Source organism: Osmerus mordax, chromosome 17, assembly GCF_038355195.1.
Source record: "Osmerus mordax isolate fOsmMor3 chromosome 17, fOsmMor3.pri, whole genome shotgun sequence".
NCBI classification, from domain to species: Eukaryota; Metazoa; Chordata; class Actinopteri; order Osmeriformes; family Osmeridae; genus Osmerus; species Osmerus mordax.
Window position 1 is genome coordinate 775,977 of NC_090066.1, and position 69,458 is coordinate 845,434.

Consider the following 69,458-nt stretch of genomic DNA (forward strand, 5'->3'; position numbering starts at 1 on the left):
CTGACCTGTACTTGTTTACAGAGCGGAGGTCTGTAGCTCTGTCAGTGTTTACAGAGCAGAGGTCTGTAGCTCTGTCAGTGCTTACAGAGCAGAGGTCTGTAGCTCTGTCAGTGTTTACAGAGCAGAGGTCTGTAGCTCTGTCAGTGTTTACAGAGCGGAGGTCTGTAGCTCTGTCAGTGTTTACAGAGCGGAGGTCTGTAGCTCTGTCAGTGTTTACAGAGCGGAGGTCTGTAGCTCTGTCAGTTGTTTACAGAGCGGAGGTCTGTAGCTCTGTCAGTGTTTACAGAGCGGAGGTCTGTAGCTCTGTCAGTGTTTACAGAGCGGAGGTCTGTAGCTCTGTCAGTGTTTACAGAGCAGAGGTCTGTAGCTCTGCCAGTGTTTACAGAGCGGAGGTCTGTAGCTCTGTCAGTGTTTACAGAGATCCAGCTGCTCGCTGGAGAAGGAATAGGGCATTGATCTTGTTACGCTCCACAGAGAAAAGTAAAATTAAGTGTCTGTTTCTGAATAATTGTGTTTGATTGTGAGCTCTGAAACCTAGAGATAATAGAATGGACTAGTCCATCTCTGAGTGTAGCGGGTATAGACTGGACTAGTCCTTCTCTGAGTGTAGCCCATAAAAGCTTGACTGGAATCATGTTGGAGACAGTAATGATGACATCATAAACAAACAGCAACCCCCCCCCCCCCCCAACTAGTGTTGTAGACAGACTCTGTCACATATTCACATTTAACGAGCCCACACACACACGCGTACACGTACACACACAGATCCTTAATCCTCTGCCAAGCGTGCTCCAGTCCATCTGTGAGGAGCACGTCCCCGCCGGGACCAGGGACTCACACACACACACACACACACACACACTTCCCTTGTTCCCCAGCCTGCTGACTCGTTCAGGAGGGAACTCAACAGCATGTAGTACACGTGGCCACCAGAGGGGGGCGCCAGCAGCCACCCCAGCCTCAGCCCTGAGAGACCTCCCTTACTGATTCACTCACCAGCCCAGAAACTCTACAACCACATGAACATCAGCATCAGGGAGCAACAGCAGCATGTCACACAGGCCCTGTCCCTCCTGCCTCTAACCTCTCCCTCTCCAGCCTCTCCCTCTCCAGCCTCTATCCTCTCTCTCTCCAGCCTCCCCCCTCTCTCCCTCTCCAGCCTCCCCCCTCTCTCCCTCTCCAGCCTCCCCTCTCTCCCTCTCCAGCCTCCCCTCTCTCCCTCTCCAGCCTCCCCCCTCTCCAGCTTCTATCCTCTCTCCAGCCTCCCCCCTCTCCAGCCTCTATCCTCTCTCCAGCCTCCCCCCCCCCTCTCTCTCTCTCTCTCTCTCTCTCTGTCCCTGCTATGCTAGCTCTTGTCTCTCTCTGTGGGTCCTGACTAGATGGCAGATTTAGAAGTCAGATGTTGATTCCCAGAGACAGTTACCATATGAGTCATGACCATAATCACAGACATCCTCCCTCCTTCCCTCTACCTCCTCCCGTTCTCTCTCCTTACCTCATCTCTCTCTCCTGCTCCTCCTCAGGTGTGACTTTTTGCATCTCGAATTGTACTTTTATTATTATTCAACCAATCAGTCAGCCAGTCAATCAGTGCTCCAGTCAGCCAGGCACAAGCCAGCCAGTTAGGAACCAGACAGGAACAAGATATATTTCAGAAAAACAACTGGGTCAGACCAGTGCTGCAGGAAAATGGTAGAACAGGAGAGAGAGAGAGAGAGAGAGAGAGAGAGAGAAGTGGGGGGAAAAAGTGAGGGAGAGATACAGACATGAGGGGCACAGAAAAATAAAAGTGAAATTGAATAGGCAAGAGCTCCTAAAATGCCCAACCCGAGAGGAGAGGGAACACTGAAAGGACAGGGTTCAGGGTTCTAGGTTTTGGGTTCTAGGTTCTGGAAACAGGGTGAGAGGCAGGGGGAACCAGACAGAATCACTACTCAGCAAAACAGTCAGAGGATGAAATATCACGCTGATGACATCACACTGTCCTCCCTCTGCTGAGCAATCACTACACACAGCTCAAAGTGGACACTAGCATGACATCAATCAGCCAATCAGTAGCCAGCAGTGGAAAAGGATATGGGGAGAGCACCCAATTCAGACACACACAAACGCACACCAGACACACACACTCTGAGGGGAAGGTCAGATGCTGATTAAACACCAGCCTTTGTCTTCAGTCCACTTCCCAGACAAAGATGAGAGATGAAAAAAGAAAGACAAAAAAAAAAGATTTAATCAGATTAAACTTGGCTTTCATTTTCCTGTAACCTATCTCAGAGTTCGAGGACACCCAGGGAGACAGAGAGGAAGAAACATTTTAGAAGGGGTGAAATGTGCCCCAAAGACAAGAAAACGATTGCATTAGTCATTAACTTAGCGGCTAATGGAGTAGCTTAACTTCTAATGGGCTAATCCTGTCTAATGCCACAGCGCAAAGCTTCCATTTTCACACACAACCCGGGATAGGGCCAGCTGGAAGTAGGCCTACCTTCCTACCTTCCTAGGGGGAGTCAAAGAGAGGTAGAGGAAGGAAGGGAGGGAGTTCATCTCGCGGATCGTTATTTCTATTCTGTCACAGCGTGCCTTGTGTGTCATCTCTGACAGATGCGATCTGCCTCCCGCTGCGAGGAGATAGTCAGTGTCTGTTCCTCTTGATACTGTGTATGTGTGTTTGTCAGAGAGAGGGAGATAGGTTGTGAGACATACACAGAGAGAGAGAGAGAGAGAGAGAGAGAGAGAGAGAGAGAGAGAGAGAGAGAGAGAGAGAGAGAGAGAGAGAGAGAGAGAGAGAGAGAGAGAGAGAGAGAGAGAGAGAGAGAGAGAGAGAGAGAGAGAGAGAGAGAGAGAGAGAGAGAGAGAGAGAGAGAGAGAGAGAGAGAGAGAGATTTGAACATCGAAACTGTTATGGGATAGATGACAGCTACACACTTGAAAACAAATCAATACCAGTAAACCAAATACCGATATGCTCTCTGTCGCATAATTGTGATTGTTAAAGCAAGACGCCGGCACGCTCACCCATCACAGCGGAAATGTCAAATCGACTTAAATGTCTGGTTGTTAAGTAAGCCTTAGGACTTACCGCAGCTAAAGACAAGCAAACTGATGATCAAAATCACAACCCAGAAAGTTGACGACATCGCTGGCCACGAGCTGGCAACCTCCCGCTTCGTTACCCCGGGAACCAGAGCAATCGAGCTTCTCTCAACGAAAAGATAATTCGATGTTCACCACCAGTCTCGTGCTCTTACAAACAGCATTTCTCCGAGTGCGATTCCTAAAAAGACGATGAACGTTAACGTCCGCACCTGAAAAGGTGTCAGCCCGCACGTGAAACAGGGAACATCTCAGTCCGGTAGAGAGCCACGCTGTCTCGAGAGATGCTCAGCGGTATGATGCCAGGTGACTAGGTATCTCAGGTTACAGGCGGTGTGATTCCGGGAGACTTTCTCAATAGATTTCGTTCGTTGATTTAGTCCTTTTGGGACTTATGGGTAACGCGATCGCGTATAAAAAGACGTTAAGTGTTCAATCCTCTCTCCCTCTGCACCGCCCAGACCCACCTGTGGTGGAGAGATGGTCGGATGCTTTAGGTCCTCACTCTTCAGAAGACCCCAAACACCAAACCCTAATCTGTCACGTCTTGTCAAGTCTAATAGTACATGCGTAGGACTCGAAGAGACTCAGTGAAGTTGAGAGGACAAAGAACGTACCATCCTTTAAATGAACTATGATGATTCCACTTGTAGTTGCAGAGACGGGCTGAGACAGACGAAAAGAGGGGGGGGGTGGGGGGGGGGGGGGTTGCACTACAAATAAATATTGTATTACTTTGAGGAGCTTATTAAATAACAGTTTGTAAGTTGTAGGCTATATTCGATATTAAACTATGATGTTAAACTAGGCCTACCGAGTTTGTGGGGGATTTGGAGATAAAACCACAATGATCTGAATGAAACCCACACAAACACCAACAGCCAACTGGCAAAATCTCGGTTAAAAAAGACCACGTCTAAAGTCAATACCGTTAAGGTCACGAAACAGTTACAACCGTTTTCCTCCACGGCTGAATGACGTAGTGACGTCCGTAGAGAAGTAAACAGTATGTGAGCGCCTGTTAACCGGATTTCAGGACCATGGACAGCTACACGGCGCTGAAGCGGTGGAGTCAATATCCTGCCGCGTGGCGCTCAAACACCGACAGTAACCGTTCCCCCCGTGGTAAGGCCGGAGAGGACCCAGTCCTGTTTCTGCCCAGGCCAGAGAGGAGCTACACTGTGAGACTAATACACCCAAGCTAGGGATGAATACCATTTTCCACAAGAGTAGTTATTTTTCCTCTCTCTCTCTCTCTCTCTCTCTCTCTCTCTCTCTCTCTCTCTCTCTCTCTCTCTCTCTCTCTCTCTCTCTCTCTCTCTCTCTCTCTCTCTCTCTCTCTCTCTCTCTCTCTCTCTCATCAGGACTGGAGGATTCTGAACAGGTTTGTTATGTTTTCAGGGTGAGGTACCTCATGAATAGGCAGCGAGTCAGAAAGCTGGATCAAGCTGGTTGGCTGGACACCTGCTGGGTAGTAAACTACAACACAAAAGCTGGAATTGGGGTTAGAGGCTAGGAGACAGGGGGTAGCCTCTCTCGCAGCCTCCGTCCCACCGGAGTTACACACCCAAAACCGACAGGGGAGGCAGCACCAGAACAAAGAAGAAAATACAAATAAAAAAGATGTTCCTGATGAGGATGAGGTTGTGAACAGGTGAGCTAGCTCTATAGCTGAGTCATCAGCAGCTATTAGCTCGGAGATGTAGAAGGGCATTAGCAGTGGGGTCCGTAGAGGACATTAGGCTTGGCAAAGTGTCTTCGCTAGCTAGCTGAGGTGTGATAGATATTGGGTTCAGATAGCTCTGAGGGGTAATGGATATTAGCTCAGAAAGCTAGCCAGGGTCCATTAGCAGACGAAAGCTTGAATAGCTAGCTGAAGGATAGTCAGAAGTTATATGGCAGGTCAAAACATTACCTGTCTAGATACTGCGACCTGGGTCAAAACAATCAATGCATTATTCAAGGCAGTTCACCCTAGCCTCATCGAACCTCAACATGAATTAAGTTGTTAAGTTTTGCGAACCTAGCAATTTTGGTGGTTGCTGTGTGGTTGCTAGGTGCTAGGGGGTGGTCAGTGATGGAGCTTGTGGACAACACCCGCATTGACCTTTTTGTGACCCCATCATGGTGTTACATCCCAGATCAGAGCAGGCAAGCTTCATCACATGGCGATGATTCTTAATTCCATTATTCTCCATGAGCACTGCCTGCCAGAGGGAAAGCTCACAGAGATAGATTTAGACCAATGACAGCACGTCGAAGTCTGCACACACACACACACACACTTTCATATTTTTTTTTGGTCTGAATCTTTCAGTTTTTTGTACTTTTCTTAGTTACTTTTCTCTTTTCTTCTCTCTTCTCGCCATTTCACCTAAAACCCGCTGAGTGGGATCTCGTTCGAGTGGCACGCCCTGCAGTTTCTTACCGGGATTGTAATTGTCAAGCCTCTCAGAAGTCATGTTGGAAATCATTTTGCCGCGCTTTGTTGTCGGTGCCGCTTTTCAGGGCCGATGAAAGCAGGTTTAATCTAACCGTTATAAAGCCCGTGTCACAGCACGCGCAGCGGAATCCCTCCTCACTACTGCGCATTCAGAGCGGGAAACTTTCAATAGGATCCCGACAATAGCAATTATCTGCAGACAATTCTTTTTCTCGTGAGTTCGGTTCTCCTTTATTGCATTTACACTCTGAAATTAAATATGGCGCGCGCTATAAGTAAACGACTCCAAAAGCAATTTGCATGGTAATTAATATGTTTCTCAGGGAATATTTTAACGGTCCCGTGCGAGTTCTGTATCGAGGCCGGTCCTAGAAGCGGTAATTCTACATCGTCGGGGGGAACACAAAGGTTATAGGAAGCGTTTCTTTTATCATCTCGTTTTTATTCTACAAAAGACACTTCTGGTGACACTTCGAGCTCTGCAAGATAGTTTGCGGTGATGCACAATTATCACTTGTCGTTTCCATGTTGAATGAGAAGCGTGACAATCTGACGCGCCCTAATTGATTATGAACAACAGTTGGTAGCGGAAGTGGAGATGTTGTTGCAGAGGTGTCAAAGTTCATTTTCAGGAACCAGAAGTACCATAATGTGTTAAGTACAAGCAGCTGATACACTCTGTGTCAATTAGCAGATTTGTATGAGGGGTCGTTTAGGAAACAATTCAGACTCTCCTTACATAAACACATATGAAACACACACACATTCATGCTACTGAAAACTCACATCCACATATGTGAAATGCTAGCATAGACGCATGTGAAACACATTCACACACTCATATATGAAACGCTCATGTCTTATAAGGATGAGTAAGAAGCTTTGAGAATGTAAGAGTTTGAGAAAATGTTCGCTATATCCGAAAGGCATTTCAGTATATCCGGATGTGTGTTAACATAGCCAACCTGTTGTCGCGCGGTGTTGGACAGGGTGAACAGATAGTGAGGTAGCCATGGGGACGAAGGTCACAGGCTTACTTCCGACATTGTTTGTTGTCACCCGAGTTTTGTCACCCTCCCTCTGACTCCCAGGCAGAAACCAAGCGAGCAGAGGCATTTACATGAATACAATCTAACGTTAATGAGTACGGCCCCTTTAAGAAAGTTAGGGTTAGCTGTTGACCGTTGGTTAGATTTTCCCGTATGAGTTTTCACTAGCTTGGAGCGATACTGGTGCGATTGAGCGATCTCTCTGTGTGTGTTTGATTTGAACTCTTATATTAAGTTCCACAAAACCAACTGTCAGCACACGGTTACACACTATGGCTCAGGATAGGAAACAAGCCCTCGCTTCTCCTCTGATGCCTCCTAATCTCCTGTCTCCTCCTCTCCTGTCTCCTAATCTCGTGCCTCTAACACCACTCTCTACTGCTAAATGACTAAATGTAAATGTACTCACAACAACAGCACGGCTCGTTAACTGATCCGTTGCGCGATCGTCACTGCAACTGTTGCCATCTCTTGAACCAGAGCCACATCAACCTGTTTTCCTTCTAATTGGTTTCAGGTTGGATGAGGTATGATATGAAGCAGGACATGCTTGGCACAGCCCTGATGTTTAAACAGCTGTTCTGAGGTTATCAGTGTTGGGCTGCAGTCTCTGCACCAATCAGAATCTCCCCCCAGATCTTGTGGCTGGTACTTGAGTCTTGCGGTCAGTGTGTGTGAGTGTGTGGGTGTGTGAGAGAGTGTGTGTGTGTTGTGTTCTCTCTCATTCTTTGTATTTCTCTCTCCATCTCTCTCCATCTCTCTCCATCTCTCTCTGTCTCTCTCTGTATCTGTCAGCCTGTCTTCACCCCTCCCTCCCCTGTGGGACTGCTGGGGGGGGGGGTGTTAGTGCTGGTTAGGTGCCGGGGTGGGGGGGAGGGGGGAGGGGAGTGGTGATGGATCATTCTATTACTGAGACTACCTCCATGCTTAGAGTCTGAACCTGATGACCAATCAGCTGAGAGCTAGGACTGTGTGGCTGCTCTCTGCACACTGAGTGAGTGTGTGTGTCTAAAAAAGACACAGACAGGCAGACAGGCAGACAGGCAGACAGACAGGCAGACAGGCAGACAGGCAGGCAGGCAGGCAGGGCAGGCAGGCAGGCAGGCAGGCAGGCAGGCAGGCAGGCAGGCAGGCAGGCAGACCAGGCACAGGCACAGGCACAGGCACAGGCACAGGCAGGCAGACAGACAGGCAGACAGACAGGCAGGCAGGCAGGCAGGCAGGCACAGACAGGCAGACAGGCAGACAGACAGACAGACAGACAGGCAGGCAGGCAGGCAGGCAGGCAGGCAGACAGGCAGGCAGGAGGGACAGAGAGCTGGGCACCAGATGGAGGTGGTGCTCCCAAAATGTCACTATGAGTCAGTTTGCCCTTTTAGAGTTGTCTGGTCTGGTGTGTTGAACCTGACCAGACCTTCCGCCTGGCTGGGTTGTATGTGTGTGTACACCTGTTTGTGTGTGTTTGTGTATGAGTACGTGTGTGTTTGTGTGTGTTTGTGTGTGCTTGTGTGTGAGTACTTGTGTGTGTGTACACGTTACATGCTTGTGTGTCCTTCAACAGTATAAAATACATCTACAGGTGTTTTGTAGGTGTGAATGTCATTTTCTGTCTCTCTCTTTTCATCTCTCTCGACACTTCTCTGACATGCTTTCTGTTTCCTCCCCCCCCTGTGTACTGTCAGGTGGGGAGTCAGGTGGCTGAGCGGTTAGGGAATCGGGCTAGTAATCTGAAGGTTGCCAGTTCGATTCCGGCCATGTCAAAATGACGTTGTGTCCTTGGGCAAGGCACTTCACCCTACTTGCCTCCGGGGGAATGTCCCTTTCCTTACTGTAAGTCGCTCTGGATAAGAGCGTCTGCTAATGACAAATGTAAAATGTAAATGTACTGTATATCTGTGTGTGTGTGTGTGTGTGTGTGTGTGGACCCAACAGAAGAAGGCGGGGCTTGTGTCTCTGTGGGGATTGGATGTGACGTGATCTCCCCTCTCTCCTCGCTGGCTGTCGCTCGCCCCTCTCTCCTCGCTGGCTGTCGCTCGCCCCTCTCTCCTCGCTGGCCATCGCTCGCACCTCTCTCCTCGCTGGCTTTCGCTCACCCCCTCTCTCCTCGCTGGCTGTCGCTCGCCCCTCTCTCCTCGCTGGCTGTCGCTCTACCCCTGCGTTCTGCTGAGTGGAGCAGAGCAGTGAGAGGATGAGGGGCAGAAGAAGGAGCTGTCAGGGTGACGGAAACCATGGAAATCAGGCACAGACGTTGTTGCTGTGACAGGCCTCGAGGGTGTCACCACCAGCGTGTATTCAGACGACTTCCTGTAGCCGGGACAGAGCGTCTTAACCAGCACGTTTATCTGAAGAAGAGGGGGGAGGGGGGAGGAACCTGCACCTGTGAAGAGGGGAGGGGGGAGGAGGGAGGGGGGAGGGATAGACAAAGAAAGAGAGTCTTCAGTTTTCCTTCTCAGTGTAACACACCGTGTCAGAGTGCTTGATGACATCATGAGTGCCCTTAACCAGAAGGACGCATTCATCCTGTCTCCAGAACACACATTCATGTAGCGTAATAATTCAACTAATAACAATAATTGTTCACTGCTGTTGCTGTGAGATTCTGACCTGACTGGAGAGGGAGACACTCTGACAAACACACACACACTCACTCACTCACACACAGACCCATACACACACACACACACACACACTCTCACACACACACACACACACACACTCTTACACTCACACACACACACTCTTACACACACACACACACACACACACACACACACACAAGTCTTAACAACCCCATCCTGCCTCCATGGTGATTGCCCTTCATCATGTCACTTCATCATCAGCATCACGCACCGCCAAGGACAACAAGGACACACTAATCAGTGAATCAGCTGCTGTTGTTACCTGACACTCTGTCTGTGACTGAAGACTTTCTGCTGTAGACACGGCTTCAGTGCCAAGAACCGACAACAATAATAACAAGGATTTCATTTAGCAGAATAACAAGGATTTCATTTAGCAGATGCTTTTATCCAAAGAGATGTCAGGGGAGGGAGGCTTTTTGATATGCAGTCAACCGCCCTACAACTGAGCTATACCCACCTACACCTACCACTGAGCTATACCCACCTACTGTACACCTACCACTGAGCTATACCCACCTACTGTACACCTACCACTGAGCTATACCCACCTACACCTACCACTGAGCTATACCCACCTACTGTACACCTACCACTGAGCTATACCCACCTACTGTACACCTACCACTGAGCTATACCCACCTACACCTACCACTGAGCTATACCCACCTACACCTACCACTGAGCTATACCCACCTACTGTACACCTGCCACTCAGCTATACCCACCTACTGTACACCTACCACTGAGCTATACCCACCTACACCTACCACTGAGCTATACTCACATACACCTACCACTGAGCTATACCCACCTACTGTACACCTACCACTGAGCTATACCCACCTACACCTACCACTGAGCTATACCCACCTACACCTACCACTGAGCTATACCCACCTACTGTACACCTACCACTGAGCTATACCCACCTACTGTACACCTACCACTGAGCTATACCCACCTACACCTGCCACTGAGCTATACCCACCTACTGTACACCTACCACTGAGCTATACCCACCTACTGTACACCTACCACTGAGCTATACCCACCTACACCTGCCACTGAGCTATACCCACCTACTGTACACCTACCACTGAGCTATACCCACCTACACCTACCACTGAGCTATACCCACCTACACCTACCACTGAGCTATACCCACCTACTGTACACCTGCCACTGAGCTATACCCACCTACTGTACACCTGCCACTCAGCTATACCCACCTACTGTACACCTGCCCACTGAGCTATACCCACCTACACCTACCACTGAGCTATACTCACATACACCTACCACTGAGCTATACCCACCTACTGTACACCTACCACTGAGCTATACCCACCTACACCTACCACTGAGCTATACCCACCTACACCTACCACTGAGCTATACCCACCTACTGTACACCTACCACTGAGCTATACCCACCTACTGTACACCTACCACTGAGCTATACCCACCTACACCTGCCACTGAGCTATACCCACCTACTGTACACCTGCCACTCAGCTATACCCACCTACTGTACACCTGCCACTGAGCTATACCCACCTACACCTGCCACTCAGCTATACTCACCTACTGTACACCTGCCACTGAGCTATACCCACCTACACCTGCCACTCAGCTATACTCACCTACTGTACACCTGCCACTGAGCTATACCCACCTACACCTGCCACTGAGCTATACCCACCTACTGTACACCTGCCACTCAGCTTCATGGTGCGGTTGATGGGCTGAACAGTAGCATGTGTTAAAAACACTTCAAAGAAAACAAAAACAATTTGGTTAGTTTGAGTTCGACAAACTGACATACTGATAAAGCCAACCTCAGTTCCTACATCATATACAGTGTAACGTTTATATAGTTATATATGTAAGTAACTTTGTGCTTCAGACAGCCAGATGGATCCAATCAGATGTTTTACAGTAGCTGTCTACCTGAGACCTGGAACAAACTGTAATGGTGTTCAGGATTGATTATGAGTTGTGCTCTCAGAGTTAGAGTGGAGAGCGATGTGACGTTGCTGTTAAATCTAACAGGCCTTGAAGGACGGGTGGGTTTCCTAGTTTTATTCCTCTGTCTGGAGGGAGGAAGGTTTTAGCCTTGAAAAGGGGTGTGTGTGTGTGTGTGAGAAACCCTTTTTTGACTTTGAATCTTTATTGAGCAGTCAAAACTTCCAGCTATCCACCAGTTACATCACAATAACCATAGGAGATGCGGGAGAGGGAGAGAGGGAGAGAGAGGGAGATAGATACAGAGGAGAAAGGGAGAGAAATAGATAGAGAACAAGGAAGAGCATCAAGCTCTCTCTCTCTCTAGTCTGAAAAACAGACATCGTCCTCATATGACATCATGACACATGTCAAACGTCCCTGGGCGTGTCAGTGATGCGTGTTCCATGATCTTTGTATGCGTCGACCTCCTCGTGATGTGTGTGTGTGCGTGTGTGATGGATCCTGATGTTTAGCATGACCTTCTTGGTGGACTGATACTTTAGGACGATATGGTTCTTAAAAGAAGAATGCGTGTGTGTGTGTGATTCAGACTTTGAGTCATATAGCATGACATGCAGTATCAAATGATAGTCCAATTTTCAATGACATTTCTCTTTCTCCTTTGTCCCATCTCTCTCTCTTTCTCTCTCTTTCCCCCCACTTCCTCAGTCTGTCTCTCTCTCCTCTCTCAGAGCCTAACCTGAACCCTCAAAGCAGACCTGCTGATGGAGACCACTAACCTGGTCTGGTCCTGGTCCTGGTCTACATTTACATTAGCAGACGCTCTTATCCAGAGCGACTTACAGTAAGTACAGGGACATTCCCCCGAGGCAAGTAGGGTGAAGTGCCTTGCCAAGGACACAACGTCATTTTTCACGGCCGGAATCGAACCAAGAACCTTCTGATTAATAACCTGAATCCTACCGCTCAGCCATCTGACCCCAACCCTTTAGTCCTGGTCTGGTCCTGGTCTGGTCTGGTCCTGGTCTGGTCCTGGTGCATCTCATGAAGTGAAGGAGAGAGGGAGAGACATAGAGAGGGAGAGAGAGATTAATGAATAGAAAGACAGACATTTCTGTATCAAATATATTTTCTTCCCCAGAGATGAACTGGGTCATCTTCTGCATTAACCTGCATGAATAATACATTTATATGATAAATAATACAATTTCATTCTTGTAGAGAAAATTACACTTTAATCTAGATTATTCTTTTGTCTTTGTATTTTTTATAAATCATCATAGCTTTGTGACAACTTTTGGATAAAAAAAATAATTCTCTGTTTCTAACTATTTTGATTATTTTTCTGATGACTACATGGAGAGCTCATGGAAAACATACAGCTTTTCATGAGGATAATTGCTGGACTGATTGACAACAGACCATGAGCTTGACTGGAGAGATATAGAAACACCATGAGCCTATGCGTTCGTGAGTGTGTGTGTGTGTGCGGGCTACGGTAACTTTAGATGAACTCGAACTTAGAACTTCTCATTAAAAAAACATATGAAATAAAAAAAACAAAGGAGATCAAATGATTAATTCAACCCCAAAAAGGTTTTTATAATGTTATTTTTTCAATTTGTTATTTCAGCAGTTAGAACATCAAAAACAAACTAAATGAACTAAACGATCTAAAACAAAATCAATTCATACTGTGAAAAACAAATCAAATAAACTCAAAACTAAATTAAATAAAAAGTATCTGTTGCCTAAAGGAGCTGACTCTCTCCCTCTCATGTTCAACATCGTTCCAGTGTGGAAACATTGCCTCCCCCTCTGTGCACCACACCCCGCTCAGCTGCTGTTGCTGTTGTTGTTTGAGCTGACAGTTGGAGCGAGCGTTCTGAAGGCCGTGTTCCCGTCTGCCAGAGCCACGCTGCTGTCACTCTGTTGGGAGAGATACTGATGGATCTGTCAGAGGAGGGTTTAGTGTGCTTGCTGATGGTGGTTCATCTCTGCTGATCCTTTAGCTGTCTGCTTTCTGTTGTGATATGAAACACACACACACATAGAGAGAGAGTGGGAGTGAAGGGGGCGAGAAACAGAGCGAGAACAAGCTGGATTTGGATTGTTTTGGGAGGGGGCAGTGTGTGTCTGACAGACTGAAGAAGGTGTTGATATTAAACACTGATGAACTTGATGAATGGCTTTGAGATTCTGGGAATCAATCTGAACAACATGCTGATTACATCAGACAGCATGGATCACTCTTCTCACGCCTTCATCAGAACGTAAACAAGACCCTTCACGCCTCAGTCTCACACACACACACTCACACACTCACACACTCACACACTCACACACTCACACACTCACACACACTCACACTCACACTCACACTCACACTCACACTCACACTCACACTCACACTCACACTCACACTCACACTCACACACACACACACACACTCACACTCTCACACACACACACACACACACACTCACACACACACTCACACTCTGTCTGTCTGGGTTGTTACCAGACGTGTGTGTGTGTGTCTGTAAATATGTGTGAGAATCTGTGTGTGTGTGTGTCTATCTGTGAACGTGTGAGAATCTGCTAACAAACAATGGACTTCCACAGAGAGAAGAGGAGAGGGGAGTGGAGCTGTGTGTCAACTCCACAGACCTGCTCATCTCTGCCAGCAGCTCACACACACTCACACACACTCACACACACTCACTCACACACACTCACACACACTCACTCACACACACTCAATCACACACACTCACACACACTCAATCACACACACTCACACACACTCACTCACACACACTCAATCACACACACTCACACACACTCACTCACACACACTCACACACACTCACTCACACACACTCACACACACTCAATCACACACACTCACACACACACGCTCACACACGCTCACACACACTCACACACTCACACACTCCTATGCAGCATCTGTGACGTTGTAGTGATGGAAGTCTCCAGCTGTCTCCAGATCAGAACATGATCTGACTTAGCAGTGTGAAGTGTGTGTCACTCATTCCTGAATTTGGAGAAGACTGAGAGGAAAGCAGTTCTGCCACATGGACATAACCAAATAACTACCCTCCTCCCCCGCCCCCCTCCTCCCCTCTTCCCCTCTCTATTGTTCCACTCAGAATATAACTAGTCCACCACTTCAACCCTGCCACACACACACACTCACACACACACACACACACACTCTCTCTCTCTCTCTCTGAGGGCAGCAGAGTTCATTCAGAGACTCAGTACAGGATGTCTTTCTGTTCCCAGAAGCACTGAACTGTAACGCAGGACTCTGATTGCTGCTGCCTCTTCCTGATGACATCACAGATGTGTTCTCTGTCCATACACACCGTCACAGTTGTGTGTGTTTTTGGTGTGTGTGTGAGAGACAACACATTGTTCTTAGAACCTTCTGTCCTTCCTCTCTCCCTCTCTCCCTCCTCCAGTCATCCTCATTAGTGTTTACAGTAGTCCTACCATCAGCAAGGTCACCAGCATCAGCATGCCACCCTGTCGTCACGGCGATGCTACCCTGTCGTCACGGTGATGCCAGTCCAGATGAAGCAGCCCTCGATCACAGGGCAGACTAGCACCCTCCATCTCTCTCTCTCTCTCTCTCTCTCTCTCTCTCTCTCTCTCTCTCTCTCTCTCTCTCTCTCTCTCTCTCTCTCTCTCTCTCTCTCTCTCTCTCTCTCTCTCTCTCTCTCTCTCTCTCTCTCTCTCTCTCTCTCTCTCTCTCTCTCTCTCTCTCTCTCTCTCTCTCTCTCTCTCTCTCTTTCTTGCTTCTTCTAATTGATGATGAGAACAATGTATGTGTATTCCTGTGTGTGTGCGTGTGCTCCTGTGTGTGTGTGTGTGTGTGCTCCTGTGTGTGTGTGGCTCTTGAACTATGAATTATTAAAAAGCTCCATAATTAACCATGAAGATGAAGATGGGGTGAGGAAAGATGGGGAGGAGAGAGAGGAGAGAGAGGAGAGGGGGTGAGGGAGGAGAGAGAGGAGAGGGAGTGAGGGAGGAGAGAGAGGAGAGGGGGTGAGGGAGGAGAGAGAGGAGAGTTAGTGAGGGAGGAGAGAGAGGGAGGAGTGAGAGGAAAGGGAGTGAGGGAGGAGAGAGAGGGGGTGAGGGAGGAGAGAGAGGAGAGGGAGGTCTTCCCCCCAGTCTGAACCAGGCAGTGTTTCTGTATGATCTCTCTAGATTACAGAAGAATTTGTCAACCTATCACGTGCTGTCGCTGGGGTCAGACAGCCTGAACCATGTGCAAGCATCGCCGTGGCGATGATAATGGGGTTCAGCCAACGACCACAACCTGAGATAATGATTGGGAGATAAGGGGGGGAAAGATGGAGGGAGAGAAAGAGGGAGAGAGACAGGGAAGGAGGGAGGGAGAGAGAGAGAGGGAGAGAGACAGTGAGAGAGAGGGAAGGAGGGGGAGAGGGAGTGAGACAGGGAGAGAGGGAGAGAAACAGAGAGAGAGAGAGAGGGAGAGAGACAGGGAGAGAGAGGGAGATGAGAAAGGGGACGTTGTTCCATCACCGCAGTCTAACAACAGGAAGAGCAACAGGAGAACAAGCTGGATAAGGTTCACTGTAGTCTGGATAACAAAGCTGCTGGGAGGGAGGGAGGGTGGGAGGGAGGGACGGAGGGAGGGAGGGAGGGGGAGTCATCCTGATAATGGAAATGGGTCCATTATACCGTTTGATTTGAACATAATGTTCCTGGCACAACATTACCAGTTGAGTGACTTGGATTGTCTTCCCAGTGTTAATGTGTTCATCCCACAGTGTTTAATGTGTTCATCCCACAGAGACGCACACAGGAGATGCACCATCTGTGGAGCATAGCTTAGCACAGCGTAGAATAGCACAGCATGGGGTAGCATAGCATAGCATGGCATACCTTAGCATTGTATACCACAGCGTGGTGTAGCATAGCATAGCATAGCATGGCATGGTGTACCTTAGCATTGCATACCGCAGCGTGGTGTAGCATAGCATGGCATGGCGTACCTTAAACTTGTTTGTTTTACCTTACACAAGCGCTTTTCTAGCACTTTCCAGAAGATGCTCTGAGCCTCCCTCCAGCCTGCAGGTGTACCCTCCAGAGTGCAGGTGTACCCTCCAGCCTGCAGGTGTACCCTCCAGAGTGCAGGTGTACCCTCCGTCCACCCAGTCCTCCAGGCAGAGCTGCAACATCTGCTCTGATACACCCTCGAACCAGAGAGACAGAGAGGAGGGAGAGAGAGATGACCATCCCACCAGAGAGACAGAGAGGGGGAGGGAGGGAGAGACAGGAGGGAAGGAGGGAGGGAAGGAGGGAGGGCGGGAGGGAGAGATGACCATACCACCAGAGAGACAGAGAGGGGGGAGGGAGAGACAGGAGGGAAGGAAGGAGGGAGGGCGGGATGACCAGGCCGAAGGAGTCACCATGGCAACCAGTGCTGGATGTTTTTATCCTCAGTTAACCTTTACCTCCCTCTGACTCGTAGCCTTAGTGTGACGTGTGTGTGTGTGTGCGTGTGAGTGAGTGTGAATGAGTGTGTGTGAGTGAGTTTGGCTCAATAAGTGACGACTAAAGAATAAAGTATAAACACACAGAAACCAGGTCCCAGCATGACCAGAGAAACACTCTCCCCCTCCTCCTCCCCCTCCTCTCCCCCTCCTTCTCAGTACTTCTCTCCTCGTGTGATCCAGTGTTCTCCTGCTGTGAACACACCAAGACAAACAACACTTCCAGCAGGAGTTCTTCAACACTACATATCTCTGTCTTTATCTCTCTCTTTTCATCTCTCTATCTATATGTGGACTTACACACACAAATGCAAATTGTACTGTTCACACCTAGGTAAACTGTTCTGCACATACACACACACACACACACACACACGTAAACTCTACACACTCATATCTCGTCAGGGTGCAGCAAAGCTTCTCTGAAAACATGAATATTCATCCTTCTGCTAATGAGGCATAATCAAAAACTTTCAGGCCTGTGATTCTCTCACACTCACACACACTCACTCACACGCACACACTCATATGTACAGGCTGATGGGTGGGGGGTATGTGGACAGGTCAGCTAAGGTTAGCCTCTGGGGAATGTGTGTGTGTTCATATGCATAAAGATGCAACAATATCTCCTAGGAGGGTGAAGGGCAATAAAGGATTGTGTGAGATAGAGAGAAAGAGAGAGAGAGAGAGAGAGAGAGAGAGAGTGCTGGGTAGGCAGAGACCATTAGAAATGATGCATCATCCAGGGGCACTCTGATGGTAGACCAGCCAGCGCAGGCCTGAAGCCACACTGACATGGCCTGCCTGACTCAGAGGCCCTCAGCTGGGCTAATGTCTCAGATCAGATCCTCTCCTCCAGGCCTCATGTGGCTGCCAGCAGCTGTGAGCGTGAGGAGGCCAGTGCGTCCTTGTGCTGCCTTCGGGTCATGTGACCCACCTTTTGCACAAGGGTTAAGTTTGCATGCAAACACACACACGGTAAGGCAGGCAGGCAGGCACGCACACACACACCAACACAAATCAGAGATCTTCACTCTATCTGCAGATGCAAGTGCAGCTCTGCACGATATTAGATGAACCGTCATTTGAATGAGCAGTGCTGACGTTTGGCCACAGAGAGAAAGAGAGAAATGGAGAGGGAGAGAGAGATAGAGAGAGATGGAGAGAGGGATAGAGAGAGATGGAGAGGGATAGAGAGAGATGGAGAGAGGGATAGAGAGAGATGGAGAGGGATAGAGAGATGGAGAGGGAGAGAGGGATAGAGAGATGGAGGGAGAGAGGGATAGAGATGGAGAGGGAGAGATGGAGGGATAGAGAGAGGGAGAGAGATGGACAGAGTGATAGAGAGAGGGATAGAGAGATGGACAGAGGGATAGAGATGGAGAGGGGGATAGAGAGATGGAGGGAGGGATAGAGAGAGATGGACAGAGGGATAGAGAGAGATGGAGGGGGATAGAGAGAGGGATAGAGAGAGATGGACAGAGGGATAGAGATGGAGAGGGGGATAGAGATGGAGGGAGAGGGATAGAGATGGAGAGGGATGCAAGAAAGTATGGAGGAGGGCAGCAGAGGAGAAAGTTTCTAAATGGATGCAGAGTCAGAACATGTCTCTCAGTGAGCAGTTCTGTACTCAGTCACCTTGGAAACAGCTGTCACAGCACAGAGAGGATTTATACTGTGTGTGTGAGAGAGAGAGACAGAGAGAGAGAGGGAGAAAGAGAGATGAGGTCACCTGGTTGATGATTATGTTAGTGATGTAATAGTGGAATCCAATCTTCTCAGCATCTTCATCATGTCGGCCTCTTCATCTTCCAACATCCTTCCTCTTCCTCATCACTCTCTGGACAGTTAATTACATTCAACATACACGATTTGTCGCTTTGGATAAAAGCGTCTGCTAAATTGCTAAATTAATCAGATGTTAACAGGTTACAGGAGCTGATCTGAGGGTCTAGATCGGGGACACTCAACAGGCTGACTCCGGTCCAGATCCAGACGCAATACAATTTGGACCGAAGACAAAATCAACATTCTAATTTAGTCAGGATCCAAGTGAGTTTTCATTGGTGCGTGATTTCCCTAGATGTGGTTTCTATCTTCCGTGTCCAATCCAAAGGTCCAGTCAGGAGCTTTAATAACTGTAACCACCATGACAACTCAACGTTGGCCGCAACCTCTGTGGGTCATGCAGGTTGTGTGTCTCATTCGCAACAACGCAGGCTAATTTATTTGCTGGTACCTGTATTTTCCTTAGCGAAAACCATGGCGAGACAAAACCCAACAAAAAGCGAAAAGTTGATTCCGAAAATCGCAATGTGTTTCAACCGTCTCATTTGCAATGAGACGGTTGCCCTTGTGTTGTAATGTGAAACGTCACTACTGTATGACAAAAAGCATGGACACTTTGAACAAAATTACCCCAAAATTCTGAGGTAAGGACCAGAAAAATAAACCATCACTGTTCCGGACCCTGGACTGAATGGACATTTGGTGAGTGGACCTTTGGGGTTTCTAATTGAGTATCCCTGGTCTAGAGGGTTACAGCTGATCTGAGATCAGGTGGTGAGAGATGGTTCTGCTGTGTCGTGGTGGTGGTGAGGGGTGGTTCTGCTGTGTCTTGGTGGTGGTGATGAGGGGTGGTTCTGCTGTGTCGTGGTGGTGGTGAGGGGTGGTTCTGCTGTGTCGTGGTGGTGGTGATGAGGGGTGGTTCTGCTGTGTCGTGGTGGTGGTGATGAGGGGTGGTTCTGCTGTGTCGTGGTGGTGGTGATGAGGGGTGGTTCTGCTGTGTCGTGGTGGTGGTGAGGGGTGGTTCTGCTGTGTCGTGGTGGTGGTGAGGGGTGGTTCTGCTGTGTCGTGGTGGTGGTGATGAGGGGTGGTTCTGCTGTGTCGTGGTGGTGGTGATGAGGGGTGGTTCTGCTGTGTCGTGGTGGTGGTGGTGAGGGGTGGTTCTGCTGTGTCGTGGTGGTGGTGAGGGGTGGTTCTGCTGTGTCGTGGTGGTGGTGATGAGGGGTGGTTCTGCTGTGTCGTGGTGGTGGTGATGAGGGGTGGTTCTGCTGTGTCGTGGTGGTGGTGAGGGGTGGTTCTGCTGTGTCGTGGTGGTGGTGAGGGGTGGTTCTGCTGTGTCGTGGTGGTGGTGGTGAGGGGTGGTTCTGCTGTGTCGTGGTGGTGGTGGTGAGGGGTGGTTCTGCTGTGTCGTGGTGGTGAGGATGGTTCTGCTGGGTCGTGGTGGTGGTGGTGAGGGGTGGTTCTGCTGTGTCGTGGTGGTGGTGAGGGGTGGTTCTGCTGTGTCGTGGTGGTGATGAGGGGTGGTTCTGCTGTGTCGTGGTGGTGGTGAGGGGTGGTTCTGCTGTGTCGTGGTGGTGGTGGTGAGGGGTGGTTCTGCTGTGTCGTGGTGGTGGTGAGGGGTGGTTCTGCTGTGTCGTGGTGGTGGTGAGGGGTGGTTCTGCTGTGTCGTGGTGGTGGTGAGGGGTGGTTCTGCTGTGTCGTGGTGGTGGTGAGGGGTGGTTCTGCTGTGTCGTGGTGGTGATGAGGGGTGGTTCTGCTGGGTCGTGGTGGTGGTGAGGGGTGGTTCTGCTGGGTCGTGGTGGTGGTGAGGGGTGGTTCTGCTGTGTCGTGGTGGTGGTGAGGGGTGGTTCTGCTGTGTCGTGGTGGTGGTGAGGGGTGGTTCTGCTGGGTCGTGGTGGTGGTGAGGGGTGGTTCTGCTGTGTCGGGGTGGTGGTGGTGAGGGGTGGTTCTGCTGGGTCGTGGTGGTGGTGAGGGGTGGTTCTGCTGGGTCGTGGTGGTGGTGGTGAGGGGTGGTTCTGCTGTGTCGTGGTGGTGGTGAGGGGTGGTTCTGCTGTGTCGTGGTGGTGGTGAGGGGTGGTTCTGCTGTGTCGTGGTGGTGGTGAGGGGTGGTTCTGCTGTGTCGTGGTGGTGGTGAGGGGTGGTTCTGCTGTGTCGTGGTGGTGGTGAGGGGTGGTTCTGCTGTGTCGTGGTGGTGGTGGTGAGGGGTGGTTCTGCTGTGTCGTGGTGGTGGTGGTGAGGGGTGGTTCTGCTGGGTCGTGGTGGTGGTGGTGAGGGGTGGTTCTGCTGTGTCGTGGTGGTGGTGGTGAGGGGTGGTTCTGCTGGGTCGTGGTGGTGGTGGTGAGGGGTGGTTCTGCTGTGTCGTGGTGGTGGTGAGGGGTGGTTCTGCTGTGTCGTGGTGGTGGTGAGGGGTGGTTCTGCTGTGTCGTGGTGGTGGTGGTGAGGGGTGGTTCTGCTGTGTCGTGGTGGTGGTGGTGAGGGGTGGTTCTGCTGTGTCGTGGTGGTGGTGAGGGGTGGTTCTGCTGTGTCGTGGTGGTGAGGGGTGGTTCTGCTGGGTCGTGGTGGTGGTGGTGAGGGGTGGTTCTGCTGTGTCGTGGTGGTGGTGATGAGGGGTGGTTCTGCTGTGTCGTGGTGGTGGTGATGAGGGGTGGTTCTGCTGTGTCGTGGTGGTGGTGGTGAGGGGTGGTTCTGCTGGGTCGTGGTGGTGGTGAGGGGTGGTTCTGCTGTGTCGTGGTGGTGGTGAGGGGTGGTTCTGCTGTGTCGTGGTGGTGGTGAGGGGTGGTTCTGCTGTGCCGTGGTGGTGGTGAGGGGTGGTTCTGCTGTGTCGTGGTGGTGGTGAGGGGTGGTTCTGCTGTGTCGTGGTGGTGGTGAGGGGTGGTTCTGCTGTGTCGTGGTGGTGGTGAGGGGTGGTTCTGCTGTGTCGTGGTGGTGGTGAGGGGTGGTTCTGCTGTGTCGTGGTGGTGGTGAGGGGTGGTTCTGCTGTGTCGTGGTGGTGGTGAGGGGTGGTTCTGCTGTGTCGTGGTGGTGGTGAGGGGTGGTTCTGCTGTGTCGTGGTGGTGGTGAGGGGTGGTTCTGCTGTGTCGTGGTGGTGGTGAGGGGTGGTTCTGCTGTGTCGTGGTGGTGGTGAGGGGTGGTTCTGCTGTGTCGTGGTGGTGGTGAGGGGTGGTTCTGCTGTGTCGTGGTGGTGGTGAGGGGTGGTTCTGCTGGGTCCAGGGTCCAGCACTGCAGGATTCTGATGCGTGTGAAGAGTCTGGAGTCGCAGACAGCAGGCCTGTAATTGGTTGCTGTGCAAACAATAATCTGCCCCTGATGAGAAAAGGACTCCCCTCTCCTCTCCCCTCTCTCTCTCTCGCTCTCGCTCTCTCTCTCTCTCTCTCTCTCTCACACACACACACACACACACACACACTCTCTCTCTCTCTCTGTCTCACACACACTCTCTCACACACACACACACACACACACACACACATATATATATATATATAGAACCACTCATTACCAAACCTGTCACAAAGCCTGTGCAGTACAAATCTCTTTACAATACCAGTCATATATAGCATTTATTTACACTGTTTCTATTTACAAGATCTTTGTTTTCAAAATTTGTTTGTTTTTTCTTCTCTGTACACATTTTCTTATTCAAGAAAGAAATTTGGGAGGGGGGCTCAAGGGGGGGGGGGGGTGTAAGGAGTCCGTTTGGTGTTCAGAAACAATTTTACGTCTCTAGAAAATAATCTCAAAACAATAATTAACATAAGAAAAAACACTCCTGAAGAAAAAAAAAGAAAAAACTGCTAATTTGTTTGAACCCAGAAGTTACACTCATAGCCATGTCCATGGTGTGTGTGCCTGTGTGTTAGAGAGTGTGTGTTAGAGTGTGTGTGTTAGAGAAAGTGTCTCCAGCCAAACAACACCTGGGTAATCATCATCACCACCAACTTCATCATCATCATCATCATCATCATCATCATCAACAACACGGTCATCACCATGGTAACTCAGAGCGTGTTAAGGTCAGTCTGGTTTATCTAACCTCCAATAGGAGCTTAGAACAGCAGGAGGGCGGGGCTCTGGGCGTCACCACACAGAGACCACAGAAGAAGAACAACGTCATCTTTCATTAAGCTTCAATCATCAACAAAGTAAATAAATATCGAGGATTATATCTAAGAACTCTGAGTTAGGCACAACGTATGGAGACGGCGTATAAAAATAAAGATGGAAAAGTAACAGAGTAGAGGATTTAAAAAGCTGATTCAAAAGAATATACTTTGTAGAAAAACAAGAGAAGAGAAGCGAGTGCTGCAGCCCAGGAAGCTCTCTGAAGGAGCCGTCTGTCTGGAACATGATCTAACTCTGTCTCAGGAACACACACACACACGCCTCACACACACACACACACACCTCACACACACCTGCCTCATACACACACACCTCACACACACACGCCTCACACACACACGCCTCACACACACACCTCACACACATCTAACAGACCTCCAACACACGCCTTACACACCTCTGAAACACACACCTCACACACACACTTAAGGGCTTCATGCAACAGTAATGGTTCTTGGTAGAATGTCCACAGAGGATGAAAGTTCCTGTCAGTCCAATTTGGAGAGAGAGAGGGAGAGAGAGAGGGAAGAGAGAGGGAGAGAGAGGGAGAGAGAGAGAGAGAGAGAGAGAGAGAGAGAGAGAGAGAGAGAGAGAGAGAGAGAGAGAGAGAGAGAGAGAGAGAGAGAGAGAGAGAGAGAGAGGGAGAGACACAGAGAGAGTAGGAGGAACTTTAACCCTGTGGTCTAATCTCCGTCAATATCAGACTGAGAATACTATCTGTTCATATAGTCTGTAACCCAGCTATCTATAAGGTCCAACAGACAGACAGGTAGACAGACAGGTAGACAGACAGGTAGACAGACAGACAGGTAGACAGACAGACAGGTAGACAGACGGACATAGAAACTGTGAGTGTTCATATTAATGTTAAATCCATAAAATCAAAGTAAGGTTGAGTCTAGATGAGATAGAGCTCTGCACACACCCTCCACTCCTGCTGGGGGGAGGGAGGGAGGCTAAATGGGGGTTCTCATTCAGTAGCTCGATGTGTAGGTCACAGGTCGGGGGGAGGAGCTTGGAGGTCACCACTCATCTCTTGTAGTGGTTGGGGGCGTCGGCAAAGGCAAACTTCAACCTGTAGGCCTCGGCAATAGGACGCTTACTTCCTCGTTGCCCCAATGCATGGTGGGAAGGTTCTGCAGGAGGATCATGAGTCCCTGTAGGGATAAAAACAAGAGGAAAGAAAGAGAGAGAGAGAGAGGAGAGACAGAAAGAGAGAAAGAGGGAGAGGAGAGAGAAAGAGAGGGAGAGAAAGGGAGAGGAGAGAGAGAAAGAGGGGAAAGGAGAGAGAGGGAGAGAAAAAGAGAGGAGAGAGAGAAAGAGGGAAGGAGAGAGAGGGAGAGAAAAAGAGAGGGAGAGCAGAGAGAGGTTAGCGGCTGAGAAAATTCAGATTGTGAAGCTGTCGCCACTGGCAACCTTCAGCCTGGCAGAGCAGCACACACACACACACTAACACACACCTTGTCCTCGACACAGGTATTGATATAATTGTGTTGTGTGTTGAACAAGGTTTCCTATGACGACCTGGGGGTTGACAGACTGAAGATGATTATGTTTCATCACCTGACACATGGTTCACAGAGAGAGGAGAGAAGGATGAGGGAGGAGGAGAGGAGGGAGGAGGGGAGGAGGAGAGGAGGAGGAGGAGGAGGAGAGGAGGAGGAGAGGAGGAGGGGAGGAGGAAAATCTCAGTGTTGTATTCCAGCAGCTACTGCAGAAGTTCCCCTGACCTGGTCTGGAGATAACAACCTCTCTGACACACACACCCTGGGCTCACCTGTGGGCTAGTGTGTGTGTGTGTGTCGTGGCTCGCCTGTGGGCTAGTGTGTGTGTGTGTGTGTGTGTGTGTACCTGGAAGTCCTTCTCCTCCAGGATCTCCTTCCTCCAGCGTTCCAGGAAGGCAGCACATACGTAGAGGTGGAAGTGAGAAAAGCCCTCAGGCTCAGCCTGCACACACACACACACACACACACCACACACACGCACACATTTATATACACACACACATTAGAGGCAGGAAACAGAGAAGTAGGTGTGTGTACCTGGTAAGTGTGTGTGTACCTGCTAGGTGTGTGTATACCTGGTGTGTGTGTGTACCTGGTAGGTGCGTGTGTACCTGGTAGGTGTGTGTGTGTACCTGTTAAGTGTGTGTGTGTGTACCTGGTAGGTGTGTGTGTACCTGTTAACCCTTGTGCTGCCTTCGGGTCACATGACCCAAAGATTCATAACGAACCATCGTTGTGTTTACCCAATTTTACCCAATACAAAAAAATAATTTTCTTTTAACATTTGCAATGTGGGGGGTCTGAGACATCCAACGGTTAAAAGAAAATGCTTCACTTTGTTTTTGTACGACGGTGGGTCACAATGACTGATGGGTCAGAATGACCCGAAGATAACACAAGGGTTAAGTGTGTGTGTACCTGGTGTGTGTGTGTGTGTGTGTACCTGGTAGGTGTATGTGTGTACCTGGTAGGTGTGTGTGTGTGTGTACCTGGTAGGTGTGTGTGTGTGTACCTGGTAGGTGTGTGTGTGTGTGTACCTGGTAGGTGTGTGTGTGTGTACCTGGTAGGTGTGTGTGTGTGTGTACCTGGTGGGTGTGTGTGTGTGTACCTGGTAGGTGTGTGTGTGTGTACCTGGTAGGTGTGTGTGTGTGTGTACTTGGTAGGTGTGTGTGTGTGTGTACCTGGTAGGTGTGTGTGTGTGTGTGTGTACCTGGTAGGTGTCCCAGAGCCTGATGGTGCATCTCAGAGGCAGCCTCTCATCAGCAGGTTGTTCATCCAGCGGAAGGCAAACTGGAGGTATTCCACCTCATACTGCTGCATGTGGCGATGCACGCTCTCTGCACACGCACACACACACACGCACACACACACACACCACACACACACGCACACACACACGCATCAGGCTGGTTCTTTATCAGAGGGGAAGGAGGTAGTGGAGGAGGAGGTAGACAGGCAAAAGCAGTAGAGCTCAGAGAGTTGGGAGATCAGAGAACGGAGAAAGTTAAAAGATCACAGAGTAGGCTTGATCCCACATACACACACACACACACACACACAGTCACTCCACCACCTTGTCAAAGGAGCTATTCGTTCCTAGCTTGCTGAGGGTCATTTCCAGTCTGTCCCTGCAGAAGTTATCTACATACCTCATCTCTCTCTCCCTGCCTCCATCTCTCTCTCCCCTGGTCTCTCTCTCCCTACTTCCATCCTCTCTCTCCCCCTGGTCTCTCTCTCCCTGCCTCCATCCTCTCTCTCTCCCCTGGTCTCTTAACCTCCCCCAGAAAGAAAGAGAGAAAGCTAAACTAAGGAACAAGTATAAAGCAGATCTGATATCCCTCCTGATGTGATCACATGACCTGTCTGTATGATGTCAGTAGTATAGCTCTCCTGATGTGATCACATGACCTGTCTGTATGATGTCAGCAGTATAGCTCTCCTGATGTGATCACATGACCTGTCTGTATGATGTCAGCAGTATAGCTCTCCTGATGTGATCACATGACCTGTCTGTATGATGTCAGCCAGTATAGCTCTCCTGATGTGATCACATGACCTGTCTGTATGATGTCAGCAGTATAGCTCTCCTGATGTGATCACATGACCTGTCTGTATGATGTCAGCAGTATAGCTCTCCTGATCCTTCAGTCTGTCCTCCTCCTACTGATTGACTCCCACCTCCACCTGCTCTGCATCATCTAGTCCCTCTCTCTCTCCCCTCCACCCCTCTCTGTCTCTGTGTCTCTCTCTCCGTCTCTCTCTCTCCTCCCTCCATGCCTCTCTGTCTCTGTGTCTCTCTCTCCGTCTCTCTCTCTCCTCCCTCCACCCCTCTCTGTCTCTGTGTCTCTCTCTCCTCCCTCCACCCCTCTCTGTCTCTGTGTCTCTCTCTCCTCCCTCCACCCCTCTCTGTCTCTGTGTCTCTCTCTCCGTCTCTCTCTCCTCCCTCCACCCCTCTCTGTCTCTGTGTCTCTCTCTCCGTCTCTCTCTCTCCTCCCTCCATGCCTCTCTGTCTCTCCATCATATAAAAAATCACAATATTCGCTGTATCAGATTCTCGTGTCATCAGGAACCCGATCCCCATGCTCTGATTGGTCAGAAGGGCCGTGGCGCTGTGATGGGCGTGGCCAGACGGCTCACCTTGTCGTGTCATCAGACTCTGGAACACCTGATCCTTGAACACTACAGGCTGAAACTAGAGATCACACACACCACACACACTAGAGAAGCTCATCAGCCCTGACCGAGAGAGAGCGACAGAGAGAGAGAGAGCGACAGAGAGAGCGACAGAGAGAGAGAGAGCGACAGAGAGAGAGAGCGACAGAGAGAGAGAGCGACAGAGAGAGAGAGCGACAGAGAGAGCGACAGAGAGAGCGACCGACAGAGAGAGCGACAGACAGAGAGAGCGACAGAGAGAGAGCGACAGAGAGAGCGACAGAGAGAGCGACAGAGAGAGAGAGAGGATGAGGAGTGTCTCACCATCTAACCTGCTGACCAGCTCTTCCAGGGCCTTCACCTTCCTCTGGATCCCTGGCTGGGCGAATGTGTAGTTATCCTGTACACACACACACACACACACACACACACGGGCACACACACACACGTTATAGATACACATCTTTTTTACATGTTGTTTTGCTCTCTATTTGACCTCTCTCCTCCCCTCCCCTCTCTCTCTCTGCCCTCCTCTCTCCTCTCTCCACCCACACCCCTTCTTCTCTCCAGACAGCTAATAGTAGAAAGTATAGGCAAGTCTCTGTAGAGTTCATTAGACAGACAGAGACTAACAACATAACAGCCTTCAGTGTGTGTGTGTGTGTGTGTGTGAGAGAGAGAGAGAAAGAGACAGAGGGAGAAAGAGAGAAAGAGACGGAGGGAGAAAGAGAGAAAGAGAGAGAGGGAGAAAGACAGAGGTACAAAGGGAGAAAGAGTGAGGGAGAAAGAGAGAGAGACAAAGGGAGAAATAGAGGGATAAATAGATTAATCAGCTAATTTCTTTCTGTTCTGTGGAGGAAGTACAGTACATCATGTCCTTCCTGGTTCAGGACAAATAACAACACCAGCCTTCAGAGCTAACATTATCCTCCACACACCAGCCTTCAGAGCTAACATTAACATTATCCTCCACACACCAGCCTTCAGAGCTAACATTATCCTCCACACACAGCCTTCAGAGCTAACATTATCCTCCACACACCAGCCTTCAGAGCTAACATTATCCTCCACACACCAGCCTTCAGAGCTAACATTATCCTCCACACACCAGCCTTCAGAGCTAACATTATCCTCCACACACCAGCCTTCAGAGCTAACATTATCCTCCACACACCAGCCTTCAGAGCTAACATTATCCTCCACACACCAGCCTTCAGAGCTAACATTATCCTCCACACACCAGCCTTCAGAGCTAACATTATCCTCCACACACCAGCCTTCAGAGCTAACATTATCCTCCACACACCAGCCTTCAGAGCTAACATTATCCTCCACACACCAGCCTTCAGAGCTAACATTATCCTCCACACACCAGCCTTCAGAGCTAACATTATCCTCCACACACCAGCCTTCAGAGCTAACATTATCCTCCACACACCAGCCTTCAGAGCTAACATTATCCTCCACACACCAGCCTTCAGAGCTAACATTATCCTCCACACACCAGCCTTCAGAGCTAACATTATCCTCCACACACCTTCCTCCCCCCCTCTCTCCACCCTGTCCATCTCTTCTTCAGAGGTACTTGTATCAGCAATGTGAAAAAACAAGAGAACAGAGAGTGTGAGTGTGAAATAGTGTGTGTGAGTGTGATAGAGTGTGTGTGTGTGTGACAGCTATACACAGTGATAGGTTAGCTACTCAGGCAGCATCAGAGGCACACTGCTTGTCAATGAGAAGAACACTCACAGCCCCCCCTCGCCCCCCCTCCTCCGCCTCCGCCTCCCCCACATCTCCTCCGACCCCCCCCCCCCCTCCCTTCCCACCCACCTGTATCCCGTCCAGCAGCTGCTCATGCACCAGAAGCTGTCTGCCTCGATGTTCCTCAGAGCTGTCTCCTCCAGGCTGGACACGTCAAAGTTCTCCACCTCCTCCTCTGGACCAGGAAAGGGGGGAGACAGGGAGGAGAGAAGGGGGGGGAGACAGGGAGGAGAGAGAGAGAGAAAGGGGGGGGGAGACAGGGAGGGAGAGAGAGGGAGAGAGAGGGGGGAGACAGGGAGGGAGAGAGAGGGGGGGAGACAGGGAGGGGAGAGAGGGGGGAGACAGGGAGGGAGAGAGAGGGGGGGAGACAGGGAGAGAGGGGGGGGAGACAGGGAGGGAGAGAGAGAGAGTGGAGAGAAAGGGGGGGAGAGAAAGGGGGGGAGAGAGGGAGAGAGAGGGGGGGAGACAGGGAGGGAGAGAGAGGGAGAGAGAGGGGGGGAGACAGGGAGGGAGAGAGAGGGGGGGGAGACAGGGAGGGAGAGAGGGGGGAGACAGGGAGGGAGAGAGAGGGGGGAGGCAGGGAGAGAGAGAGAGGGGGGGAGAGGGGGGAGACAGGGAGGGAGAGAGAGAGGAGAGAAAGGGGGGGGAGACAGGGAGGGAGAGAGAGGGGGGGAGACAGGGAGGGAGAGAGAGGGAGAGTTAGGCGCAGCACAGCAGGGACATTCCTTGAGTGTGTACGATGACTTCTCCCTTTACTTCAATGGACTCACACACACTCCTACTCACACACACTCCTACACACACACACTCCTCTGAGGCCAGCTCCATCTGTCTGATCGGAGGTAGAGACGCCACAGGCTGTGGTCACACACCAGAGAGCTGACACAGCCAGTTAACACACACACAGCCAAACACACACAAAGACACTGTAACCAGCCAGCTGTGTGTGAGTGTGAGTGTGAGTGTGAGTGAGAGAGAGCGAGAGGAGAGAGAGCGAGAGAGAGAAGGGATTACATGTGTCTGTCTGTGTGCTCCCCTATCCATCCCCCCAAAAATGACACCTCCCCCAAGGCTGCTTCTCATTGGCTAATATCTACCAGCTTCCTGTCCAGTCCTGTCTGGTCCTAGAGCCTGCCAGGATGAGAGAGAGTGTGTGTGTGTGTGTGTGTGTGTGAGTGTGTGTGTGTAGGGCTGCCAGCTGTGAGGGTTTGGCAGACAGAGCTGGGTTACACCACCAGGGAGGTCGCCTTGCCAACCAGCCTCGCCATGCCAACCAACGTCGCCTGTACTGGCGGCCATGATAACAATAAAAAACAACCTATCCCCAGGAAGTGATGTCATCAGGAAGGGCCAGAGTGGATGCTTGGACCCTCTCTGTCTGTCTCACACACACACTCTCTTCCCCTCTCCCCCCCCTCCCCCAGCAGCAGCAGGTCAAACTGAGAGGCAGGGGTGACTAATGATTACAGATATTTCAAACTCGTCAGAAATTCAATTTATAGCTTTTTATAGAGGAATAATTAAGTTCATCTAAAAATATTCAATAACCCTGCTGATCCTCCGAGCATGAATCAGAGGGAGACAGGATCATTCCTCCCAAACGACCTGAGGTCATCTGCTTGTTAACTGGAGGGGGGGAGGGAGAGGGGGAGGGGGGAGAGGATGGCTGGGTGAAGGAGGGACAAACTGTGGGAGCAGAGAAGGATGAGAGGAAGGAAAGGATGGGGGAGAAAGAGAGACTAAAATGATCTGGTGCCATGATGTGTGTGTGTTGAGAGCGTGAGTGTGTTGAGAGCGTGTGTGTGTCTTGAGAGCGTGTGTGTATGTGTGTTGATAGCTGATCACAGCTGACAGTGTTCAGATCACACACACACAGATTAGGACTGTTTAGAGAGAGCGAGAGTGTGTGTGTTATCACTGAGATGAAACTCAGTGCCTCATGGTTCAGTGTGTGTGACAGGCTGTCTAGTGGAGTGTTTAGTGGTGTGTGTGTGTGTGTGAGGAGTGTGTAGGTGTGTGTGTAGTGGTGTGTGTGTAAGGGTGTCAGGTCTAATCCTGGACTGTAAACACCTATTAATGCAGCTCAAGTGTCTCTCTCTCCTACTCTTACACACACACACACACACACACACACACACACACACACACACACACACACACACACACACACACACACACACACACACACACACACACACACACACACACACACACACACACACACACACACACACACACACACACACACACACACCCCCAGCATGAGGACAGATGCTCACATAGTGTGTAGGTGTGTGTGTGTGTGTTCACCTATGTACTCGAAGACGTAGACGATGAAGAAAGGTGTGACCAGGTCGTTGATGCCCTGGACGTAGCCACTGGCTGGGTGTCTGATCGCCCAGATGAACAGGATCCTCTCAAAGATCTACATACACACACGCTGGGTTTCACACTCAAAACTACAAAACACACTTCACGCAAACACTCTGGAGTACTCAAAACCACTCAATAATTTACATTAAATATTGAATGTTCAAATGATCACACAATGTTATGTATTAAACATTGAGAGGAGGATGGAGGAGGATGGAGTTGAGGGTGTGTGTGTGTGTGTGTGCATGTAAAGCTGTCAGAGGTTAGCTTGTTTTCTTTTGCAATCAAACAACCCCACCCCTCTGCCCTATGAGTAGAGTCGAAACAATCCAAATTATTTACGACTTCTCATCTGTCTCTGGGGATGAACTCTCCCTGATTCTCTCCCTTCCTCCTTCACTCCCTCTCCCCCTATCCTCCTCCTTCTCCCCCTCTCTTCCGTCTCCCTCCTCCTCCTCCTCATCAAGTGAACAGACAGAGCTCAACAGCTTTAGGGTTGTTTGATTCGAATCACATTATCACCCGCAGGAAGAAGAGCAGAGAAACAGAGTGTGTGTCCATGCACTATGCAGTGTGTGTGTGCGTGTGTGTGTGGAAGGTGAGGCACCTCACCTCTTGGACAGAAGCTTGTTGAAAGAGAGGAATAAGGGGGTTAGTTCTTGGTATGTCAATGTGAATCTGGAGAGACAAGAACACATACACAGGCAGGTTAACTCTTCATCTGAGGAGAGGAGAGGGGAGGAGAGGGGAGAGAGACAATGCTGGTGAGTTGATTGTACTCCTGATTGAGGACAGGCAGACAAACAGACAGCGCAGGCGTTGTCCAGGACGATGGCGACCGACAGGGCAGCAGTGTGTGTGTGTGTGTGTGTCCTGTCTTACCTCCGTCACCTGGGGCTGCATTACCAGCCTGTCTGGACTCATCCTGGGGATGTCTATATGGATCTGATGGTGTGATACAATAGCTCAGATACTGACACACACACACACACGCAGGAAACATACACACACAGTCTCTGCACACACAGAGAGAAAACATATACACAAGCAAACACTCCTACATAAACACACACACACAGACACACACACAACCACATGTATGTGTCTGTGTGTGTGTAGCTGTTTGTCTCCACTGTGGTCCTGTGTGTTGACAGCAGCATGGAGAACCACTTATCACCAGATAACAGGATCAGTAATCCAGACCCAGCTTCTCTCTGGCTGAACACACACATACACACTCTCTTAGCTGGGACAGACAGGTGCTGGTAAAACGGGATTTGCACCATTCAGCCTGCAGACATGACTGCGTGTGCGTGTGTGTACCTGTCTGTACGTGTCCTGGTGGTGTTCGTCGTTGCGGGAGTCGTAGTACTGCTCTATGAAGCCAAAATACTCCTGTCTCTTCCTCTGCAGGGTGCTGCCCCTCCTCTCTGTGTTAGCAGGGAGGTACCCCTGAGAGGGGGGGGGAGGGGAGGAGGAGAGGGGGGAGGAGAGGGGGGGAGGAGAGGGGGGGAGAGGAAGAAAGGGGAAAGAGACAGCATATTAGCTTGAGTAGCAGATTCATCATAAAGATTTAAGAAAGATACACAGACAACTGCTGCAGACACACAGAGAGAGAGAAAGAGATACAGAGAGAGAGAGAGAGAGGGGGATACAGAGAGAGAGAGAGAGAGAGAGGGAGATACAGAGAGAGAGAGAGAGAGAGAGAGAGAGAGAGATACAGAGAGAGGTTTTGTGTTGTGATCATTATGTTGTTTTTGACTGGTATTGTTGATTTAAGGTTATCTGTTGTTGTGCTTCTAGCTTTGGCAATACAGTTGTAGTGACGGTCATGCTAATAAAGCTGAATTGAATTGAGAGAGAGAGACACAGAGAGAGAGAGATACAGAGAGAGAGAGAGATACAGAGAGAGAGAGATACAGAGAGAGAGAGAGAGATACAGAGAGAGAGAGATACAGAGAGAGAGAGAGATACAGCGAAAGAGAGAAAGAGATAAAGAGAGAGATAGAGATAGAGAGAGATACAGAGAGAGAAATACCAGCCATAAAGGACATCCTGAGTCCCTACCGGTCCAGTAGAACGTGCAACTGAGAATGTTTCGGTTCAAGTTCTCCAGTCAGGTTGTTCTGCAGTGACCTGTCTGGATTTAGTTACTTCCCTCCATGCTGTGTGTGTGCGCGCTCGTGTGTGTGTGCGTGCCAGATAATAGATGTTGTACTGCAGTAAACAACCAATCTCTGCCGCCTCCCTAACTCTCTCTCCTCCTCTCTCTCTCCTCTCCTCTCTCTCTCTCCTCCTCTCATCTCTCTCTCTCTCTCTCTCCTCTCTCTCTTATCTCTCTCCTCCTCTGCTCTGCTCTCCATCCTTTGAAAAATAAGCTGAAGGAATCAATTTGTGTAGTAAATGAAATCTTTATTTTCTAGCCAAGTACTGACAAACAAAAAATATTTTTACTTATGAGGAGTGTTTGAAGGAGCTTCTACTAGGATGCAGGATGGTGGTTGGTGTGTGTGTGTGTGTGTTTTGTTGCTGCTCTCTCCTCTGTGTGTGTGTGTTCCAGCTGTGTGTAGTCAGCAGGATAGAGAGGATTGATTGTGTGTTAAAAAGAAAGTCCACCCTTCAGTGCTCTGCTGACTCTAAGAGCTTCTCCCCCCCCCCCCCCTCGCACCCTCACTGATAATAACAGACAAGGTAGCTAGCAAATACAAGTTCATTGCAACTCCTATGAAATGCTTGGGTTGACTTGATTTGTCTCCCCTGCTTGACCAGTGACCGTGGTGCCGACAGTGAAGCGAATCTAACGCATTTCAAACGTGTAAATTCATCTGGGTAATTGATACTCTGCTCTGATTGGCCGTCCTGTGCTTCTTTCTAATTGGCTGACGTCTCTCCGATAACAGTTTCCTCTGACTGAAGCTCTACAGCGTTGCTAGGTTACAGCAACCGACGCACCAAAAAACAGATTAAACATGACCTGCAGAAGAAACAGTCAGCACCCCCCAACACACACCATATACCCACACACTCCAGGGGGCCTGGGGGGTACCTGGGGGGGGGGTACCTGGGGGGGGGGGGGGTACCTGGGGGGGGGGGGGGGTACCTGGGGGGCGGGGGGGTTTAATGAGTGGTGTCTGGGCGATGGCTGGTGCAGTCATTAGGCTGGAAAGAACAATAACTTAACGAGCAAACACCAAGCTTTCATGAATACATTAGCTGTGACCCGCAATTAACTCCATCCTCAGGCTGAGTCTGGTGTTTGTCTCTATAAATCACTGTGTGTGTGTGTGTGATGTTTGTTTGTGTGGTGTGTGTATGTGTATCTGTGCGTTTGAGTATTGTTTGTGTGTGTGTGTGTGTCAGGGTATCTACTTACTGATAGGAGCTTCCACGTGATTGGCCGAACCTGTCTTGGAATTCCAGACCAGCTAAGCTTCCGTAACTCGTCTGTAGAGAGACAGAACGTTCTAGAACACTGCTGATTTAAACACAGACACACAACGTTCTAGAACCCACAGGGAAGGTTCTGTTGAACTGGATACACATGGGAGGATCTAATATTGAACCTCCCTCCTCCTCTCCCCCTCCCTCCCCCTCCCTCCTCCCCCCCCCCTCCCCCCCCTCCTGGTTGAGCTGGTCTACTGAAGGCTGTCCAGTCAGACACACATCCAGGTTCACCCCTGCTGTGATGTCATCCTCCAAACACTAATACTACCTCTTCCTAGTGTGTGTGTGTGTGTGTGTGTGTGCGTAAGAACCTGGGCAGGTCAGTAAGAACCATGCAGCACTGAATCTCACTGGCCCTGCTTAATGAAACTATCTGCTCTGCTCCACACCTGGTCCCTGTGTGTGTGTGTGTGTGTGTGTGGATAGAGAAATACAGAGGGCAGAGAGAGACAGACATTAAGATAGAGAGGCCAGATATGTCTGTTATATGTGGTAAATATGTATACATAGAAAGACAGACAGACAGATAAGAGACAGAAAGAGAGGGAGGCAGGGGAGTTGAGCAGAGGGAGAGAATATTCTGAGACAGGGAAGAAAGATATGGAGGCAGGTAAAATGAGAGGGGGGGGGAGAAAGGGAAAAATGGAAGCATGGAGAGAGGGAGGGAGAAGTAGATAGGCAGAGCAACAGCACCCCCAATAGGAGACATGAGGGAGAGAACGTGAGAAAAGATAAAAGGCCAGGGTCAAATACAGAGGTAAGACAGGGAGGAGGAGAGAGAGAAGAGAGGAGAGGAGGAGAAGAGAGAGGAGGAGAGAGGAGGAGAGAGAGAGGAGGAGAGAGAGGGAGTAGAGAGAGAGTTGTATGACCAATCACAGAAAAGAGCATCACCATGGTTACAGATGTGTTTTGGTCATCAGAGAGACACTGATGTCACACACACACTCACATATATGATGGAAAACCTGACCCACAAACAAGGCTGCCATCAATCACACAGAGAGTGTTTTTGTGTGAGTGTGTGTGTGTGTGTTGATGGTTGAGGTACAAAAGAGACATACACCCCTAGAGGACAGTAGACTCATACATCTCTGCCACACTCACACACTCACACACACTCACACACACACACTCACACACACACCTCAAATGGTTGGTCTCCAGTGAAGTTCATATTTCTAGCTGTCATCATGTGAGGATCTAATATCCCAGACACAGCTCCATAACACCATAACTGTCAGCCCAGCCAGGACTCCTGACCGCTACACCCCCCTGACCCCCTGACCCCGACCCCACACCTACAGAACCCCCCCCCCCCCCCCCCAGGCTCGTACCCAGGTCTGTGTTGGGTCCGGCCAGGACCTGTCTGAACTTGTCGAGGCGCGACGCTTCCCTCTCCGTCATGACAGGCGTCCCGGAGGTGTTCTGGTCCGCCATGCGGGCCACCATGGGGATGAGGGGGCGGGGGGGCAGGGAGCGCTGCCTCTGCAGCGACGCTCGCTCCCCCTCCAGGTCTGCAGGACACACACACAGTCAGGACCAACTCTGGGATACAACACACACACACACACTAGGGTTAATTGTAACTGGAGGAGGGAGTGTGGGAGAAAGAGAGAGACAGAGAGAGAGAGACAGAGAGAGACAGAGAGAGAGAGACATAGAGAGAGACAGAGAGAGAGAGACAGAGAAGTGTAACTGACCTCTGGGTGAACCAATAGGAGCCTCGCTCTGTGACTTCATCAGACGTCCATCACTGTGCGCCTCAAACGTTGCCTCCTCCTCCTCCTCCCTCTCCTCTCCTAGCCGCTCCTCCTCCTCCCCCTCCTCCTCCTCCTCGGGACCCTCCTCCCCCCCACCCTTCTCCTCCTGCTCCTCTCTGGGGTCAGACTGGCTGTCGTCCAGCCTCTGCCTCTCCTGCTGCTTGGTGTGGTTCTCTATGACCTAGGAGACGCCACCACACACATCACATCCTGTCCTGCTGAGGCACAACTACCTACAACTACAATTAGTTCTGAAACTTTCCAGAACTTTATGGGATGCGTGGTGGAGCCGACCCACCTTGTTGGCCGTTTCCATGACGACCTGGATGTTGAGCTTGTCGGCTGCCATGGCGAGCAGCTGGTCATCGTCGTCGCCGACATCCCAGGCGTCGCTAGTGATGCTCTCAAACTCCTGGAACGTGGTGGCTTTCTTAGGTTTGGCGGGCGTGGTCTGTGGGGGTCTGGTGCCTGCTTTGATCAGGCTGGGGGAGGACAGAGAGAGAGGAGGAGGAAGGAGAGAGGGAATGATAGTTACACACAGAAACCTCTCTCTCTCTCTCTGTCTCTCTCTGTCTCTCTCTCTCTCTCTCTGTCTCTCTCTGTCTCTCTCTCTCACACACACACACACACTCCCACCTCCCTCCCACACACACACCTCTCCTTCCTCTCACACACACACACCTCTCCTATAGAGAACCTGTTTAAAAACAATCAAGTCACGAATCAAAACATTCCTGAAGGACAACTGAACAAAATCAGTTCAGTCACTTCATCTCAGATGGATCATTGTAAAACACGAGGGGGTGAGCAGATTAAATCACATTTTTAAAAGAACAGTTTGCGACAACCTCATTCCTTTGTGTATAAAAGCAATTCTTGGAAAAAGCTAATTAAAATTGACTTTTATTCCTTGTCTTTTCTTTGTAGCTTTGTTAGTCTCAGGTAGGCAGGTTCAGAGAGAAAGCACGTCCCATCACAGAAACAAAGACTTCCTGCTAAATCAATTTCTATTTTCACTTTTCAAGAAAAAAAAAAAGATGAAATGAAAATGAGGGTAAGTCCTCTGTTGAAATAACTACAGGTCTGTCCCCTATAATAACTATATCTTCTATATGTTCTTATATGTTCACTAAAGACTTGTGACTATCAGTCTGTCCCATAGTGCAGCTTCTCGATGGCTCCATATCCCTGCCTTACAGTAAACATCACAGAGAACTCTACAGAAGCCACCTGCTAAATGAATAGGCTTCACACAAGCAAACAGCCTTCACTCAGCATCAGAAAAGATCATAAAACACACTCCCTTCAGCCAGGAAACACCAGCGATGATCGTAACACCACACGTGATTCACTTCCTTGTTCCTGCATTCCACTCTGACCAATGGCCTTTCCCCAACCGGCCCAGCAGCTGAGTGGCTGAGACCTTTCACCTCACAAGCAAACAAGTCTTCACAGAGAGAGCGACACACACCAGCAAGACCAAAATGAAAGGTACAGGAATAGCATTGTCATGGCTACCTCCTGGTATAAACATGCCAAGCGTATCAACTGGATTTTCAGGTCAGATGAGCTGAGATGTTGCATAGAGAGTTCAACTCCCTGGATATGTGCCCATTATGTACCTCGTTCACTAACTGCAACACTGCTCTTTGAAGAGCCGCCAGGTGATCAGAGGTGAGGATGACTAAGGAGAATGATGGCATCTTGTCTGCTTCTCAAACAGGTGATCAACACAAGGCCACAGAACCCCATAGTGGCCTCTCAGAAGCGTCATAAACCCAGGTGTTCCATCTCCAGTGTGTAGATACACAAACTAACACTGTTTATAACGTGTAGAGCTGCCCAGTACCCAGTTTGTCATGTCAGGTATACAAAGGACTCATGAGGGTATATAGTTTATGGTTTATAGATGATGACAGACACTGGATAGCTATGTGGATGATGACATGTACGAGTATATAGTTCAAGGTAGACAGATTGGTACAGAATAGATATAGGTGGTTTAGAGTATAGAGTTTAATACAGGTAGAGTGTAATGTTTAGTGTATACAGATGTGTTCTGAACTTACTTGGCATGTAGTAGAGGGTCAATAGGAGGGTGTTGGGCTCCATATACATGCTGTATGCTGCGGAGAGGAGGACAAGATTAACCTGTTACATCGACGGACCGACTACCGCTTGGGATAGCTGTGGTACTAGGAACTGTCGACCAGAAATTCAGATTACAATCACTCTTTCCTCAACAATTAGTTAAGGAGTGGAAAGCTGTTTTAGCACTTGTTCCTAGTTGATGCTGGCAACACGGGTAAGGTGCCCCCATAGCAACCGTAAACATCATTCAATATTTACAGGGTCTCAGAGACGAGTTCTAGTTCGAACGAAACTAGCTCACTTGCTTTGCATCTAAAGACTTGACACAACCTGGTGTGTTTAACTGAAACTCAATAATACAGTTGGTTAACTAGCTAAATTACGTTTTTTGGTTAAAGAGTAGCTGTTAACACCGGCAACAGAAAAGTCTCGTTAGCTAGCTAATTAACTTCGTTAGCTAGACTACCATTCACTCAGCTCAGAGCTAATCACTCAGGCAGTTGGCTAGCTAGCTAGCTAGCATGATAGCTAAAAGAAGGTTCGAGTACATACCCAACTCGACAAAGTACCAGCGCATTTTTCCTGCGTTTTGTCAAAGCTAGATAATGTCACCGATTATCATATTACTACACAGAAGAGGCGATAGACTTAATCATAGAGTAAAACAATCAGGCATACTAGCGCGCTAGCTGGGTTCAGCTAATACAGCTAGTTAGCTAGCAAGTAGCGGCTAGCTTGGGAGATGGAACACGTCACTTACTTGCCAGGAACCTTTGCTGTGTTCCTTTTCCAGAATTGTTTTTTATTTCCGTCACTTGACATTTTTCTCCTGTGCCACAATGTTTCATATACTCCGCGGTCTGAGTGTTGTTACGGTTTCTGAAAGGTCTAATGTGTATTTATTTACACCAACTCCCCTCCTCCAGAACTCACAAGGCCGCCATGTTGGTGATGGCTGCGATCGCTGAGCAAAAGCTGCATGGATTGGCTGGCTCGACACTTCCGTGCCATTGCCCAATCAGAAGTGCGCTCCGCTTGTGGTGGAGAAAGTCGGTAGTGTCTGTGGCGGCTGTCACTGAACAGGCAACTGTCTGTGACTCTACTGCCGCAACAGTAACGGGACGGGTGATGATGAAGATGAGGAAGTTTGATTTAATGATGACGGTGAGTTAACTGTGTCTGAAATAATAATGTCATGTGATAAAAAATTGCTGATGTATTAAAAAAAATATATATATATCATAAGTATCGATTATTGAAGTTTACTAACTCCAGACAATTATATTTTAGTTATGTTCATGTGTGTGTCCTGTCCTGCCCATGCATTTAAATGTTTCCATTAAAAGTTGTATTCGTGATTCACGCTGCATCGCTGACGATGTGGTGACATCACCTTCTACTGCACCAATCAGGAGCAGCGGTCTTTAATAAGCATCTTCTTCTCTCATCCTCCAGCAGTCTTTAATAAGCAGCTCTTCTTCTGAAGCGTCTGCTGGCGTTCATCACCCCTCGCGCAGGAAAACAAGGCCGGAGGATTTACGAGCACAAAGTGGCTCCACTCTTCTCCCGCGCCTCCGTTTCTTGATCGCCTTGATCGCAAAGTCACCCCAGCACATTAACATTTCAATATAAATAAGCTTTTATGGTCGTCAAATAGATCTTGCTTTGGCGTCCAGGGTGAGAAAGACTGAGAGAGAGAGAAAGAGAGAGAGAGAGGGGTGGGGGGGTTATGTAAGGGTATCTCATTTACAGCTCCTCCAGTCACCTCCAGATGGAATTGATGATGGGATAAACAAGGGAATCCTGACAGCTGCAGGATGCTACAGGAAGTGATGTGATCTGCATGAGGGCATGCACGTGCTAGAGCCACAAAAGTGCTCTCATACAAAACATCTATTTTAAATATTTAAATATATATATATATAGATATATATGCTTTAAATATGTGTAAATATATATTCTAAAAAAATAAATATCTATTTAAAAGTACCAACTGACAAGTGACCAGGGTGGGAATATTGGTGTGTTTTAAACATTTGACGTCGAACCATCTTGCTCCTGTCGGATGGTGTTTTCTAAATGTACGTTACATTTTAACGTGTGTATATGTGAGTGTTGGTGAGTGTATATGTGTGTGTAAGTGTGTAAGTATGTGTAGGCTTTGTAAGTGTGTGGGTGGGTATGTGTGTATTGTGAAGACTAGAACTAAAATCCTGGCTTCTAATGATCAATCCTGTTTGACCTTTAAACCGACAAGACAAACTTTATTACACAATTGAGCTGTGAAGTGCTTTGGAAGAAGCAACCGTGGATTGCTTTTAACCTTATATTAATATATGTTTATTTCTACGTTGTTGGCATGTTGACACCTATAAAGTATGTTTTAAAATGATAAATTAATCATCTTGACTCAAGGATAAACTTAACAATGGCTCCCTCTGCTCGGTGCAATAGGCTGTAGCAGGCAATTAAATCTCACCCAGATACTCTGTCATACTGTACACACACACTCACACTGTATAATCTGATGGTTTACTTACTAATATTTCAAGACACCCCCCCCCCCCCCCCCCAAAAAAAAAAAAGACACGCCAAAAGTAATTTAAGTCTTTTACTTAAATTAACAAATTGCACATCACTTATATTTTATTCTTCTGACAGAAGTCATTGTTGTGTTTTTAAAAACCCTTTAGTTTGTACATTGTACAGTTTATAAACACCCCTGCCCCCCTCCCTGGCCTTAGGGAAGCAGCTTGGCCTCCATTGCAGAATGTGTGACAGCAGACAGGAATCATATACATCCATCGTTTACACACAGGTACAAATCATATAACGTCACCACACAGGGTCACATGACCACCAAGTCAACATGGCCGTCTCCACGACACGGACACCATTTTGGTTCACCGTATTAGTAACTGTATAGGTTTGTATACTGAACACTGCAATGTAGAAGACACTGTACGATGTTTTAACGAGACATCTTACTAGAACGGTAGCTGCTGATGTCACCACGATGAGTTTGTTATTGGTTGACCTTGAGAAGAGACAGTCATGTGACCAGCAAGCGCAGATACAGGAACCAATGAGGCGGTTTCAGGAAGTGAACAGCCGACCCATGAAGCGTGTCCATTCTTCACAACCCCGCCCATAACAGGAGGGGCTCCAAAAAGACATTAACAATAATAAGAAAAAACACTGACTTTAATTTGAGCAAACAGTAATCATAACATCATCTTTGAATATACGCTTTTTTCGAAAGCATTTGGCAAAAACCCAAAACAACCAACAATAACCAAGAAGCTTTGTGTGTTATCACTACATGAAACATTCTGTGCTTCGGTTAGAGTCGCCCCAACAGGAATGACCAGGACCCTGCATGTAGATTCAACATTAGTAACTTGGAAATCAACGTAAAGATTCAGGTGGGTGCGTTCAGAGATGATTCTCTCTGAAGATGACTTCAAACAGTCTAGTATAATTGATGTATTGCATTTTTTTACATTTAATTTATCACCTGGTCTAATCATTATGTGAAAACCTTCACAACAGTTTTAAACCCAATCTGGAATTCTGTCATTAGTATGTGTATGTATACAATTTATATACATATGTATATTATTTTGGGGGTAAGACACATTATCAACTGTACCAGAGTAAATATACTGCAGGTTTTCGTGAGTCAGAGCGACAGACTCTGACTCACTAGTAAGACGTCTACACTGATTGTGTAGACGTCTTACTAGTAAAGCACATCTCAAACACCCTCGATCAATTTACAAAAACACAGGAAGTGGTGAAAGCTTAGTTTGGCGTTACAACCCCACTGCTGTCTGGGAGAGAAAGTCCAGCTTTCATCCCAAACAGGACCGGGCAGAACACAGAAATACTTCTGATGACCCGGTTACCCCACGGTGAACACATGAACCGCAACATGACCTTTCACCTTCCAAGGTCATGTGATCATACCTCCGGGGGGTCCTGGGTGTTGTTAGACGAGCGACCGGTAACGGTTTTAACGGTTAGGACACGTGAAGACGTTTACCACAGGGATGAGCTGTGGTAGTCCTAACAGCCCAGTGCTCAGTTCTGACTGGAATAACACACACACACACACACACACACAAAGAAGCCTTAAAGGCACAATGTTCATTTCCACTGATGATGTCTGCACCTGTGCAGTTTTTGAAACGTAAAACAAACAAACTGAAAAGCAGATTCAGTTCCAGGTTCAAGGGTTCCAGTCACCTCAACATTTTTCATTTGGATGGAAAATAAAACCCCAGAATGTACTTTTAGGAGAGAGAGAGGGAGAGAGGCATGAACACGACAATGTCCCTCTCCCACTGTCTCCCTCAGCTGGTCTGGAGTCAGCTGTTCTGCTGTTGTACCAGAGAGAGCTCCGAGGATGATCTGAGCCTGGACCTGTCCTCCTCTCTTCCACTGGCTGTTTGGTACCAAAACAAAAACAATGTCTCGACGAAAGTAAAGGCATTTAAACCTTCTTCACAACAAACACCAACCTGTGGGAAAGACACCTGTTCTGAAGCATAGAGGCTGAGGTGAGCGTGTGTGTGTGTGCATAACTGTGTGTGTGTCTCCAGGGACAACAGCAGCTGTGGATCCTGACTGAAAGGTTCTGTGTGGGTTCTAATGGATACACAGTCACAGTGTACAGCACAACAGGAACGCAGTAACAGAAGCCAACATAAGCAGGTGGAACCGTAACACTGACGTACCACAGGAAGCAGGTGGAACCGTAACACTGACGTACCACAGGAAGCAGGTGGAACCGTAACACTGACGTACCACAGGAAGCAGGTGGAACCGTAACACTGACGTACCACAGGAAGCAGGTGGAACCGTAACACTGACATACCACAGGAAGCAGAACCGGTGAGATCAATAGATCAAGAGATGATCTGGTGAGTGGGAAAACACACTCACACACACTCACACTCACTCACACTCACTCACACGTACAGTAAGTGAGAAGGAACCAGGGAGATCCAGCCTCCTTGCTAGTGATGAGACGTCTTTGATATAAAAGTCCCTCTGACCCACCTTGTCGCACACGCAAACCACACACACACACACACACTCTCACTAACACACAGAGAGAGAGAGTGCACTATATCCTTCAAAGCAGGCAGATCCAGAGAGGGGGAGGGGCGTGCCGCAAATCTGAAGCCCATCCCGGGGCTCCCTTTCCCGGGGCTCCCTTAGTGGGACACGGCCAGCTAGAGTTCAGGGTTCCCTGGAGGCCTGCTGGTGGTCATGATCTTCATGTACTGGGTGAAGATGGCCTCGAAAGCCTCATCTCTGTGGATCATGGCTCCAAACACCAGAGGCTGGAGACCACAGGAGGGCAGAGGGATGATGTCAACAGGACTGGCTCGTCATGTAGGAGATTCTTTTCTACCAATAAACTATTTATTATTATTTATTTATACTTCAGAGATGGAAGAGGGGAAGAAAGAGGAGGGGAAGGGGGAGTCAGGTCCACCTACCTTCTGTGTGGAGGGAGTTGCTATGGAGATGCCCATCCCAGAACCAGGAAGAACAGACAGAACCTTGTACTGAGAGAGAGAAGGTACTAATGAAATTAGAAATCCACAAAAGAGCAACACAAAGACAAGATGGCAGTATTAGATTAGGTACAGGAGGAGTGACACAGACACAGACACACACACACACACACACACACACAGAGACACAGAGACACACACCTTCTGTATGTCAGTGATGTCCACCAGCTTGATGACTTTATTTTTCTTAGAGGGGCCAGATCTGGAGCTGGAGCTCTCAAAGCAGAGATAGCTGAACAGAGGAGAGGGGAGGGGGAGGGCAGGAGCAGGAGGGGGGGGGAGAGCAGGAGGGGGGGGGAGCAGGAGGGGGGGGGGAGAAAGAGGTTGAGTTGGATACTGTAATTCCCATTCTTTTGCCCATCACCAGGTACCCCTGACCCCTGTACTGACCCCTGTCCCCTGTACTGACCCCTGAACTGACCCCTGACCCCTGTACTGACCCCTCTGTGACGTAGAGCACTCCGTTTCTGATGTAGTCTGTGGGCATCTTCCTGTCTCTGTTGATCAGACAGCACCTCCAGCCGTTCTCACACACTGCAGAGAGAGAGCACTGTTAGCACACACACACACACGGTCTCTGTGTCCTGCTGCAGTAACCTGTCTCACCCGCCAGGGGGCGCTCCGTGTCCGGGAGGCTGAACACCTCGTGGAAGGCTCCCTTCTTGGTGCTGTGGGTGCGGGAGCTCTCTTCTTCTCTGGTCAGACCACACGGCACCGCAGCCAGACTGCTCCTGGACACCACCGGCTGGATCTGGAGACAGGAGGAGGAGGAGGAGGAGAGGGAGGAGAGGGAGGGAGGAGGAAGAGGAGGAGAGGGAGGAGGAAGGACGAAAGGGAGGAGGAGGAGGTGAGGAGGAGGAGGTGAAAGAGGAGGAAGAGGTGAGGAGGAGAAAGAGGAGGAGGTGAAAGAGGAGGAGGAGGTGAGGAGGAGGAAGAGGAGGTTGGGAAAGAGGAGGAGGTGAGGAGGAGGAAGAGGTGGTGAAAGAGGAGGAGGTGAGGAGGAGGAAGAGGAGGAGGTGAAAGAGGAGGAAGAGGAGGAGGTGAAAGAGGAGGAGGAGGTGAGGAGGAGGAAGAGGAGGAAGTGGTGAAAGAGGAAGTGAGGAGGAGGAAGAGGTGAAAGAGGAGGAGGTGAGGAGGAGGAAGAGGAGGAGGTGAGGAGGAGGAGGAAGAGGTGAAAGAGGAGGAGGAGGTAAGGAGAATGAAAATACTTCATCATGTTCTTTGACTATGACATCATGTCAACCAGGTACATCTCCTGTCTTCATCATCAATCTCATCAGCATCTTCACCTTTGGAGGCGGCGCCTCGTGCAAAGCGCAGAGCAAGTCCCCTTCTAGCCCCGCCCCGCCCACACACACACACACACACACACTCACACACACACAGGTTTCTGTTAGTGTGGACGTCTAGAAATCCCCCTCCTCTACTCTCAGTGGCTCCCTCTGCAGGTGGGGAGGGGCATGGCGGGGAGTTAATGCGCTGGGGGGGGGGGGGGTGGCTACAGATAACCATTCAGCCAATGAGGGCATGCTGCTGGATGCTGGGACTTCCTGTTAGCATGCTCTGGCAAGCAAGGCCCCCTGGGAAGGATGTTAGTATACACTTGTTAATAAGCACCTGTTACTAGTATACACTTGTTAATATGCACCTGTTACTAGTATACACATGTTAATATGCATCTGTTACTAGGAGATTACATATATAGATGAAGAACGCTGTCTTTAGAAAATCTTACCAGATGATTTTCCTTGAGGGTGAGAAAGGATTGATCTTACAGAGTTAGATTACAACAAAGTACTAAAATATAGTTCAAGAGGAGTACTATGGTTCTAGTTTGGCCTAGTCCAGGTCTTCTAGGGTTCTAGGCTAGTCCTTGATAGTTCTTGGGGATGGAACATCATTCTAGAGCGGTTCTAGAGGTATGTTCTAGTCTAGTCAAGGTGTGCTAAGAGCCTATTTAGTCCTTGTTAAAGGTACATTGTTCTAGAGTTTGTAGCGAGGGGTCTAATCTACTCCAGGTAACCCTACAGGACTAAAACACCTGTACTTTCACAAGGGCTACCAACTCTGTCCCACCCACACACCCACACACCCACACACACACACAGTCTGAGGTAAGCTGGTGCACACACAGGTACTAGGTAACAGTCTCTCCCTACCTTCTCACAAGCAGACAGCTGAGAGAGAAAAACAGAACATGTGGCGGTCACTACAGCCCCCCACACACACACACACACACACACACACACACACACACACACACAGTAGAACACACACACAGTAGAACACACACACTTTCTCTCTCCTTATCCCTCTCGCTGTGTTCTTCCCTCTCCCCTTATCCCTCCCTTTGGCTCTCTCTCTCCCTCCATACCCCTCCCTCCCTCTCTGTCTCTCTCCCTCCATACCTTTCCCTTTTGCTATCTCTCTCTCCCCCCTACCCCTCCCTCCCTCTCTCTCTCTCCCCTCCCCTCTCTCTCTCCCCCCACCTCTCTCTCTTTCTCCCCCCCTCCCTCTCTCCCACCCTCTCTCTTTCTCTCCCCCCCTCCTTCTCTCTCTCTCTCTCTCTCTCTCTCTCTCTCTCTCTCTCTCTCTCTCTCTCTCTCTCTCTCGGGTGGTCTCAGCCTAATCTGTGTCAGATGATTACAGTATGTCTCTGTGTGTGTTGGCTTAAGTTTGTGTACGTGTGTGTGTGTGTGCATGCGTACGTGTCTGCGTGTATGTGTGTGTGTATGTGCTTTGTGTGTCTGCATGTGTGTGTATGTGCTTGGTGTGTCTGCATGTGTGTGTGTGCTTGGTGTGTGTGTGTGTGTGTGTGTGTGTGTGTGTGTGTGCTTGGTGTGTGTGTGTGTATGTGCTTGGTGTGTGTGTGTGTATGTGCTTGGTGTGTGTGTGTGTATGTGCTTGGTGTGTGTGTGTGTATGTGCTTGGTGTGTGTGTGTGTATGTGCTTGGTGTGTGTGTGTGTATGTGCTTGGTGTGTGTGTGTGTGTGCCTCACCCTCCGGGACCCCACGGTGGCGTTGGAGCGTTCCTTGAGCTGGGGGTCTGTGGGAAGCAGGTTCCACACCATGTACGGAGTGTCGTACTTGTCTCTCAGCTTGGGACAGCTCTTAAACAGGAAGTCAACGATGAAGAACTTGACCCCAGCATACAGGCCTGGAGGAGGGAGGGGGAGGGATGGGGGGAGGGAGGGTGGGGGGGGGGGGGGGGGGGGGAGGGAGGGACGGACAGGTGGGGTAAGATACAGTAAGATACAGTAAGATACAGTAAGACACAGTAAGATACAGTAAGATACAGTGAGATACAGTAAGATACAGTGAGATACAGTGAGATACAGTGAGATACAGTAAGATACAGTGAGATACAGTGAGATACAGTAAGATACAGTAAGACACAGTAAGATACAGTAAGACACAGTAAGATACAGTAAGATACAGTGAGATAAAGTGAGATACAGTAAGATACAGTAAGATACAGTGAGATACAGTAAGATACAGTGAGATACAGTAAGATACAGTAAGATAGGTAAATAGAGAGAAATTGAAAGAGAGAAAGAGGGAGTGTCTGTGTGCAACCGACCATAGATTCACTTTAAACAGGAATTCAATATTTACCATGTTACGTAATACTCTGGGCTGTGTGTGTGTGTGTAAGAGACAGAAAGACTGTTTGTGAGAGACTGTGTGTGTCTCTGTGTGTGTGTGTGCCTGCATGTGTGTGTGTGCCTGCGTGTGTGTGTGTGCCTGCGTGTGTGTGTGTGCCTGCGTGTGTGTGTGTGCATGTGTGTGTGTGTGTGCATGTGTGTGTGTGTGTACTCACCCATCATGAAGCCCACCAGTTTGTAGGGCAGCAGACAGGAGGAGATGAAGGCCACCCACAGAGACACGTAGAGCTTCTGGGTGATCTCAGGCTGCACCCACATGAACAGGCTGACACACACACACACACACACACACACACACACACACACACACACACACACACACACAGACACACACACACAAACACACACAGACACACACACACACGCAGACACACAAACACACACACACAGACACACACACAAACACACAAACACACATGCAGACACACACAGAAACACAAAGACACACCCAGAGAAAGATGTAAGATTGAATCTGTTGTCTACAGGTAGTTTATTCAGTGTTCATGGACAGTCTAGACAGTCAGACACTAAGTTGTCATGTCTACTCCTGCAATCTCTCACAATGTCTCATTCAACTGTACAATCTTTCAATGATTTACTGACTGTGATTCAATGATTTACTGACATTGATTACATTATTTGAAACAGTGATTCCGTGACAGTCATTTAGTGATACAATGATTCATTAGTCAAGTGATTCAATATTCAAGTGATTCAGTGACACATCGTGGTGAATCACTCTGACTTACTTCTTAATTTTCTCCAAAACGTCGGCCATCTTCCCAAAAAGGTTCTGGGACACGAGAAAACATATAAGCACCAAGTGACATCATCATGAACATTAAATACTGTGTTCTAGCGGGGGCAGGATCTGGTAGGGTATCTAGGTAAGGTAGGTTAGGGTACATGGTGGGGTACATGGTAGGGTTAGGTAAGGTAGGTTAGGGTACATGGTGGGGTACATGGTAGGGTTAGGTAAGGTAGGTTAGGGTACATGGTAGGGTACATGGTAGGGTTAGGTAAGGTAGGTTAGGGTACATGGTGGGGTACATGGTAGGGTTAGGTAAGGTAGGTTAGGGTACATGGTAGGGTACATGGTAGGGTTAGGTAAGGTAGGTTAGGGTACATGGTGGGGTACATGGTAGGGTTAGGTAAGGTAGGTTAGGGTACATGGTAGGGTGTGGGTAAGGTAGGTTAGGGTACATGGTAGGGTGTGGGTAAGGTAGGTTAGGGTACATGGTAGAGTACATGGTAGGGTTAGGTAAGGTAGGTTAGGGTACATGGTGGGGTTAGGGTACCTGTGCTTTCTGCGCTACATCGAGGACCAGCTGGAACTTCTCAGACACGGTCAGGTCTTCCTTCGGAGGCTCCTACAGGGGAGAACAACATGGGTCACTGCACCACGCCTGCACAGGAAGTAGAAACCTCCACTTCCTGTGGAGATATGGATGGACAGGAAGTGGCATGACGCGAGTGGTTCTTACCACTGGCTCTGAGACTTCAGGTACAATACTCCACTGAATTCTCCATCCTCTGGAGAGAGATAGATGGAGAATGAAACTTTGAACTTTCCAAAAGGATCATCAAAACCCTGCTCCATTCTACATTTAGTCATTTAGCAGATGCTCCTATCCAGAGCGACTCTAGTAACATCATCATCACATTACCACGTCACAAAGGGATGACATCAGGACATGGTCACGTGACCCGGGGGAGGAGGTTACATGGTCACGTGACCCGGGGGGAGGAGGTTACATGGTCGACCCGGGGGAGGAGGTTACATGGTCACGTGACCCGGGGAGGAGGTTACATGGTCACGTGACCCGGGGGAGGAGGTTACATGGTCACGTGACCCGGGGGAGGAGGTTACATGGTCACGTGACCCGGGGGGAGGAGGTTACATGGTCACGTGACCCGGGGGAGGAGGTTACATGGTCACGTGACCCGGGGGAGGAGGTTACATGGTCACGTGACCCGGGGGGAGGAGGTTACATGGTCACGTGACCCGGGGGAGGAGGTTACATGGTCACGTGACCAGGGGTCACCATGGTTACCTGGAGATGAGGTAGTTGAGGGAGAGCCAGGAACAGCAACATGGGGATGGCCCAACCATGCCACGCTGCGTTCATGTAGATCTGACACACACACACACACACACACGTCAAGTAACAGGAGAGGGAGGGAGGGAGGGGGAGGGAGGGAGGGAGGGGGGGAGGGAGGGAGGGGGGGAGGGAGGGAGGGGGGGAGGGGGGGAGGGAGGGAGGGAGGAGGGAGGGAGGGGGGGGGGAGGGAGGGGGGAAGGGGGGAGGGGGGGAGGGAGTAACAAGAGAGAGTAACAGGATAGAGAGATACTCACAATGAATGCAAAAGCAGAGGTGTAGACAGAGTGCCAGCTGGACAGGGCCGACAGGTTCCTCATGAAGTTGGTGACCGGACGAGCCCCTCGCTCTGAAACAAGCAGGCGGGGTGAGAGACTGCCTCTAGAGGCAGGCTGGGTGAGAGACTGCCTCTAGAGACAGGCTGGGTGAGAGAGAGACTAGATGATGAACACAGGAAGTGGTACTTACTGAGTCGCCTCATGTTCTCTGTTAACCTGGGAGAGGAGAGAGCAGAGAGAGAGTTACACCATGTTCTCTGTTAGCCTGCGAGAAGAGAGAGCAGAGAGAGAGTTACACCATGTTCTCTGTTACCCTGGGAGAGGAGAGAGCAGAGAGAGAGACATGCTCTCTGTCTGGGGAGGAAGCACACACAGCAGACTAGAGGGTGCAGGTTCAAACCCCCCAGTATGTTCTGGATAAAGGCGTCACCAGCAGGAGAGCTCTGGACATAAGGATGCAGTTCTGCTGTCCCACCAGCAGAAACACTGTGATACACAGCAGGCTGGAGATCCAGACCAACTGACCTGTCTGACTGTCTGTCTCCCTACCTGTCTGTATCTGAAAACACACACCACATGCTCTCCTCTCTTTCTGTTTCTTTCTCCTTACCCCCAGTCCTGCCTCCCGCCCTCCCCCTGCCCTCCCGCCGTCCCCCTGCCCTTCCCCCTGTCCCCTTTCCTCCCCTTGCCCTCCCCCCTGCCCTCCCCTTGACCCCCCCCTGCACTCCCCCTGCCCTCCCCCTGCCCTCCCTCCTCACCTCTTGGCACTGAGTGGCTCCTCAGTCTCCACAGCGCTCTCCTCTGGCTGGAAGTGGAAGTCCTCCATGTACACGCCCACTCGCTCACACAGCCACTTCTGCAGCCGCGAGCACACACCTCCCCTACGGGCAGAGAGAGAGAGAGGGGGGAGAGAGACAGAGAGAGGGGGATAGAGAGGGGGGGGATAGAGACAGAGAGAGAGAGAGAGAGAGAGAGAGGGGGGGATAGAGAGAGAGAGAGAGAGAGAGAGAGAGGGGGGGGGGGGGGTAGAGACAGAGAGAGAGAGAGAGAGAGAGAGAGAGAGAGGGGGGGTAGAGACAGAGAGAGAGAGAGAGAGAGAGAGAGGAGAGAGAGAGAGAGAGAGAGAGAGAGAGAGAGAGAGAGAGAGAGAGAGAGAGAGAGAGAGAGGGGGGGGGGGGATAGAGACAGAGAGAGGGGGCATTTGGTTAGCTCGACAGTTAACAGTGTTTCAATCAGGTCAACCTAAATCAGTCACCAAGCCCCAACCACCCACACACATGCTTCTTGGAGCACCAAAGGGCTGTCTGCCCTAGATTAGTTGATCTACAAATGTAGCCCATTTCCATAAATACCACCCTCCATTCCACCAATCTGCAAATACAGTCTGACCGCTTGGTTGACACACACACACACACACACACTCTTCTCACCTGCACCATTGGCAGAGGTGGGCGGGGCTTTCCTGGGGGGGAGGGGCGGAGAGTCTTCCAACCTAACACAACACACACATACACACACACACACACACAGGCTCCTTGAGGAATTGTGCCAGCAGGCTGTTGAGAAGTCTAAATATAATCAGAGGGAAGGAGGAGAGAGAGGGAGATAGAGGAGGAGGGGAGGGAGAGAGATGGGGGGAAAGAGAAGAGAGAGAGGAGAGATGGATCATCTCTCTCACCTGGATTTGAGGACCTCGTTCATCTTCTGCTCTAGGTCCAGTCTCCGTCCTCTCTCTCTCTCCAGCTCCTGTTTCAGTGTGTCAACATTGATCTCCTCCCTTAACTTCCTCAGCTCCTCCTCTGGGCCACACAGACACACACACACCACCATCATCATCATTAGTACTATAATCGTTACTATGACATCGTCATCATCTGTGTGTGTGTGTGTGTGTGTGAGAGAGAGGTTGCAGGGTCAGGGAGGGTTAAGTAGCTTAGTGGTGTCCTGTTAGTAAGCCTATTAGAAACACAGCTGACTGGAGAACTGCATTGTGGGATAGCAGAGTCGACACACCTCTGGGTTTCACATTCCTAAGCTGATCCCTCCATCTCTCTCCATCCCTCTCTCCTCTCCTCCAGCCCTCCCTCTTTCTTCCTTCTAACTGAGGGAGTCCTCAGACAGTCATGCACTGTTACTCCTCATGTCATCATCTGACCAACAGCTACACAGAGGCTCTACACACACCCGCAAACGGAAAAACTTTAGAGAGATTGAGACAGAGATAGCAAGAAATAGTAGAGGGATAGCAAAGATAGACAACAAGAGAGATAGAGATAAAGAGAGCTAAAGAGAGAGAGATAAAGATAGCTAGAGAGACAGAGAGAGAGAGAGAGAGAGAGAGAGAGAGAGAGAGATAAAGAGAGCTAGAGAGAAAGAGAGAGAGAAATAAAGAGAAAGAGAAGAGAAGAGAGAAGAGAGAGAAGAGAGAGAGAGAGAGAGAGAGAGAGAGAGAGAGAGAGAGAGAGAGAGAGAGAGAGAGAGAGAGAGAGAGAGAGAGAGAGAGAGAGAGAGAGAGAGAGAGAGAGAAAGAGCTATCTTACTCAGGTTGCTCTTGTGACTCTTGATCCTGTCAGCTACTCCATCAAACAGCAACTCTACATCCTGGTTACTGAAGTCCATCTCTCTCACACACACACACACACGCACACACACACGCACACACACACGCACACACACACACACACACACCAGCCCAGCTCCAGTCCTACTGGGCCCGGCGGCTCCTCTGGATCCAGGAGATCATGTAGCTGTGATCACATCCATCCCAGCAGCACAGCAGCACATGTGGTCGTCCTGAGCTCTCTGGGTCTGCTGCTCCGGATGGCAACCAGACCTACTGAGGTCAGGCCAGCACACACACACACACTTTGGCCATTGTGTGTGTGTGTGTGTGTGTAATCTGCTGTTTAAAGAACACAGATGAAAGCTAAAGTACAGTGTGAGCTCCAGCTGAGACAAAGACTCCTTTATCTGGAGAAACCTGCTGCCTGCCCCTCTCTCTCTCTCTCTCCCTCTCCCTCTCTCCCTGGCCTCTCTCTCTCTCTCCCTCTCTCCCTGGCCTCTCTCTGGTAGGGAGAACAGGAAGCAGCATAGCAGGGAGGCTACATGCAGCCTCAGCTACACAGCCTTACATCATTTACATTTAGTCATTTAGCAGACACTCTTATCCAGAGCGACTTACAGTAAGTACAGGGACATTCCCCTGAGGCAAGTAGGGTGAAGTGCCTTGCCCAAGGACACTTCACATTTGACACGGCCGAATCGAACTGGCAACATTCAGATTACTAGCCCGATTCCCTAACCGCTCAGCCACCTGACTCCCACACCATCATTGGTGCTGTGTCCCTTAACACACACAATCCTGCAGCCAGAGAGCAGGGGAGGAGAGGGAGGAGAGGGGGAGGAGAGGGGGAGGAGAGGGAGAGGAGAGGGGGAGGAGAGGGAGGAGAGGGGGAGGAGAGGGGGAGCAGGGGAGGAGAGGGAGGAGAGGGGGAGGAGATGGGGAGGAGAGGGAGGAGAGGGGGAGCAGGGGAGGAGAGGGGGAGGCGGGGGAGGAGAGGGGGAGGAGAGGGGGGAGGAGAGGGTGAGCAGGGGAGGAGAGGGGAAAAGCAGGAGAGAGAGAGGAGAAGATGAGAGAGGCAGAGAGAGGGGGAGATGAGAGAGGCAGAGAGGGGGGAGATGAGAGAGGCAGAGAGAGGGGGACATGAGAGAGGCAGGTGGCTGAGCGGTTAGGGAAGCGGGCTAGTAATCTGAAGGTTGCCAGTTCGATTCCCCGCCAACCAAATGACGTTGTGTCCTTGGGCAAGGCACTTCACCCCTGCTTGCCTCAGGGAGAATGTCCCCTGTACTTACTGTAAAGTCGCTCTGGATAAGAGTGTCTGCTAAATGACTAAATGTAAATGTAAATGTAGGCAGAGAGAGGGGGACATGAGAGAGGCAGAGAGAGGGGGACATGAGAGAGGCAGAGAGAGGGGGACATGAGAGAGGCAGAGAGAGGGGGACATGAGAGAGGCAGAGAGAGGGGGAGATGAGAGGCAGAGAGAGGGGGAGATGAGAGAGGCAGAGAGAGGGGGACATGAGAGAGGCAGAGAGAGGGGGAGATGAGAGAGGCAGAGAGAGGGGGAGATGAGAGAGGCAGAGAGAGGGGGGAGGAAGATGTTTTCCTGTGTGTTCTACTGTGTGGTTTCACACCGCTACCATGTGTGTGGAGGTAGCAAAGACCTACTCACGCTGTAGGCTGTGCCAATAACCCTACCTAACAAAGCACTCTCTGTCCTGCTCACACACAATCCTATTACCCGGCCGTGTTGCTGACGTGGGGAGAGAGAGCTGTTCTGACAGGGAACCACAGACCTGCTGTCTGACAACAACAACTTCTGTAAGAGTTCTATAACCCTGCATGACCTTGTCTATCAGAGAGGAGAGGAGAGAGGGAGGAGAGGAAGGAGGACAGGAGAGGGTAGGAGGAGGAAAAGGGGGAGGAGAGAGGAGAGAATAGCTAATGGATTCTCATGGTCCAGTGCTGCACAAGTAAAATGAAACCACAAATAGCAGAAGAGATAGAGATTGGGAAGAGATAGAGAAAACAAGAGAGGAAGGGAGAGAGAGAGGGATAGAGAGGGAGAGAACGACAAGAGCTTGTTAGATGAAGTCTAAGAGGAACATGGATTCCCTCTCAGTGTGCTCTCAACCTAGCATGTCCTCTCTCCACACAATCCAACACATGGCAGCTCAACATAGAGCAGCTCAACATAGAGCAGCTCAACATAGAGCAGCTCAACATAGAGCAGCTCAACACATGGCAGCTCAACACATGGCAGCTCAACATAGAGCAGCTCAACATAGAGCAGCTCAACATAGAGCAGCTCAACACATGGCAGCGGGTGTGGTTGTTTACTCACGCAGGAAGTGCTTCTCCAGTAAGGCTATCTCCAGGTGACCCTTGACCTCGCTGAGACGGTCAGACTCGGTCCTCTGGAAGTCCTGGATGGCAGCAGCCATGAGAGCTCCCGAACCAGCCTGCACACACACACACACACACACGCACACGCGCACACACACGTGTACATGCAGACACAGAAGAAAACTTTTTTTTAAATATACACTATGAACACTCTAAGCAAACACTATCAACAAACTCTAAGAAAACACTATGAACACACTCTAAGAAAACACACAATCAGAGATGGGAAATAAAGTACAAATACTTTGTTACTGTACTTAAGTATATTGTTCTGACAACTTTTTACTTTCACTCCTTACATTCACTCCTTACATTACACAAATATCTGTACTTTCTACTTATTACATTTTAAAGCCAGGCTCGTTACTTTCGTTTTAATCTGTATTTGGTGCATGATCATTATTATTTCTTGACATTGCACGTTTCTCCTGGCTATCACACACAAAACACTAGCTGTTAGTCTACGAAGCAGAAGGCAACAACAAAAAAGTTCTACTTTTTTTGTTTCCTGTTTAAAAATAATCTAAAAAAGGTTTGCAGGAGTACTTGATGAGGACTTTACTATACTCTACTGTACTCTATTGTGCTCTTCTCTGCTTTAATCTACTCTGTTTTAGGACTTCTCTGTTCTCAAGGGCAACCCCTCCTGTCCTCTAATCTAAGTGTGAAAATAAAAATACTAAATACAAAATAACGTTTGAAAGTTTCCAAATTTTTTTGTTGAAAAAATATTTTGAAAAAGTGATGTGTTGCGTGTATCAAAGAATTTAGATGTATTTATTTTTTACATTGTGAGAATCTTTTTCCCCCAATTGTTTTTGAAAGGTTGAAAAAATATTTCCAAAAAAAGGTTTGCATCATTGATGAGGACTCTACTGTACTCTACTGTACTCTATTCTATTATGTACTCTATTGTACTCTACTGTACTCTATTGTACCCTGCTCTTATCTACTCTGTTTTAGGCTTCTCTATTATCCTCCCTTCTCCTCCTCCCTTCTCTCTCCTTTCACTGTGTGAAACAAAAGTATTGAAAGGTTGAAAATATATTTTCGAAAAAGTATGGCAAGGATGATTTTTGATGTGAGGTCCAACAGACAGTACTAGTAATGGATGCTTTTTACTTTAGTATATGTCAGAGCCCATACTTATTTACTTTAACTGAGAGAAAGTGTAGTCAGCACTTCAACCTTTACCAGTCTTTTAGAACATGAGTATCTGTACTTCTACTTGAGTGAAGGATGTGTGTACTTTTGCCATCTCTGCACACAATATGCATACTGTCCACACCAAACTCCACACACCACTCAAACACACTCCACATACACACATCACTGTCAAGACACACCGCACTTCACACACACTATCATCACAAACACACTATCAACACAAACACACTCCACACACAAACACACACTATCAACACAACAGACGTGACTCACAGGGCTGGACGGATTCCCTCCTGGGATGAAGAGCGAGGAAGAGAGGAATTCCTTCTGCCCTCTAATCTAGCAGCAACAACACTGATGACTCACAGCGCTGACTAAGGACGTCACACACACCATGCAGGCGGGTGTGTGTGTGTGCGTGCATGTGTGCAAACGAGACAGAGGAATAGCTGAAGAAAACACCAGATGAACGGAGGAACAATAGATGGAAGAAATGACGACAGAGAAATAACGGCAGAGTGAGACGGAAGGAGAGGACAGGAGAGGAGGAGGGGAGGAAGAGGAGGGGAATGAGAGGAGAGGAGGGGGAGGAGGGGAATGAGAGAGAGGAGGGGGAGGGGGAGAGGAGAGGAGAGAGAGCTGCAGTTGCTTGTGTGAGCCAATGCAGGTTCAGCATACCAGCGATCAAGAGTAGGGTGTCCTTTAACTGACACACACACACACACACACTCTCTCTGCAGCAGCTTTTCTCCCTGCAGCCAGCCAGGCACACACACACACACACACAGCAGGTCTCATTGTATTGTTCTGTAATCTTTTGAATATCAAGACAGAGAGAGAGAGAGAGTCAGAGAGAGAGAGGGAGAGAGAGAGAGTCAGAGAGAGAGAGAGAGAGAGAGAGAGAGAGAGAGAGAGAGACTCCTTGTTTAGAGACATCAAACAGAGCTTTCAGGGTTCTCAGAGAATGGAGAAATGATAGGTGTGACAGGGGAAGAGAGAGGGAGAGGGAGGGAGAGGGGGAGGGGAGAGAGGAGGCTGGGAGAGAGGGAGGGAGAGAGAGTTCCAGGAGAGAAGCATCTCTCAGAGAATGCGTGTGTGTTGGTAGCTGGGTTATTCTTGGTTTCCTGACTGTGACTCACCACTGCTGTACTGAGGGTGATATTTATCCCAATCTCTGACAGAGAACACACACATAGACATGAACAAGATACACACACTTACACACACACACCCTGTTTGTATATTCCCACACAGACACACCCAGACATGTCTTGCCCCTGCAGTCTCAGAATCCTAACCCTACACTGAGGGATAGCAAGGAGTGTGTAGTGTCATGCTCCTCCTTCCCCTCATCCCTCCACCCCCTCATCCCTCCTTCCCCTCATCCCTCCATCCCCTCATCCCTCCTTCCCCTCATCCCTCCTTCCCCTCATCCCTCCTTCCCCTCATCCCTCCTTCCCCTCATGCTTCCATCCCTCATCCCTCCTTCCCCTCATCCCTCCTTCCCTCATCCCTCCTCCCCTCATCCCTCCCTCCCCTCATCCCTCCCTCCCCTCATCCCTCCATCCCCTCATCCCTCCTTCCCCTCATCCCTCCATCCCCTCATCCCTCCTTCCCCTCATCCCCTCCTTCCCCTCATCCTCCCTCCCCTCATCCCTCCTTCCCCTCATCCCTCCATTCCCTGTAGTCAGAGCAGCAGGAGTGGGCACATGAGTGAGTAAACACATTCAACACGTGTTCATTAACCAGCTTCCTGTAATCCTCTCTACCAATGATGAAGCTCATTAGACCAGCCAGGGAACACACACACACACACACATACACTCTTACTCACACACATACACACTCACTCTCTTACTCACCCACATGCACAAACCTCTCTGTTGTGTACTTGTATTCATGCTGGATTGATAGAAAGATCAAAACTCACTTCTGAGAAGAAAACACGTGAGTCAACACCACAGGTCTGTGTGTGTGTATTTGCCAGTCAAACCTTTGTGAGAAGCATCAAAGGTAAAAAGGCCCAGCATGCAATGCCCGACACACACTCATCCCTGCCCTTAACCTGCCTGACACACACACACTCATAGACACACCCACACACACTCATAGACACACACACACACTCATAGACACACACACACACTCATAGACACACACACACTCATAGACACACACACACTCTTTCACACACACACCCACTCACTTACAGGATCTCTCAGGTCCTCCACCTCTCTGGGAGGGGGGCGTGTCCTGGGGGGCGTGTCCTCCACCTCTCTGGGAGGGGGGCGTGTCCTGGGGGGCGTGTCTTCGTTGTCGGAGGCGTTGGGCGACTCCCCCAGGTCCAGGATGTCGTCCCTCTTGTTTCCTCTGAAGCGGATCTTGTCCAGGCGCTTCAGCATGGTGCTCAGCCAGGCCCGGCCCGGCCTTACCTTGGCATGGTGTACGGCAAGCCTGCAGGGACACACACAGCTGCTCACACAGCTGCTCACAGAGCTGGGGGCAGTCGCTCTGTCACACTCCTGCGCCTCCCTCACACACTGGGCCCCCACAGCCTCCCTCACACACTGGGCCCCCACAGCCTCCCTCACACACTGGGCCCCCACAGCCCCCCTCGCACACTGGGCCCGCACAGCCCCCCTCACACACTGGGCCCCCACAGCCCCCCTCACACACTGGGGCACCCACAGCCCCCCTCACACACTGGGCCCCCACAGCCCCCCTCACACACTGGGGCACCCACAGCCCCCCTCACACACTGGGCCCCCACAGCCCCCCTCACACACTGGGGTACCCACAGCCCCCCTCACACACTGGGCCCCCACAGCCCCCCTCACACACTGGGCCCCCACAGCCCCCCTCACACACTGGGCCCGCACAGCCCCCCTCACACACTGGGCCTTGATGCAAACTCCCACGGACACACTCGTCCACACACACACACACACACACACACACACATTAAAACACACACACAGAAGCGAGCAGATCTCTGTAGCTTTCATCTCCATGACTTGATCCATTCAGCTGAACACACACCTCTATCCCTCAACACAATATCATCACTCTCACTAATGGATGGAGGATAATGGGTCATACCGACAGGAGACGCAACACACACACACACACACTACCACACACACACACCACACATACACATCCTGCTAACCTGAAAGGCTTTCACTCCTAACTCATTAAGATTTAACAGACTCTGGATAAAGAGACCAGCTGAGTGACTCTAATGACACAACATGACTTCCTTCTCTGTAGCACACCTCACAGGAGGACTAACCCTGCCTGACCCCAGCTCCAACCCTGAGCCTATTCCTGACCCCTAACCCCAGCTCTAACCCTGACCCTATTCCTGACCCCTGATGCCATCTCTAACCGTGACCCTATTCCTGACCCCAGCTCTAACCCTGACCCTATTCCTGACCCCTGACACCAGCTCTAACCCTGACCCCTGACCCTGGTCCTAACTCTATCCCTGGCCTAGGTGTGTCGAGGGAGTCATGAGTGTGTGTGAGCACGTTCACATATGTTGGGGTGGGAACCGTAGTCAGAATGACACAGTGTGTGTGTGTGTGTGTGTGTGTACTTTGCTCCAGTCACCACCTCAGTTCTTGCTAGTTAGTCCTGTTAAACCGTGCTGGAACATGCTACAGTGTCAGCTGTGTCTGGTTGTTATGACCCCTGCGCGTGGTTTACAATCACAACCGAGGATTGAGCTCATCACCCGGCCTGCAACTCTACGTTAACCACGTTATCGTGGCCCCGTGACAGCTCCTTCCTACTGACACAACCAATCCTGCCCGCGTGCCCCAGGGACGGCGGGGGCGTTGAGGAGGCGACGGTGACTGCCATTGGTTTCGCTGTCAACAACGACAGCTTAGGCCTGAACTTAAGCACGGCTTGTAAACAGCTTGTCATTAATCAATATACACCCGCGATCACTGACAACGTGACAGTAGAGACTTTGCAGCATGCGTGAGCAACAGTCTGTCTCACAATGTTTGAGTCCGCGGGGGGTTTCCATCACGGGACTCATTTGAACTATTAAACCTTGTCATGTGTTCCGCCTATCAATACAGTTTTTCAGCTCGTTTTCACGTCTGTCAACACATGATTAGACTACGCTGTAACATGCCATCAACTGTCATCATAAAATTGCCTACGACACATCTGTTTATGAAAATATTCCTAATCCGCAGTTGGCATTAAATGACCTACCTAGTCTAAAACAAACAGGCCTTTTTAACACGATCAGTTAAATGATTGTAAGAAAAACGACATCTTACCCAGCACGTAAATCGTAGCGAAGTTTCATTAACACCGAGATTGTCTTCGGTTGTTCCCTCGTGCACCTGCTGATTTAAACTGCTCAAAACACCCCCGTCCTACCGTTAGCCCGCCTGCCACCACGAGCGCTTATTGTGCCATAAATGGCTGAAGGAGACCTTCCATTGATATCGTCCTCTTCAGAAGACCAAAGCAACGGTTTGATCGGCCAGCCTCTGTTCGGTTTTCTGTAAATGCCAGTTGCCCCCTCGAGAATACCCCTGTCTCCGTGACTACGCCAGCACCGTTAGTTCCCGTTGCTCCCGTTAGTGTCATAGCACTCACACTCGTCTTTCACACACACGCATAGAACAAGCAGGAGGATTTCGTCAACGGCAGTGACTCCGTTCTTAAAGGAGACGCTGAGGACTTTTCCGAGTTTGTGATCCGGTATCAAACGCGGTTTGGTCCGGTTATAAACATCATCCTACCCTCACACAGAAACGAACCGATACCAGGTTGATTTGGCAGGACATCTCTCAAATAACACGATAGAGATGTTCGGTTAAAAAAATAGCAAGCGCTACAGCTGGTTACAGTTTTTATTAGGCTAATTGAGTGATTGACTACAGAGATGTACATGCTACTGTAGGCCCTATACGTGTGTAGAGTATGACGGTGACTGTTGGGTAGTAGTTAGTGCCGGTGCAGAACGAATATGTTGACAGAACTACATTTACATTTAGTCATTTAGCAGACGCTCTTAACCAGAGCGACTTACAGTAAGTACAGGGACATTCCCCCGAGGCAAGTAGGGTGAAGTGCCTTGCCCAAGGACACAACGTCAGTTTGCATGACCGGGAATCGAACTGGCAACCTTCGGATTACTAGCCCGATTCCCTCACCGCTCAGCCACCTGACTCCCTTGAACTACAGTGGTAGGCTAAATAATGTAGACATTTAGTACAAGGGTCCTGTTGTCTAGAAGTGTTTGGATTCCCTCGTTGTTGAAAATATATAAATATCGTATTAATTTAGCAGACGCTTTAAACCAAGGAGACAGACAGTACTGGGGGTATTTGAACCTGCAACCTCTGGATCTGCAGTCAAGTGACCTCACCACTGAGCATCAGGATCCTGGCTTTTATTGTTCTGGTCTGCCCTTTGACCTCGCCCCGATAAGTTTGGTCTTTATAAACCTAATGATGATATTGGGCCTGAATACGTAAGATGGATTTCAGACAGATGACATTGTGTGAGTTTAAAACATGGTAGATGAATGACTCACGTACAGTCACAACGCTGTCACCTGACTGGTATGGCAGGGGGAGAGAGGGAGGAGGGATGGGGTTAAGGGGGACAGAGAGGGAGAGATTTCCAGTCTAAAAGCCTTTATTGGGCTCTGCCAAAACAGACAGACAGGGAGAGGAAGAGAAAGAGAGGAAGAGAGAGAGAGAGAGAGAGAGAGAAAGAGAGAGAGAGAGAAAGAGAGAGAGAGGGGGGGGGCAAAAGAGAGAGACAGAGAGGAAAAGAGAGAGAGAGAGAGAGAGAGAGAGAGAGAGAGGGAGGGAGGGAGTGATGGGAATGAAGGGGAGATGAAGAGAGAAGTAACGAGGGGAGGAAGACAGAAGGACAGAGTTATGAAAAGAGAGAAAGAGAGAGAGAGAGAGACGTCAAGTCCTACACTTTATATGGACAAGCAGTGCCCTTTGAGATTATACCAGATTAAGGAAAGATTTAAATTCAGATTTCATATCACCTTCTTTATCCTCTTCATCAGCTTGTATATCTGGCTAGACTAGTGCTCAAGCGGAAAAATAGTTATCTGATTATAATGTAGTAATGAGATCTTAGTATGAATTTATGTTTTTCTACACAATTAAAAAAGTAGCTGCTAAATTAATATGGTGTAAATGTTTACACCAGTCAGTGCAATAACCGAATGGTTTAGTAACTGGAAAACTGATTTAGAAAATTACTAGAAATATTAAGATAACGTCACAGTAAAGACTTATGGTCACCCACACTGTGCCCCCCCCCACACACACACACCTTCCCTTACCCCCCACCCACCCCACACTCATTAAGACAACTCTTAATCCCTAACCAGCCTTCCCTGATTGTAACAGAATAACTCCTTACACAACTAACACTTGTCAATTATAAAAGAGCTTGGAGGGGAGAGGGGTTGGAGGGGAGAGGAGGAGGGGAGAGGGGTTGGAGGGGAGAGGAGGAGGGGAGAGGAGAAAGGGAGGAGGGGTTGGAGGGGAGAGGAGGAGGGGATGGAGGGGAGAGGAGGAGGGGAGGGGGGGAGAGGAGGAGGGGAGGGGAGAGGAGGAGGGGAGGAGGGGAGAGGAGGAGGGTAGAAGGGGAGGAGGGGAGAGGAGGAGGGGAGAAGGGGAGGAGGGGAGAGGAGGAGGGGAGGAGGGGAGAGGAGGAGGGGAGGAGGGGAGGAGGGGAGAAGGGGAGGAGGGTAAAGGAAAAGGAAGAAAGATTACTTATGGGATTGAAGGGGTGGAGGGAGGGAGAGAGGGTAGAAAGGAATATGAATTAAAAAGACAATCTGGTTTAAATGATTTCCATCTCAAATTAACCAGTCGAAGATAAAAAAAAGTTTTGTTAAAATAAATAACCATTAAAATAAGGTATGTAGGCCTATACATTAGTATTTATTTTTAGCCTATCCATTCATTTGAAAGTAGCAATTCCACTAGACTACCACCAGGTGGTGCTGTAGGATTCGTTATCAGCGGATGGACACTTGATTCTCCCTCGGGAACAACTCAACTGCTCAGCACCTGAATAATTCACGGTAACGGCAACGGCGGGGAGAGGCAGAGAGAGATGCGGTAGATAAGAACGGAGAGTTTGAAGGAGAGAAAGGGAAGGAAAGATGATAGAAAACTAACGACGCTGTAAAGTCTGTATAGTAGGGTATTTGAAAATAACTAGCCTAAAATAACTCTTTTATTTTGGAAATTAGCCAAAATATTAATAGGTTTTGGCCATCTTGTGTTCCCACGGCTAGCCTACCTGCCTGTCGACTACCTGCCTGCCTTCACGTGCCCCCGGGGAGGTTGTGGTCGCCAAGGCGACGGACGCGCCGTTGTCCATCCGTAATCTGACCCACTAAAACAGGTTGCAGGCCCACTGTAACCTTTCACGGAATCCGTTTATCCGCCCCGCTCTGAACTGTCAGGAGAAGAAAACGTTAACGTGGAACTCTCTGTGTGTCACTGTCTGAAAGATGGAGCCAAAATAATGTTATTTTCTATCTGTTAATACCGAGACGTCTTTATCTCGGAGAACCAGGGATCGTGCCTGTTTCAGAAACAGTTCAGATCTGTTCCAGAGGCAGAAGCGGCTTTAGATGAACTCCTTTCCCCGCTGCTAATTTTTTTGGTGGTCTTTTGAAGCTCGGCGGTAAAGTGCTCCGGTCTAATCCGGGCAGTTTGAAGACAGATTCCAGCTCACGCCAACAGAAACGTAATAAACGGCGGGAAGCTTACGGTGGAATGCAGGTCAGAGAGGCCGCGCGGACCGTACAGGGACAGCCTCGTGCTAACTACCCAAGCCTGTGATGTTGGAAGCTGGAAATGAGCCATGTCAAAAGTTTATCAGTGTTAACATCTGGTTTCTCTTTAGAAAGCGTCTAAAGACACACTTAAATCGTCTGGCAAATCTTAAAACTCGTCAGTGATGTAGGCGCTGTCCGTTATATAGGCTTTTAGGACAGAGGTTATCGTTGCGGTCCGCGTTAAAGATACATTCGTCACACTGTAGACGCAGACAACAGCTTAGTCCTGGTCGTTGTCAAGGGAAACTCAGGAATTCAAACTCAAACTTTACTTCTGTCAGACCGAGAACGGAAAATGCTATGAAGTTGTGACAACTCACTGTGAGTGTGTGCGCGTGAGCTGTGTGACCTTCAAACTGAGTGGATACTGAAGTACTGCTTGGCACCATTGTTCCATAGGGATTAATCATGCTGCCATGCAGCCTCTCTCTCTCTCTTTTTCTCTCTCTCTCTTTTTCTCTCTCTCTTTCTCTCTCTCTCTCTCTCTCTCTCTCTCTCTCTCTCTCCCTCTCTCTCTCTCTCTCTCTCTCTCTCTCTCACACACATACACACACACACACACACACACACACAGATCCAGGGGAGCAGCTACACAGACATTGTTGTGGTACCTGGCACAGTAAAGAAACTTGTTTACTCCCAGTGTGTTTAAACTGACAGAAATGCTGGATCTAAGTCATCCGGGAACTGAGATTGAATGATCTGTATGAAGTGACAGGGTTAGAGTTCCATCCACATCACCCAACCACAGACACCTTTATACTAATGCATCGTGCCATTTTTAATTTTTCACATGTCACAATCATCAGTTTACAGTGTCTTAAAACCATAAAAATAAATATACATATGTTACAAAACAGTTCCAGTGTCTCTGAGCATAAAACAGGACATGAATCCCAACACTGGGGAGGGGAGAGAACAACCAGTTCATAAAAAAAAAAACTTGGACGAGGTGTGTGTGTGAAGTTGTTCCTAAACTATTCAGGTCCAGTTCTTCCCAGCTCTATCACGTTGTTAAGGTAACAAAAGAATGTGTGTGTGAGTGTGTCTGTGAGTGTGTGTGTGTGTGTGTGTGTGTGAGTGTGTTGGACAAAGGCACAAGTTTTGATCTTCAACATGATTTCTCAACAATCAGAATTCCTAGATGTTTTTTTTTTTCTTTCAAATTTTCTCCTTAAAAAAAGTAGCTCAAAAGTATCAGAAAATCATTTTCAATTTACACATGTACTTATTTTTCTTTCATAAAAGACACTGTTCAAATACAAAATATAACATTTCTTTTGAAATATCTACAAAGTAATTACACTCAAACATTGGGATGTGGCTGAGCTGGTGAAAGAGTGAAGGGCACTTGGTGGGTCTGGCTAGCTTGAGTTAGCTAGTCTTAGCTAACCTTAGCTAGTCTTAGCTAACCAGGAACTAGCTAGTCCGAGTTAACTAGTCAACAATTAGCTAGTCTGAGTTAGCTAGTCAGGACCAGCTAGGCTTTGCTAACCAGGAATTTGTCAGTCCGATCTAGCTAGCTAGTCCGAGTTAGCTAGTCTAAATGAGCTAGTGAGTCCAGTGTGTGGATACAGCATTAAGTACAGTAGGGTGTCTCAAACAATAAGCCACAAAGTGCAATTCCAGCTGGCCAAACAGCAGGCTACAGAGAAAGGGTTCATCATTAGTGATGCTGAACCCCAATACAGATTAGTGTCTAACTCTCCACCCTCAGAACTGAGCTGCTTTCTGGGAAGAAGAAATAAAAACTCCTGCAGTGCCCCATGGGATACGTAGTCCTCTTCTTGTACTAGCCTACAGGAGCCTCGTCAGCCTGCTCACACAGTGGTCATGCATCTGGGCTTTAACTGAGTCTGTGCTGTGGCCTCAGTCTCTGACTGACCCAGGAAGAAGTCACTCATTCAGAAATCACAGTGCATTCTGGGGGCTGGAGTTTTTTCCCAGCCCCTGTAGTGGTTTGGCACAGGGGGGGGGGGGGGTCCATGTGATCTGTAGGATCCCCTCTTGGTTAGAATCTTTCCCTTTATTTGTTCTGTATTTCAGTCCTTTCCTTGATACCGGAAGGCTTAAAGCCTGCTTGACTAATTGTCTCTCTCTCTTCTCTCCCCCGGGGATGGGAGGAGGAGGGGGAGGAGGAGGAGGGGGGCATCCTCTCCTTCATTGTGTCTCTCGCTCTTTTTCTTTCCCATCCTCCCCTCTCTCCCCTCAGTCTCTGCCGTGTCTTCTTTCCCCTCTGTCTCTGCTCCTCACAGAGGAAGGCTGATTTTCCTGATGGGTCAGATCGAAGTTTCATTACTGCCTCTGTATGGGGGGGGGGATGCAGGGACGATGGATGGGGGATGCAGGGAAGAGGGAAAGAGAGGCATGGATGAAGGGGAGGGAGGGGGAGAAAGTGAGGGAGGGCGGGGGGAGAGGGGGGGAGGACAGGAGACATGCAGGGTTAGTTAAATCCAGGATGCATAACACCATGCAACATTCCTGTGTGCTCGGTCCATTCCTGCCGTCACACACACACACATCCTGCTGTCACACACACACACATCCTGCTGTCACACACACACACACACATCCTGCTGTCACACACACACACATCCTGCTGTCACACACACACACACACATCCTGCTGTCACACACACACACATCCTGCTGTCACACACACACACATCCTGCTGTCACACACACATCCTGCTGTCACACACACACACACATCCTGCTGTCACACACACATCCTGCTGTCACACACACACACATCCTGCTGTCACACACACACACATCCTGCTGTCACACACACACACATCCTGCTGTCACACACACATCCTGCTGTCACACACACACACACATCCTGCTGTCACACACACATCCTGCTGTCACACACACACACACATCCTGCCGTCACACACACACACATCCTGCTGTCACACACACATCCTGCTGTCACACACACACACATCCTGCTGTCACACACACATCCTGCCGTCACACACACACACATCCTGCTGTCACACACACACACATCCTGCCGTCACACACACATCCTGCCGTCACACACACATCCTGCTGTCACACACACACACATCCTGCTGTCACACACACACACATCCTGCCGTCACACACACACACATCCTGCTGTCACACACACACACATCCTGCTGTCACACACACATCCTGCTGTCACACACACACACATCCTGCTGTCACACACATCACGTTGTCATGTAGCCGGCTGTACATGTTCTATTAGTATTACCATCATAGCCACACACACACCAGGAAGGGATGGGAAAGAACTACAACAAAACCACAAAATGACATCACGAGTCACGTGACTACCCACTCTGAGTCTGATTCGTTGCCCCCGTTGACGGTGCCGGACTTCAGGCTCATGGCCACGCCTCCGTTCTGCTGCTCCCGCGGGGGTGGGACGGGGCGCTGGGCGGGCTTGATGATGACCACGCTGTTGCCGTGGGAGACGGTGCGCACGCCATCGTTAGAGGCTATGGAGGGGGGCCGGGAGGGGGGGACGGTGGGGGGGTGGGCGGGGGGGAGGGGAGATGGTGGGAGGGTTGTAGTCTCCTAGTTTCTCCCTCAACTTGTTCTTCATGTTCTTGTCGGTTAGAGGGGGGGGGTAGGAGATTTTGTTCTTCAGGATACCTGGAAGGGAGGGGAGGGTTAGAGAGGGTTAAACTGAAAATAGGTGTTGAATCTCTGTCCTAGATGAACTAGTAAATGAGGAAATTAATATGTGAGTGCAGGCTAATCGTTGTCTTCTTGTATGAGTTAATTAAGAAATGAATGAATGCACAGTCTCACCCTTCCTCTGCTCAGGAAGGTGGTTGCTGTTGCTGTTGGTGCCGCTAGGGGGCGCTGTGTCCCTGCTGGGGTTCTCCTGGGAGGGTTCTCCAATGTGGTTCAGCTTGTTCTCCTGGTGCAGCTCCACGTTCACCTTGGTCTCCACCTTCAGTGCGCTCCGCCCCCCCCAGATCCTCGCTGTCACTGGCTGTAGTCGCCTCCGTGGGCCAGTAAGGCTTCACGTGATTGGACACTGCTTCCACTGGGACAGGAGAGGAAGAGGTGTGAGCCAATCATTGTGGAGGGTCGTTTAGAGGGGTGATCACATTTGGGGGAGCTATGTAGAGGCTGCCTCACCTTTGGGGGAGCTGTGTAGAGGCTGCCTCACCTTTGGGGGAGCTATGTAGAGGCTGCCTCACCTTTGGGGGAGCTGTGTAGAGGCTGCCTCACCTTTGGGGGAGCTATGTAGAGGCTGCCTCACCTTTGGGGGAGCTGTGTAGAGGCTGCCTCACCTTTGGGGGTGCTATGTAGAGGCTGCCTCACACTTTGGGGGAGCTATGTAGAGGCTGCCTCACCTTTGGGGGAGCTGTGTAGAGGCTGCCTCACCTTTGGGGGAGCTGTGTAGAGGCTGCCTCACCTTTGGGGGTGCTGTGTAGAGGCTGCCTCTCGTTGTTGTGCCTCTCGTTGTTCCACTTGGGCTTGACGTCAAGGTCGTCGTCCTCGCTGTCCGAGGAGTGAGACGAGGCGTAGGACGAACTGTGGTCATCCACGGAGAGCTCGCTGTCTGAGTCCGAGTCTGGGGGAGGGAGGGGAAGAGAGATGGAGTGAAGGGGGAGTAAGGGAGTGAGAGAAAAGAGGAGTGAGGGAGGGGAGTGGATGAGAGTGAAAGAGTAGGGTTGGGAAAGACAGAATAGGTAAGAAAACTAAGAAAGGTCATGATTATTATTGGTCCATGTTTCTAGTGAATCTAAACCGTACGAGCCGGCTAACTAATTTTCGCGTTACGTCGCCCTACCATCTCCCTTGGTGCCGTTACGGTGGAACAGAGATCCATCCAGATCCGTGTGTCCAGCCTTCGCTGTCCCCGACGACACACTGGGCTTCTGTCCAGAGTCATCTCTGTAGGAAGGGAGGGAAGGAGAGGGAGAGAAGGAGGAAGGGGGAGAGGAAGAGGAAGGGGGAGAGGAGGAGGAAGGGGGAGAAAAGGAGGAAGGGGGAGAGAAGGAAGAAGGGGGAGAGGAGGAGGAAGGGGGAGAGAAGGAGGAAGGGGCAGAGGAAGAAGGAGAGTGAGCGGGATGGAGAGAGGGAGAATGAGGAGAAGACAAGTAGAGGAGAGGTTGAGGTAGAGGAGAGGTAGAAGTGAGGTAGAGGAGAGGTTGAGGTAGAGGAGAGGTAGAGGAGAGGTAGAGGAGAGGTTGAGGTAGAGGAGAGGTTGAGGTAGAGGAGAGGTAGAGGAGAGGTAGAGGAGAGGTTGAGGTAGAGGAGAGGTTGAGGTAGAGGAGAGGTTGAGGTAGAGGTTGAGGTAGAGGAGAGGTTGAGGTAGAGGAGAGGTAGAGGAGAGGTAGAGGTGGACCAGCACAGATAAGTCTCAGAGAGACCTTTCATACCACCTCTGCAGTTCAGACAGTTTTTATGAATCCTAGAATGTGTATTCACTTTCCATGCATCTGGTGTGTGTGTCTGTGGGTGTGTGTGTGTGTGGGTGTGTGTGTGTGTGTGGTTGATTAGCTTGCATGCTAGCATACTTGCATAGCCACAGCAATGCAGGAGGACAGGAACAAGACAGAACAACAGGAGAGTTGTTCTGT

The 69,458-nt window shown here is 49.6% G+C and overlaps 3 protein-coding genes and 1 long non-coding RNA gene across 4 annotated transcripts in view; all 4 read right to left on the bottom strand.

The window, feature by feature from the left end:
* Positions 1–22,069: 22,069 nt before the first annotated feature.
* Positions 22,070–23,178, bottom strand: LOC136959974 (uncharacterized). Its single transcript, XR_010878805.1, has 2 exons — positions 22,951–23,178; positions 22,070–22,891 (listed from the first exon to the last, which is right to left on the bottom strand). It is a non-coding gene; the product is annotated as an uncharacterized lncRNA (long non-coding RNA).
* A 95-nt stretch (positions 23,179–23,273) lies between these two features.
* Positions 23,274–39,188, bottom strand: tbc1d22a (TBC1 domain family, member 22a). The gene is given in 17 exon segments (XM_067254224.1): positions 23,274–23,748; positions 23,751–23,814; positions 24,509–24,604; positions 25,373–25,416; positions 25,419–25,499; positions 27,139–27,214; positions 28,645–28,664; positions 28,667–28,750; positions 30,886–31,000; positions 31,831–31,893; positions 32,272–32,400; positions 34,322–34,392; positions 35,727–35,997; positions 36,256–36,333; positions 36,451–36,634; positions 38,222–38,278; positions 39,004–39,188. Coding segments are annotated over 17 exon segments (1,557 nt in total). The 5' UTR covers positions 39,066–39,188; the 3' UTR covers positions 23,274–23,686.
* Positions 39,189–40,879: 1,691 nt separating this feature from the next.
* Positions 40,880–60,377, bottom strand: gramd4a (GRAM domain containing 4a). Its single transcript, XM_067254223.1, is given in 21 exon segments — positions 40,880–43,594; positions 43,754–43,822; positions 43,973–44,063; positions 44,272–44,365; positions 44,438–44,582; positions 45,991–46,008; positions 46,831–46,988; positions 47,652–47,761; positions 48,246–48,289; positions 48,795–48,866; positions 48,981–49,029; positions 49,551–49,577; positions 49,579–49,631; positions 49,853–49,944; positions 50,064–50,089; positions 50,632–50,754; positions 51,291–51,365; positions 51,552–51,672; positions 54,775–54,892; positions 58,214–58,457; positions 60,302–60,377. Coding segments are annotated over 21 exon segments (1,869 nt in total). The 5' UTR covers positions 60,331–60,377; the 3' UTR covers positions 40,880–43,483.
* Positions 60,378–64,638: 4,261 nt separating this feature from the next.
* The window catches only part of celsr1a (cadherin EGF LAG seven-pass G-type receptor 1a), a 9,232-nt gene continuing 4,412 nt past the window's right edge, over positions 64,639–69,458 (bottom strand). The window contains 7 exon segments of the mRNA XM_067254933.1: positions 64,639–66,162; positions 67,196–67,376; positions 67,411–67,512; positions 67,672–67,822; positions 67,824–67,912; positions 68,288–68,446; positions 68,666–68,780. Of these exon segments, the coding sequence (XP_067111034.1) occupies positions 66,138–66,162; positions 67,196–67,376; positions 67,411–67,512; positions 67,672–67,822; positions 67,824–67,912; positions 68,288–68,446; positions 68,666–68,780 (822 nt within the window). The 3' untranslated portion in view covers positions 64,639–66,137.